This window comes from Taudactylus pleione, unplaced genomic scaffold, assembly GCF_031769625.1.
Source record: "Taudactylus pleione unplaced genomic scaffold, aTauple2 ptg000215l, whole genome shotgun sequence".
NCBI classification, from domain to species: Eukaryota; Metazoa; Chordata; class Amphibia; order Anura; family Myobatrachidae; genus Taudactylus; species Taudactylus pleione.
The window spans coordinates 199,048-271,136 of NW_028284617.1; the positions used below are offsets into that span (position 1 = coordinate 199,048).

The 72,089-nt window shown below is 44.7% G+C and overlaps 1 protein-coding gene across 1 annotated transcript; it reads left to right on the top strand.

Annotated features, from left to right (window-relative positions):
* Nucleotides 1–18,510: 18,510 nt before the first annotated feature.
* LOC148517503 (protein kinase C theta type-like) lies at nt 18,511–44,263 on the top strand. Its single transcript, XM_088478575.1, has 6 exons — nt 18,511–18,660; nt 33,249–33,340; nt 34,923–35,058; nt 38,135–38,326; nt 41,792–41,920; nt 44,114–44,263. Exons 1-6 carry the CDS (start codon nt 18,511–18,513, stop codon nt 44,261–44,263), a joined length of 849 nt encoding a protein of 282 aa, XP_088334701.1.
* Nucleotides 44,264–72,089: the final 27,826 nt, after the last annotated feature.

Genomic DNA, 72,089 nt, shown 5'->3' on the forward strand with positions numbered 1-72,089 from the left:
CATTTGCCGGTTTCATCTGGAACAATATGTGCTCTCTGAGCCTGTGATATAAATGCTCTGTGTATTGTTTTGAGATGTGTTTCCTGCAGTGAAGCAGTTTGTAGATATTTAAATACCATTAAATTATGACTTAATAAGGCATCTAAATCTGAGATATCAGCAATATCAGCTGTCCATTTTTTTTTTTTTTCATCAATACATTTTTATTGAATATCTTGCAAAATGTTTATAGGGGTACAGAATAAAGAAAAGGGTATATGCAGGTAAAAAGAAAAATAAAATACAAGGGGGGGAAGATTGACAGTACATTCATAGACATTAATCATAAACAACCATAAATATAAAAGCACATAATGTATTAGGTGTTGTGGTCCTACTGTGGAAGCTCATTAAGACCAAAAGGAGAAGGACTCTGCGGGTTTGGGGATGATATGGACACAGCCGCACTTCCTCCATTCGTAACATATAGATACCAGGGATTCCACTTCATAGTGGAAGACGAAGCGGCCACAGAATAAGTGACCTCTCTCGTCTCCATCTCAAAATGGAATTGTGTTTTTGTTATAACCTTAGCAAATGGAGGAGGAGAAGGGGACTTCCAGTGCTGGGCTATAGTGGCTTTAGCGGATATCAGTATATGGCCAAGAACATACCGGGCAGGTTTAGGAACAGAATTTGGATACCAATGGAGAAGAGCAAGGGAGGGGTCTAAGGTCAATTGGAGGCCGTGTACGTCATTAATGAGACTGAATACTTCCTCCCAAAAGGGGCGTATAAGGGGGCAATCCCAGAAAACGTGGAAAATAGAGCCTTCAGAGTTACAAAGGCGCCAACAAAACTTAGAGACAGTGGGCCATATTCTATGTAACCTAGAGGGAGTTAAATATAATCTATTTAAAAGTTTTACATACATTTCAATATGGTTGGTACATGTGGATATAGAGAAAGAAGAAAGATATATACTCTCCCATTGTGGAAAGGTAAAGGTACGCTGGAGATCTGTTTCCCAGTGGAGTTGGGCAGGGGACTTAATTGGGAGAACTATGGGAGATAATAAAGAATACCAATAAGATATGGCTCCACTAGATGAGGGTTTAGAGAATTTACTCAAAATATGGTCCGGCGGTGTTTGGTACACCGTGGGACCTGTACTCATCTTGGTATACCAATGTATTAATTGTTGGTAAAAAAACCATGCAGAAGGTCCTAGTGAGTATTTAGCACAGAGATCTATGGGGGTCATTCAGACCCACTCGCGAGCGGCAGTACACTCGCAAGTGGGTCGATGTTCCCCACTGCGTATGCGCACGACCGAGGGAGCTCCATCGTGCGCATGCGTGAGACCCGGCGAGCGAAGGACTTTCCTTCGCTCGGAGTGTCTCATCAAAGGGGGCGTGCTGTCGATGGTGACTGACAGCACGCCCCCTTTGGTGGGCGTGCCGGGGGCATGCCTGCCAGACGGAGCGGCCCCACTGACATCACTAGTGATGTCAGTGGGAGTGATTTTGGCTCTGATAGAGCCAAAATCACTCCTGGCCTTGCGGTTGGGAAACCCAACCGCAGGCTTTCACTCGCAAGTCTGATGGTCGCGATGGTCAAGAACATCGCGACCATCTTTTTGCACACTCGTATATGCTGTGGGTGGTGACCCACAGCTATACGAGCGTCCAGGAGGACGCTCCATTTTAATGGAAGTGGGCCCTGATTCAGAGCGAGCGCTCTGGTCAGAGCGTCCGGCTCTGAATCAGGGCCAATATATGTTAAAATTGAGGATGGGGAGAAAAAGTCTGCCAAAGACTCCATACCCAGACTTATCCAGTAGGACATATGGAGATTGGGCAATACTATATTTAATGCTCGAAGGGAAACAGTTCTAGCAGGGAGGGTAAAATCGAAATGGGTTGAGAGGTTACAGTCCCAAACTTTTAAGGCATCTAGGATTGTTTTAGATATCAAGGGGAATCTCGGTCTATGCTGTTGGGGTAGCCAAAGAAGATCGGGGAGAGGGAATCGCCGGATAAGGGCATGTTCTAAGTCTACCCAAACTTTAACAGAAGGGGGAAGAAACCAATCACATATTTGAGATAGAAGGGCCGCTTCATGGTATCTATTCAGATCAGGTAGGTTAAGGCCACCCAGGCATTTAGGCCGAACCATACGGCTATAAGCCATTCTAGAGGGCTTACCCCTCCACACATAAGAAATCATCAGGCGGCGCATCTGCTGCAATAATTTGCGAGGAATAGCATAGGGAATGGCATGGAATAAATACATCAATCTTGGTAATAACATAATTTTGAACGCCGCTATGCGACCCAACCAGGATATCTCGTGACTCATCCAAGCAGTGGCCAGGGAAGATAGTTGCGTCAAGAGGGGAACATAATTTTCATTAAATACGGCATTAATAGAGGATGGTATGTTAAATCCTAAATAGGATATAGAAGAATTTTTCCAAACAAATGGAAAACGTCTCTTTTTAAGAGCATAAGGATAAAGGTGCAATGGTAATAGGTAAAGCTTCGGTTTTCGTAACATTCAATTTATAGAAGGAAGCAGCACTATAAGTATCTAAAATAGTGTAAAGAGGAAGCAACGAGATCTCCGGATCGGTTACAAACAGCAAAACATCATCTACAAACAGACATAACTTGTGGGAGGTATTGTGGATGGAGAGCCCTGGAAACTCAGATGATTGGCGGATTTTTTGTGCAAGGGGTTCGATGGCCAACACATATATCAGTGGAGAGAGAGGACACCCCTGTCTGGTACTGTTAGAGATCGGGAAAGGTAAGGAGAGAAACCCATTACTAAAAACACGGGCAGAAGGGCCAGAATAAAGGGCATTGATAGACCGAAGGATGTCACCCTGGATTTCATATCTACACAACCTGGCGCATGTAGTCCCAATGTAGCCGGTCAAACGCTTTTTCAGCATCAAGAGAGAGAAGGAGGAGTTACAGCTTATTAAACGTCACCCATTCAACCAAGTCTAAATCCCTGCGGGTGTTATCGGGAGCCTGTCGCCCATGAACAAAACCCACCTGGTCAGGATGGATCAATTGTGGGAGCAATAGATTCAGACGATTGGCTATCAGTTTAGCAAAAAATTTTACGTCCATGTTAAGGAGCGCAATGGGTCTATAGTTTTTACACACTGAGGGGTCTTTACCAGGTTTTGGAAATGGTGACAATTTGTGCCTCTACCATTTCGGATGGGAAAGAACCTTTATCAGAAGCTTCTGTGAAAAAATTTAAAAGAATCGGGGACAAGGTCTCAGTGAATACAGAATAGAAAGAATTTGAGAAACCGTCAGGACCAGGGGCTTTGCCCTTGGGTAGATTCTTAATTACTTCCTGAATTTCCTTCAAAGACCAGGGGGAATTCAGGGACGCCAGGCCATCCGCATCTAAGGTAGGGAAAGATAAATCATCCAAAAAGGAGGAAATTACATTAATCGAAGGCTGAGGGATTGAGGAGTCATCGCATAAGTTATATAATTTTGCATAATAGTCCGAAAATAAGTTTGCTATATCAAGGGGGTTAAGACATTTCGAACCAGAGGGGGTTAAAAGGCACTTAATTCTGTTACGAGCTTGATGCCCACAAAGCTTACGCGCTAAAAGACGAGAGGCTTTATTGCCTGCCGTATAGAATTTATGGCGTAATCGGGTAAAAGCCACTTGCATTCGTGACAAAAAAAGTTTTTGGAGCTGTGATCTAACCTCTTGGAGTTGTTTGCGTAGCACTCTAGTAGGGTGAAGCTGATTTTGGGACTCCAGGGACCGTAAAGTGGATTCTAAGCCAGTTTGTAATTCGCGAGAGCGAGCCTTAAGTTGAGCTCCTTTTTGAATAGAGGTACCATGGAGGACCGCTTTTAAGGTGCACCAGTGTGTGAAAATAGAGGTATCAGAGGGAGAGTTAGTCTGAGTATATAACATAAGGGAGTCGGTAAGGGCCTTCAAAATCTCCGGGTTTTTTAATTGATACTCAGGAAGACGCCAGGGATGGTTGGGAGCCAGATGATAACCTATATCCCAAATCCATAGGACCGGCGTGTGATCTGACCAAGTAATGGGGAGAATTTTAACCTTTTTTGTAGATTGGAGAATTCTTTTATCTAAAAGGACAAGGTCTATTCTGGAGTAGCTATTGTGAACTGAGGAAAAAAAGGTATAGTCTCTCTCATCCGGTAATAGGGTGCGCCAGGCATCATATAGATCATACTCTGCCAGCAATTTCTTAAAAGCCAGCGAGGGGCCTATATCACGAGGGGTGGAGGAAAGGCCCTGGGGGGAAGATCTGTCTATTTTAGGGTCTAAGACCAAATTAAAGTCGCCCAACACAATAAGTGCTCCTTGTCTAACTTTAGATATCTCCTCAAAAGTTTCTCGTAGAAAGGGGATCTGGCGAGAATTAGGGGCATAGAGGGAAACCAGGGTGACAAGAGTCTCTTCAATTTTACCAATAAGAATGAGAAATCTACCGTTCCCATCCGCTATCTTCCTGTGCAATATAAATGGGGTGTTAGCATGGAACAGTATGGCAACACCATTACGTTTAAGTGGACTATTAGCCATGTAGCATAAAGGATATCTGTGATCCTTAAATATGGGGGGAGCTAAGGATGAGAAATGTGTCTCCTGAAGAGCCACAACATTGGCCCCATGTTGGTGGAATGTAGAAAGGGCCAGATGTCTCTTATGAGGAGAGTTAAGGCCCTTGACATTCAATGAAAGGACTTTAACCATTATGCGTAATAAGATATTGTGTAAGTAAAAATGGCCCAAATGTACCTGTCATATAACGAAAAATAAATAAAATAAAAAGAAAATAAAACAAAAAGATAAAAAAAAAAAATGGGAAGTAAAACCAAAACACGTAAAACAGAAGACAAAAACACATATAGAGAATATAGAACCCAAAAGACCCAGTATATCGGGCCTTAGTAGTTGCCGCGAAAAAGCATTACGGCAAAATAGTTAACATGTGGGGGAGGACTGTGTCATTCCTCATCCCTGAGACCTATTATAAAACATAGTATAACAAAGACCAATAAATCACATTTACCATCCCTCTCTTGTCCTAAATACAGAAAAATAATCATAGTAAAAAACTGTAATTTTAAAGGATGAAGGGGAGAGGGAGGAATCTATGGTCATAATTCTGAAAAACATTTACTTTAAGCAAAACATTAATCTGAAATTGTAAGGATGCAACAAACCTTACACCGGGAACACTCACATCGTATAAAATGCAGCAGAGAATGTTCACTTTAATGAACCAAAGCTAAATATACAAAAATAATAATGTTCTTGAGGAAGGAACTTAATTGTAGCAAATGCTAAAATGTTCCGAAATGGCCCAATGTTGAACCGCTCTTGGCCAGTAGGAAACCAGGAAATATTGAAAAAGTCCTAAAAGACCAAAATGACCAAAACGACACTGCCTCATCCCACTCGAGACCATTCCGGTTGTAGAAGGGGACCCTGGGAGGATGTTGGGATCGAGACAGGTATTTCCCATTCAGCCAGTAATTTGGCGCCAGCTTCCAAGGAGGAGATAATAAACGTGGAGCCATCCTTTCGCACCAAAAGCTTTACCGGGAAACCCCATCTATATTGAATATCATTATCCCAGAGTGCTTTCGTGAGAGGTTGGAACGTTCTTCGCTTATTAATAGTGTGGACCGAGAGATCAGGAAATAATTGAAGGTTATTAAGAACTTCCGTATCCTCCGATTCGCGGGCAGCCCTTAATATATCTTCTTTGATGTGGAAGAAATGAAGCCGTAGAAGGACATCTCTAGAAGAACCTGCCGGAGCTGATCGGGGCTAAGGTAGGCGGTGGATGCGATCGATCAGCAAATCACGAGCTTCCACGGAGGGCAACAATTTTTGAAGGATATTCAAAGCAAAGTTCTGGAGGTCGGCATTAATTATGGACTCCGGGATGCCTCTGATTTTAATATTATTCCTCCTGGATCTATCCTCGAGGTCCGCCAATTTATCTTTAACAGCAACCAACTCCGTTAAGACAGAGTTATAGGATGTCAGCAGGTCATTGTGGGAGGAAACTAATTCTTGCATCTTAGTCTCCAAGTTATTCGTGTGATCCCCGATACCGGTCACTTCACTGGTCAGCTGTTTAATGGAGACTTGAAAGTCGGAGGTAAGGTCCGTAAGGAATGCCTGAAGCATTTGATGGAGTGTACGGACTGTCAGCGGAGTATCAGTAGTTAGATCAAGAGAATCTGCAGGGCTAGGAGTGGGAGTGGCTTTGGTTGTCAGTGAAGATCTTTCCGCAGACAATGAATCGGCGGTTTTCTGGGGTACAAATTTGATTGGAGGCGCAAGAGTGGCTAGCTTACTCCGTTTGTTAGGCATGATGGCTTCTTCGGTAATTAAGTATAAACGATGATGAAAAGGCAAATGGTTTCCGTTGCGGTCAGTGCATTAAGTAAACATGAACTGTAGAGGTCTCATAGGGATGGAAAATAGATATCACTGAAAAAACATGGCAAAGTAGAATATTTGTACCTTGCTGGTAGAGGAGTGTTGAGGAAACATTTATTCACCCTCAAATAGCCATATCATATTTTGGTAAGGCAGCCATGTAGACTGCATGGAGAAGTGGTGAAGACAAGGCAGGATATGTGCTGCTTGCAGGTGAGCAGTAACTGGGATGCCCAGATCCAAGATGGCACCCACCGCTTCCCAGGGAGATCTCCAGCAGCCACCAAGTCCAGCAGCCCCTGAGAGGGAAGGAATCAGCCCAGCAGGTCGACAGGCAAGCGTGAAGGCTGTGTCAGGTAAGACCTCTATGCAGAGGAGCAAGGCGGCGTCTGCGGGAGTGACGTCACCCGGGTATCCGCCGGGCTCCAAACCTGAATCCGCGGCCTCTGATCGGCAGGTAGGCCGCGAACCACCGGGGGTCACAGCGCAGCAACAGAGTCAGCGAGGACTCAGGGAACACGGAGGGCCACGCAGGGGGAATTCGGAGCCTCCAGGGAGGGAGTCAACCAGTCGGCGGTCACAGCTTCAGCCGCACTCGGGACCCGGGCAAGGCTCCAAACTCAAGGCAGCGGCTTCTGGGCGGCAGGTAGGCCACAATCCACCGGGGATCACAGCGGCCACAGGGGAGAAGGAGATCCAGGCAGGAGGGCAGCAGGAACCCCCAGTCATACAGGAGCGCAGCGCTGGTCATAAAATAATAGGATAAAAAGCACTTTTATATGTTAATTATCAGGAGCTCCAGCAAGGCACGTCTGTGCTGAAAGACCATCAGGCCACGCCCTCAGCTGTCCATTTTTTAAGAGTGTTTTCCCAAAATTTACCATACTGAGAATATCTGAGATACATATTATAATATCTAAGTCTATAAGGACTGGTATGGGAAAATGAAAAAATAGTCTGCAAAGGGTCAGGTGTCTCAGCGTTGGACATAGGTTTGGGCATAGAATTAATGAAATGTCTAATTTGCAAATACATGAAGAAATGTCTGTCTACTAACTCATACTTATTTTTTAATTCAGAAAAAGACATCAAGACTCCCCCCGGATCAAAAACATCTCTGATCGATACAATGCCAGCCTCTTTCCATCTCTTATATACATAATTTTGCAGGCCTGGATTAAAAGCTGGATTTCCCCAAAAGGTCGTAAACCTGGAGGAGCAAGTATTTCTTTGTAATTTGATATTGGTGTACCTCCAGGAATGATATGTAGTAAAAAATAAAGTACTGAAAAATATCTGTGCTGGAATGTCTTTTTTGGGTGAGTGAAGTAGTGCCCCCGGGGAGAAAGGGAAAAATAGTTCTACTTCTAGGTCAAAATTTACAAATATAGATCTACACCAAAACCAATCCAAAATATATCTAAAATGTGATGCTCTACTAAATGATTGTAAATTGGGTAAATTTACCCCACCTTCAGAGTGGGGCAGCTGCATCTTAGAATAAGCTATTCTTGGTTTTTTATTATTCCATGGAAATTTTGAGAATAAAGAGTCCACATGGGGAGCATCTTTCTTTGTGAGGTCCAAAGGAAGCATCTGCAACAAATATGCTAGTTTGGGAAAGGCAATACTTTTAATCACAGTAGTTCTGCTTAACAAAGACAAGGGCAAATTCATCCAACCAGACAATATCTTAGAAATGGTTGATAATACAGGTCTAAAGTTAGCCGTGTATAAATCTATTAATAACCTAGCAATCTGAATTCCCAGGTATGTGAGAGTAGTTGTGACCACTGGAAACAGGGAAAGTATTGGGTGCAAATCAAATCCTGTTACATCTCCTGATAAGGGAAGCATTTCAGATATAGTATAATTTACTTTATAACCAGCAAACTTCCCAAAATCTTCAATTAAAGAGACAATTACTGGAATAGATTCACTAGGCTTAGATATTAGTAGAAGCATGTCACCTGCGAACAGTGCCATCTTAGCCTCTACCTTCCCCACCATAATACCAGTAAAAAGTGAGGATTCTCGTAGAGCAATCGCCAGGGGTTCCAAAGCTAGTGCAAAAAGTAGGGGCGACAGTGGGCGACCCTGGCGTGTACCCCTCTTTATATAGAACGGTGAGGACAGATATCCATTATTCATTACCTGTGTCATAGGATCTGAGTATAGATTAGCTATTAATTGAGTGAACTCCGCCGGTTCCCCAAACCTTCGCAATAACTCAAGTAGGTGGTCCCACATGATTAAATCAAACGCCTTTTCGGAATCAGTTGATAGTATTACATTGGCATGGTGAGAACCAGTGAATTCCACCCATTGCATAACTGAAAATACCTTCCTAATGTTTGCAACAGACTGGTGGCCGTGGATGAATCCAGTTTGATCAGCGTGGATGATGGATGGTAGGACTAATTTAAGTTTATTTGCTAGTAACTTTGTGAAGATCTTATAGTCCGTGTTTAATAATGATATCGGACGGTATGAACTGGGGAGTTCTGGATCCCGACCTGGTTTTGGTAGAACTCTGATGGTGGCAGAATTTAAATTTTGTGGAGGACTATTACCCATTAGAATTGAATTATATATTACCATAAGGGTTTCAGAAATTTTTGAGGAGAGAATCTTATAGTAATCATTAGAATAGCCAACAGGACCTGGGGCTTTATCATTTTTTAGAGAAGAAATGATTGCTATTATTTCATCTGTGGTTACTGGTTTTATCAAAGATAGAGCCTGATCTGTGGACATAGCCGGTACATGCAAGTTGGACCAAAAAGCTGTTTTTTTTACTCATCCAGGACCGGATCAGAATATAGTTGAGAGTAAAATGATTTAAGAATTGCTATCATCTCTGCATTGGATCTGACCAATGTACCGTCATCTTTTTTTAAGGCTTTAATAATTGTAGGGGAGTGATGTCCTTTTATTAAGTTAGATAATAATCTACTTGATTTATTCCCATGGGTATAATATCTCGATTCTTTACTGAAAGTATATTTAGACTCCATAGAGGATAAAACATTGTCAAACTGGGCTTTTTGAAGATAATATGATTGTTTGGATATCAGATTAGGATTACTTTTAAAATCTTGGTATGCAGATGTAAATTTTGCCTGGGATTCCAAGTAATCTGATCCTATTTGTTTTTCTCTATGTTTGCAATAAGATAAAATAGCACCTCTCATCACAGGTTTGGAGGCCTGCCAAAAGAGGAACGGGTCAGTATGTTCACAATCTGAGTTATTAAGTTTAAAATCACTCCATGTGGACTCCAACATATTACGAAACTTAATAGAACTAGACAAGTAAGATGGAAAACGCCACTGGCGGACAGGATCCCTATCTGTAGTACCCAATATCGGTATCCAACACAAAGCGTGATCCGATATATGTATTGGTTCTATTTTAGAGTTTATTACTCTGGAGAACAAATGGTTGGAGATCAATAAGTAATCGATGCGGGAGAGAGTGCCATGAGCCGCAGATAAGCATGTAAAATCCTTCTCCACTGGATGGCACACCCTCCACACATCTACCAATCCCAGCTGGTCACATACATAGGGCACACCAATCTTTGGGGGGGAAGGTCTTGTTAACATAGTATTTCTGTCTAATACATTTGAGGTAACTAAATTGAAATCTCCTCCAAGAATAAGAGGTGCATCTGAGTACATATGTAATTTAGAAAGAATATGTAGAAAAAATTTCTTGGATTGTGAATTAGCAGCATATATATTACATAGAGTAAATCTAGAATTATTGATTGATATGTCTGCAATAACATATCGGCCACGTGGGTCGGTAGTAGTTGAGTGGACAATTATATTAAGATTTTTGTTTACCAAGATGACTACCCCCCTAGCCTTAGAAGAATGTGTGGAGGAGGCTAAGACTGACCATCCCAGCATGTTTAATTTAATCACTTCAGGAGGGAGGAGATGTGTCTCTTGTAAGAAAACAACATCAAGTTTAAGTTTTTTCGCATAAAGGAGGATTTTCTTTCTTTTTATCGGGGAGCTAATCCCACCCACATTCCAGGTACCATAAACAAAACTAGTCATGATGAAATATGGAAGAAGCATAGTAACCACTGAGCCACTTTAATATCATCAGATAGTGAGAACACCATATAGATCGTATCATAAGATAAGCAAGACAAGACACATGAGGATTACTAAAATGAAAAAAAAGGGTGAAGACAAACAAAAAACTGTTAGGGTCAAGAAGTTCCCTAAGATTTGAATACAGACAGATTTTCAATGCATTAGAGCGCAAAAACATCTCTTTAACAATTTAGGTATGCATTTGACATACCCCGGCATTTGAAGACAAATAAATCGTCATACAGCATAACATAATATAACGTTACCATTATACTTATTAGAACTTCCTAGTCTAATTTTAATAAAAAAGATATGTCTAAGAAATTTATAGAGACCTCTAATAATCAGACAGCATAGAAATAAGTCCCCTTACGTTAGCTTTTTGTATTAAATTAGACTTCAAAAACAAATATATGAAGACATATGAAGAAAACTAAACTGCACTTTGACTTCAGCTCACGTGGATGGCTTAATAGATTCATGGGTCAAATGTAGAGGAAGACACCATCTCCTCGGAAATGAATAGATCCACATCAGCAACCAAAGTGAAGTCCTTAAAGGAATCTCCATTAAACAATCGCAGTCTCGCAGGGTAAAGCAGAGCAAATTTGCGATTGGCCTTGTATAAACAGGAACAAAGAGGAGAAAACTCTCTCCTTGCCCGTGTCACCTCTGCAGAATAGTCTTGAAGTTCTCCATGTCAGCGTGAAGCGCTCCAAATGGCATCCTTGTGGAGAAAGTTTAAGCATATGAGGATAATAACACGTGGTCTAGAGTCCTTAGAGTCATGCACTGGGCCAATTCTATGCGCCCTTTCCACTACCATATCAGAACATATATCCGTTATATTCAGTAGTTCCGGTAAGGTCGACATAAGAAATCGAGACAGTTCTGTGCCCTTAAGGGTTTCGGGTAGGCCAGTGATGCGAAGGTTGTTCATTCGTGATCTATTTTCTAAATCATCAAGTTTACTCAATACTTGGTAATGTGATTTTTGTAGAGAAGCAGTATTGGTTTTTAACTCATCAACATCGTGGAACATGACTTCCAGTCTATTCTCAGTGGTCTGAAATCTGAGATTTTATGTCCGAGACCGCTTGTGTTAGTTTAGCTGAATGAGTGTCCATTATAGGGCCCATAGCCTCCTGGATCACTTTAACCACTTCTCCATAGGTAACAGGGTTATCTTGATGATCTGAGGCAGGGGAAGCGGGCTGAGATATAGCAGTGCTTGTATCCATGTCTGCAATGGAGCACTGTGTCTCAGAGGCAGAAGCCATGTTGATTTCAGCTCTTCTTTTCTCAGAGCGAGCTCTTTGTTGTTTGGGCTGCCTTTGAGAAGGGCCAGAATGCTCCATCTGATGTTAGAGCCTCAACTCCTTTTAACACTGGGATATCTTGCTGTATTTAAGGTGCTGCTAGTGCAGCTTTATGGATTGGAATACCGGGGTTAATGTAGAGCTCTTTAGGTGCCTATTAATTAGGAGCACTAAGGCTGTTGTGGTAATTAATTAGAGAACTTTCAGATAATATTGTGCTCAAATGCCGCTCTGAAAATAGAAGGGGAGCGCTTAGTGAGAAAGTGAGAGTTTGTATAAACTTAAAAAGGCGCCCGGAACTCCTTTCTCCCCAGGGAGTTCCCTCTCTTGAATAACTGTCACCTGTAATGTTGGGACAGGAGCGAGGGCCCGACCGGCGGCATTCTCTCATGTCTCCGCAAGCTGTGGTGAGTAATGAGCGGGGATATAAATCGGCGGCGGGGGATGCGGCAGCTTTTTATCCCGGCGTGTCAGGGAGAAGTCAGAGCCTCAGCACTGGCGTCTCCGCTGCTGCTGGCTCCCAGGGCCCTTTGTCTGGAGGCTAGAGAGGCTGTCTGGCAGGTGAATTATCTGCCCGGGGGTCTTTAATTTGACAGAAAGTGCAGGACTGACCCGGGGAATGGGATAGCATGGCGGCAGGCGCTGTTTGAAGATTAAAAACAGCGGAGCTCCGGCGCCATGCTGCCGTAATCTTCAGCGTCCAAGCCACGCCGCCACAGTCCAGGTTTTAAGGATATCCATACTTGAGTCCAGATAGGTAAATCAAATTGACTAAGCTACTAATTATGTCTCCTGTGCTCAAACATAGATATCCTTAAAACTTAGTATGTAGAGGCGGAGTTTGATAAACTCTGGTATAGTGTGTGCCCATGTTTAGACTATATCAGTTTTTCTGTTCTCCAGGAGGTCTATTTAGTAAAGTGAGAGTTTTTAGAAATGGAGATGTTGCCCATAGCAACCAATCAGATTTTAGCTATAACCTTCTAGAATATTGGTGGGCAATAAGCGGCCCCCCAGCTGTTGTAGAACTATACATCCCATCATGCCCTGCCATAGTTTTTCTATTTGGCCATGCTAAAACTGTTGCAAGGCATGCTGGGATTTGTAGTTCAACAACAGCTGAAGAGCCGCTTATTGCCCACCCCTGTTCTAGAAGGTGCTAGTTAAATGTTAAGTAGATTCTGATTGGTTTCTATTGGCAACATCTCCACTTCTAAAATATATATCCCCAGGTCTCAGGAAACAGTGCATGGTTCCCATACTCTGTGCTGGATCACAAGTGTATTCATTACTGACTGACTTAACATATTTTAAAATGTACTATTTATTTAACTTGTGATTCTATGAGGAGACCTGGAAAACATGCATTAGGATTACATTTTGGATCAGGTTATTGGCTGCAGCTCATAGTAGAGCAGTGCTCCTCAAATCCAGCCCTCGGGACACACTTACAGTGCATGTTTTCAATATATTCTTGTTGGAGACAGGTGTATTCATTACCAACTGATGTGTTTTGAAAGATCCACAGGTAATTCTAATTATTTCACTTGTGAGACCTGGAAAACATGCACTGTTAGTGTGTCCGTGTATTGAATTTGAGAGGCACTGAGTACAGTAACCTATCCATACCTCAGTAACACTGCTGTGTTGTAAATAGGTGAACCATCTGCAGTTCAAGACATGAGGGGAGGCCATTGAGCAAATGTTCAAGTCCTCTCAGATCCATTCCGATACATGACTATTCATTTTAATTTTTAGTATATATGTAGCTTTATAAGTTTATATGGCATCTGGTTTGTATGTTGACTAGTGCTGTAGTTCGTTTTCACCCTAAAGGCAAACTAGGCACATGCAAATATCAGCACATTTCAGGGGCCATTCTTACAGTTCTTTTTTATTACCATATCATTTTCATCTTGACACTTGGGGCTATATATATGAAGAAGCGGCTTCTCGGCGGATACAGTTACACACTTGTCTGTGGCAGCTGTTCTCCAACACTCAGTAATGATGCGCACACACGTAGCTATCTGCCAGTGATACGATATCGATGGCAGATCGAAATGCACCCTCCCTGGTATGCTCGATGATCAATATCGATCATCCAGCACACCACCAACTTACCGATGACTGTAGCGACCCGCGATCGTCGATCACAGGTCCCTACAGTAACTTATGTGAAAATAACCATAAGGTTACTGATTGCGCTCTTCCCTTGGTGGATTGGTACTTGTCATTGGACAGGAAACTAATGTGTACAATACTAAATGTCTCTAGACCTGTGTTACTCAATCATGACTATGAGATTCAGTGTTATTTTAAGTTCCTTTCCATTGCTAGTGAGTGTTATTGCATGTATGGGTGTTGTGCTTCTTTGGTTGTTTTGCATGCTATGCATGTCCCACAGTAGTAGAAACCCCCTGTAATTGGTTTTGGTTTTAGTGTTGTTTGGATAGTTTTGGTGGGGGGAATGTGATTTTTGATTACTTAGCTTCTCACATCAGGTGCTTTACGAAACACTATCTTTGGTACATTTGGTAGGATGTCCCCCAAGGTCTCGTCCTGGAGTAATATGTGCCAGTGTTTTTTCAGTACATGTTTGATTTGACTTGCTTGTCTATTGTACTGTGTGATGAAGAGGACTTTGTTTTGCTTATTTGATTCTGTCTTTGATTTATATTCTAGAAGTGGTTCTCTATTTTGTTCTCTCACTTCTTTGTATGCTTGTTGTTCTAGGTCTTTGTTGTAGTTCTTCTCCAGAAATTGTGATCTTACTGTCGTGCTTTGTTTGTCATAGTCTGTTAGCTTTGAACAGTTACGTCTTAGCCTCTTGAACTGCCCAACTGGTATGTTATTCAACCAGTTGGGGTGGTGTTCACTTGAGGCTAAGATCATACTGTTCACATCAACTGTTTTGCGGAACGTGTTTGTCTGGATTTTGTTGTTCTCGATAAAGATGTTTAAGTCTAGGAACTCTACTAGGGATTTGCTATATTTGGTGGGGAATACAAGGTTGTTTTCATTGTCATTGACGTATGTAATGAAGTTTGTGAGTGAAATGATGTCTCCTTTCCAAATAAAAAAGACATTGTCTATGAATCTCGTCCATGTAACGAGGTTCGCGTCGAGTTTAGGATGGGACCAGATGTTTTTGTCCTCCCAGTAACTCATAAAGAGATTTGCAAAGCTTGGCGTGAACCTTGTTCTCATAGCGGTTCCCTTGGTCTGTATGTAGAACTCATCGCCGAACCAAAAGTAGTTGTGTGTTAGGATAAAATTTATGCTTTCAATGATGAAGTCTATTTGTTTTTCTTCCATTTCTGGGTCCAAAGTGAGGTAGTGTCTGGTGATCTCTAAACCCTGTTCATGATCTATGATGGAATATAAAGATGCCACATCACAAGTAACTAACCAATAGTCTTCATTCCATTTCATGCTTTTTAGTCAGTTGAGAATGTCTGTTGTGTCTCGGAGGTATGCTCTTTGCGCCTTTAGATATGGTTGTAGGTAGGTATCAAAATATTGTGAGAGGTTGGCGGTGAGTGACTTAATTCCGGATATGATGGGCCTGCTTGGTGGTTGTGTCTGGTCTTTATGAATTTTGAGTAAGTAGTAAAATACAGGAATTACCAAATTTTTTATATTAATGAATTCATGTTCTTGTTTCGTGAGTATTCTTTCAAGAAGTCCCTTTTTAAGTAATCTCTGAAGTACTGACTAAAAATTTTTGGTGGGGTCCTGTTTCAGATTACTATATGTGGTTTCATCGCTAAGTATTCTTAACGCTTCTTTAAGGTAGTCAGCTTTGTCTAGTAGGACTATTCCACCCCATTTGTCTGCCGGTTTGATAATGATGTTTTTGTTCCTTTGTATATGGTTCTCCATGATGTAACTGGGGTAGAATTGATAGGTGGGTTTATGATTGGTGTGTTTGTATATGTCGTTACTTGTTGGTTTGTGTTGGGGGCATGGGTGTCTTAGCAAATAATTATTTGAGGTCCATGTATGTGTCAAACTTGTCCATCTTGGCTGTTGGTGCGAATTTTAGTTAGAGATGAGCGGTTCGGATTCTGTGGAATCCGAACCGCTCAGAACAGTAGGGATCCGAGTCCACCTGAGCTGAGGCTCGGGTGTTCCTGCCAACTCTGATCCCCACTGCGAGCCAGACGTCTGCGTCCTGACATGGGATCTTGCAAGAATGCTGAACTCTCGCGAGAGGCAAGAGTTCGCCTCTACATAAGGTGCCGAGTCCCGCGACTCAGCGCCATTTGTCCTGCACACTCCGATAGTGCGCTACTCTGCAACTGGGCTGAGGGGGCACCGAGTGGCTAGATCACTAGCATTGATCACTGAGTGGCTGTATAAGGGGACACACACTGATGCTGCATTATACTCTGCTAAGTGGCTGCGCTGGCAAAAGTGACTGTGTATGTAAGGGGGCACACTGCATGCTGATGTATGCTGCACTATACTCTGCTGATTAAGTGCGGTGTCCAGAGACTCACAAGTGGAGGTGACTGTTTAAGGGGGCACACTGACTACAAGAAGTGGCTGTGTGTAAAAAAAATAAAAAATAGCCCTCTGTGTATAACAAATACAAGCACCATGACATTGTGGGCCATAGCCCTCTGTGTATAACAAATACAACCACCTTGACTGTGGGCCATAGCCCACTGTGTATAACAAATACAAGCACCGTGACTTTGTTGGCCATAGCCCTCTGTGTATAAAAAATACAAGCACTGTGACTTTGTGGGCCATAGCCCTCTGTGTATAACAAATAGAAGTACAGTGACTGTGGGCCATAGCCCTCTGTGTATAACAAATACAAGCACCGTGACTTTGTGGGCAATAGCCCTCTGTGTATAACAAATACAAGCAATGTGACTTGTGGGCCATAGCCCTCTGTGTATAACAAATACAAGCACTGTGACTTTGTGGGCCATAGCCCTCTGTGTATAACAAATACAAGCACCGTGACTTTGTGGGCCATAGCCCTCTGTGTATAACAAATACAAGCACCGTGAATGTGGGCCATAGCCCTCTGTGTATAACAAATACAAGCACCGTGACTTTGTGGGCCCAAAAATACAAGCACCGTGACTTTGTGGGCCAAGCTCTTTCATCAATTGATATCAATGATTCAAAGGAGATCACAGTTAGATCCTAGGTGCTATACTTAAATAAGCAGTGTCAAAGCAGCTACCCATTAATGTCAGATAGTGCATAACTAAAATGTTCTATTACCAATAGGACCTCAGTGCCCAGATACTGGATACTGCCACTGTTTGCTGTTTTTACTCTTCACTCCAGTATTCCCCCGCAAGCTTGCCATACCCCACTAGCTCGGTTCAGTACAGGGAGTGTGTGTGCAGGGGGGTGGGTGCTATGACATACACTTTTTACGGGCGCCATGGTCCCAACTCTGGTAACAACTGATGCAGTGTTGGGCAGCCGACCAGGCAGCACTCTGGGTCAGCGGAGCCAGGACTGCCTAGTTCTATGCATAGGAGACTAAATAACTGCTGGCGTAACTGCGTACTGTGGTAGTGGAGAGCCCACTGCTACTGGTCACACACGCGACCTCTGCTAAATATATGTAGGAGGGGCCTGCCTGTGCCTCCCACTTGGGCAAACCTAACAGCCCTTGTTTGTAAAGGGGGACAGGGCTCAGAGGCAAACGCAGAATTTCTACAGAGGGGCTTTCAAATGCCTGATTTTTAGCATGTTACCACTAAGAGGGCATAATCAGCACTGAAAACCAGCTATAACAGGCATCATACGAATATACGGAATTAAATAATTCTTCCATATACAGCCAGGACAAACAGCTTCAGTAATCAATTCAATGTAAAAAGTAGAGTCATCCTGTCTGAGCTGAATCTTTTTATTACATATGTGGGCTCTATTACAGATCATTTGAGCAAGTTGGGGAATCTGGGGGAGGGCAGAAAAAGAAACATGTACTGCTGTGGACATAGATGCACAGATTGGTCTCTTTATGTACTGGATAGGGTATTATTCAGTATTAATAATTGATCCTATAGATGGGCTATATCAGTGCACCCCGAACAGTACATGTTTTCCAGGTCACCTTGTCGGTGCTCAACTATATTCATTACTGGCTTTCCAATTTATTTACTACTTGCTGCACCACTATATTCATTACATGTTTTCCAGATCCCCTAGTCGATGCACCACGTTATTTATTACTGGCTGTCCAATTTATTTACTACCGGCTGCACAACCATATTCATTGCATGTTTTCCAGATCTCCTAGTAACACATTTTAAAAGATCAACAGGGACTGAAGTGTGCCAGTTAGTTAATTAGTGACATTACTAAGGGGATCCTAATTTTGTATGGTCCCTTATACTATGGGGCACAAATAGGGCAGACTGTGGAACCTGGGAGGATTTCCTGCCGCGCCTAGAGCAGGCAGGAGCAGCCCCCCAGTATTAAGATGGCGGCCGCACTCGGGGCAAAGCCATACCCCCTTCGCCCTTCGCCACCCCAATAGCGGGTGCCCAACGGCCCGCAGGCCGCTCACTGAACCAAACCAGCGGAGCAGCCAATGCTGCCTGCCTCTGGTTAAACAAAATAGAGACGGAGCCAGCGGCAACATGCTGAGCCGCGCTCCGTCTCACAGCACAGGCGGGGCCGAAGTTTCGGGCCTCGGCTCTGCTAAGGCGCGCGGCCACGCCGGGCACCATGTGGAGGCAGCATCGGAGGCGGTGGATACCGCCAGTTGCCTCCGTACAGCAAAGATAAAGGTCAGGAACGACAGCCACGGCCATAGCTGCGGCCCTGCCCTACTGCACAAGCGCTGCCTCAGGCCCTGTCCACAATAAGCGCGGCGGCCTGCTCGGGGGGGGGGGGAGAGAAAGAGCTGGGCAGCATGGGAGCCTGCTGTTTTAGCCCAGCAGCACACATAGCGGGCAGTGTTAACAGGAGTGGATGGGGGGACATTATGAAGGGCAAGAGGGAGAGACCAGGAAGGAATCCCAGGGGTATAGAAGATTGAGGGATAGCATGGAAGAAAAGGGAAAAGAATGAAAGTATAGGGTAAGAGAACAAAAGAATAGCTGGAGGGTAGAGAACAGGAGAAAGAGAAAAGGAAAAAAGGAGATAAATACAGGAGATTCACATCACACATTGTACTTCCCTGTCCTGGAAAAAAACTGTAACAAAGAGGCAGATTTGCATACATCACTCCATTATATACTCTTAGACCACTCCCCATGAAAGATTTATTGGCTGCATAAGACCAGCTACACTTAAAGTGGCAATAACCAACACGTTATTAAACTGGCAACACTCAAAACACTTGTGGTTTAATGTCCCTTAGGCTTAAATTGACAGCCTTCGGTCTTACTTAGGTTAGTATGGAGGTAGTTGTGTGGGTGGCTGTGTAATATCTCCTCACAGGTGCTGACTGACCCTCAATCAAGGTGACAAGTATTACAATGGTGAGTATACACTCCGTGTGTGTGTCCTGTCCTTGTCCCCTTCCTTCCGGTATCAGTGATCCTTGCACACCCACATTTCACCCTCAGTGCACAAGTACTATTAGGTGATACCTGGGTGGCTGAGGCACCAGTGCTTGTGATGACCGTTTATCCTCCCGGTGAAGGTCACCATCACCCGTGACTATTCCCTTGCTTGTCACCCTAAAGGACGAAACGCGCTGAATAGTTAATTCTATTCTTTTTTTCCTTAGTGACAACGGCCGGAGGTCCCTACTGATGGTCTTCAATGGCGCTTAGGAGGAGGACCCTACTAGGGACACTATGACAGTGAGCACCTGTCAGGGATCTTCTCTCCCCGAGTTCTAACATTTCAATAATAAATATTCTATTAAATACTTACAGACATAAGAAATAAAACTTATTGAAGCACCAATAGCACAATGCATGTCAGTATCACCACTGTGTAATATAATTCTCACATATATAATGGTGGACACACCCCATAATATTATTTAGGTATTTGAACTACAAAAATAAAACATAATCAATATTTTGGAAAACTGGGTCCATTTAAGGATCACTCAGTGACCAGACTTACCATCAGTGTTCCCCCTGAGATAAGTAACACACGGCCTGATTCATTACAATTGCTATTGCGATCGTAGCTGCAATTACGCACGGAGACCCACTGTGAAAATATGCTAATGTTTGCAATCACAATCCCGTTACAGCCTAACATAAGGACGCCCACTTCACCTTATTCACATCCGTAACACATTGCAAGTCTGCAAAACCATCGGTAACATCGAGCACCATCGGAACCTAACACACAATTACAGGTCTGACTCAGAATTTGCTAACCTCATCGCATGCAATGTAACCTCAGGCTGTGTCATACTTGCCGACAATCAGCTACCTCCTTCCGGGATGGAGCTGATTGTCGGCTAACAGGGGGGGTCATGTCCGGACAGCTGTGACACGTTTGGTGGTGGAGCCGAGAGCGGGGCTGTGCGATCGCACCATCGTGGCCCCACCCCCTCTTCACAATGCCGTTATTTTCAGCACTGTGAAGCAGGGACAGGGCCACGATGACGCGATTCAGCGCGAATCGTGTCAACAGTCTCCCCGCTGTGGGGATTTCTAGTGTATTCTGGGGGGAGGTCGGGAGGGTTGGGGAATGTCGGGATGCTTGCCTGCCTTTCTGGGGGGCCGGGAGCAGCACCCGATATTCGGGAGGCTCCTGGCCAAATCAGGAGGGTAGGCAAGCCTGAGCTGTGTACAGGGCTGCCATCAGAAATCGTGGGGAGAGAATAGGCAGGGCCCCCACCAAGGAGGGGGGGGGAGAGTTGGCAGAGGTGGGTGGAGCTACACCAGAGGGTCGGACACCAATTTGCGTAAACCAATTTGAAAAGCAGTAAAGCAGCATATATATATATATATATATATATATATATATATATAAAAGAGAGTCACGAGTGGCACTCACAGGTCTTAGTAGCAATAGTAGTAAATAAAGAGACACTACTCCATATACTTATTTACTACAATTGCTACTAAGACCTGTGAGGAGGGGGCAGGACAGGGAAGGCTGGTAGGACTAGGGAGAAGCACAGGGCAAGGAAGAATGGCAGGGACAGCTTTCTGGACTGGGGGGTGAGTAGTATGGTACCTTTTTTCGATTTTTTTTCAACTGGCTGCGCTGGTGCAGCCAGCCAACCAGAGTCAGCGCTGAGTGCAGAGAGAGGGAGGGGCCGGGGTGGCTTTAGTAGTAGCGCTGCATCCATGCATCGGCATTTCCAATATGGCGTGACTGTGAGCCAATCACAGCTTGCGGACCAGCAGCCAATCAGGAGCGGCTGCTCCTGATTGGCTGCCGGTCCGCGAGCTCCGGCTGGCTCGCGGCGGCACAATAAATGACAAGCAGCCGGCAGTGTTGTATTTCCATTGAACAGGGCTGCAAGTGCAGGACTGCAGCACCCGGGACCCCTCTCTTTCCGCTGTCTCCGGGCCCGGGACTCGAGGCCTGCCAGTCCCCCCCTGATTTCGGCCCTGGCTTTGTATGGCATCGCAGTGGCTAATTTATGCAGTTGTGATCTATGATGAATCAGGCCCAATATAGGGGTACAAATTCAAAAGATTTAGTACACCCACATGTTTCCAGTTCTTAGTGAAGTGCTTGCAGTTTATTGTCTCATTGTACAAGTTTTAATCTACATTTTTTACTCATAGTCATTCTTTCTACCATGGAAATCACATAGAGGGCCTGATTCAGAGCTGCGATTTTGCATGGGTCGCAATTGCAGAAATATGCTAATGTCTCCAAACCTTGCACAAGCATAGAGACGCTCACTGCTGCCTTCTCATATGCATCCAATGTCTCACACCAGCATAAACATCGGTAACATCGATGTAGATCGGGCAGCCATGCAGCATAGGTGGCAAGTCTGACCTGTCTCAAACACAGCGACTGACACACAGAGAGCTCTCATGCTGCGAAGGAGATCGCAATGGCTTATTTATGCACACCCATGAAATGGCATTTAAACGGTCAGACACACCTGCATATGCCTAGTCGCCCCCCCGTTACCTCCCCAAATGCTGACTACCTGTCACTCACTCTGCGATTGACTCCTCTGTGCGAGCGCAGTCACAAAATAATCTATGCACATGCACAATGCAGCTTACATGCATGTACGATGGTAAACAATCGCTCAATCTGCGTAAATATCAGCATGGCGTGCATCTCTGTATAAGGCTCAGAGTTCGGGAAGTTCTTTCCAACACTGTTGCTGAAGTTCTCACAAATGTATTGAGCTTATTGGTTAGTTGTTTTTACCCTTCTGTGCAGTTTATCCCAAGCCAGCTCAATTGGGTTTAACAGGCTGATTCAGCCTTGGGAATATAGTAAGATATAGCAAGTAACTGTGCACCTTGGTAAAACCATGCTGCACTGCAGGTCGGGCAGATGTAAAATGTGCAGATAGATTTAGATTTGGGAGGGATGAGCCCAAACTGTCATCTAAGTTGCAGTGTAAAAATAAAGTTGTGCAGTATTTGTGGGCTACATGCAAAAGCAGCCAGTATTTACCACACAAAATATATGTAATACTATTTGCACCCCTTACATTGTAACATGGTTTGTCCAGGTTCACAGTTACTTGCTATATCTTACTCTATTCCCAAAGCTGAATCAGGCCCTAAGTCTGGAGACTGTGCTGTCCATTCCATGATATGAAGCCTACCGTCTAATTCTTTTCCTCGGAAGGCAGTTCTGACATAGGGGGAGATGTACTAAGCTCTGGAAAGTGATAAATTGGAGAGTGATAAACTACCAGCCAGTCAGCTCCTGTCATGGTTACAGGCTGTGTTTGAAAAATGACAGTTAGGAGCTGATTGGTTAGTAGTTTATCACTCTCCAATTTATCACTTTCCAGAGCTTAGTACATCTGCCCCATAGCCTGGACATATGTTTCAGGTTAATGTTATAGGATGAACTCTTGACCAATTAGATGCAGAGCAGTGGGTATTGCATGGCACTGCAAAATGCTGAGGTCACCCTTTTGGTTCCAGGTGACAGTAACTTCATGCAAGTTGCTGGCTTCGGTTCCAGCAAAAGAGTCCCAGACGATCTCGCTTCCTACTCTGGTGTGTTTCAGCCTGAAATTTAAAAAGGTCAATGCTTTTACTACAAAACATGGAGAGCTTTGCTATTAAAAGCATTGGCCTTTTAAATATTTGGCTAAAACATGTGTGGAAGTGGTGGCTATTACAAGCCAACGCTTAGTAAATAAACCCCACATATTGATAAACCATCCTTTTGTCTACTCGATAGTGTACAAAACCCTGCATGATGAGCCAAAGATTTAAAGTTTGGATTCATCAGCCCAAAAGACCTTCTCCCAGTCTTCAGTAGTGCACTGACTGTGCATCATGGCCCAGGCAAGTCTCTTTGTCATTGCTGCAGAACAGCTGTAAGGTCTTAGGGCCTGATTCAGAGCCGGACGCAATTAGCGCTCGCTCGTTCAGAAAAAGGGGATGGCTATTCAAATGAACCGTTCGCTCCTTGCGGTCTGTTGACGCCTCCATGTCTGAATGAGCGAACAAAACATGCAGACGTTTATTTGAAAAATACGCCCCCTGGCCGCTCGCATCATACGTCATGTCCGCTATATATTAGATTAATCGAGTACATTGAACAGCGTATGAACTGCTCGCTATTCTTGTGGATGGTTTTTCCTACCACTATATTGCGAGCATTTCTGACTATAAAACAACCAACTGACGTGGTCAATGACGCTGCTGTATTAATTATGCACACCCATAAAACGCCCGTTTTGACCTTTAAGCACGCCTGCATTCTGATCTCCACTCCCCGTTTTCAAGCACCTTCCCCTGTTATCACCCACATATGCCTCATTCTGTCACTCAAAATAGCAGGCATTCGCTATATAGCGAACAAACAATTTTCGGCCGCACTGACTGGTTCACGCATGCAGGGCTGCCATCAGATATTGTGGGGCCCAGGACTGACAAAATAGGCAGGGCCCCTGTGCCCCCCCTCCCGCTACTGCTAGGTCTAATTGATTATGACTTACCTTATCGCCTTGTGCTTCTTCCTTCTGGCTTCTTCTCCTCCAGGGCTGGCTGGCGCTGCTCCTCACATGCCGTGGCTCATCTGACATCTCCCATCCAGTGGCGTGATGTCATGCACCCCAACGCCAAAGGAAAAGAAAATTTATTAAACAAGTGCAGGGGCAAATACAGGATTTTCTGAGGGAGAGGGAGGGGGTTTCTAATAAAATAATTAAAATAAAATAAATATATATATATATATATATATATATATATATACTGTGTGTATATATATATATATATATATATATATATATATATATATAGTTAAACACACACATACACATATAATATATGCAGCATAACATACATGTACATGTATATATAACACATATACATATATCCACGCTAACATAGGTACATACACATACATCCACACAAACATACATACACATATGTACACTCTAACACATACAGATATACATACGCATATATACACACTAACACATACCGAAATACATACCCATATATACACACTAACACAGACATATACAGTACATACACATTTATACACACTAACACATAGACATATACAGTACATACACATATATACACACTAACACATAGACATATACAGTACATACACACTAACACAGACATATACAGTACATACCCATATATACACACTAACACAGACATATACAGTACATACACACTAACACATATACAGTACATACCCATATATACACACTAACACAGATATATACAGTACATACACATATATACACACTAACACATAGACATATACAGTATATACCGATATATACACACTAACACAGACATATACAGTACATACACATATATACACACTAACACAGACATATACAGTACATACCCATATATACACACAAACACAGACATATACAGTACACATACACGTATATACACACTAACACATAGACATATACAGTACATACACATATATACACACTAACACAGACATATACAGTACATACACATATATACACACTAGCACATAGACATATACAGTACATACACACTAACACAGACAAACACAAAAATATTTATTACTTACAATTCTGCACAGCACCTGGTTGCTAATGGGTGGCTGGCATCTTGCATTATTAGGCCCCGCCCCCAAGGAACGACGCGATTCGCGGGTGTTCGGGGGGCGGGGTTTGACACTGGCTCCGCACCCATTTCAAGCCGACTGAAGGGGGAAGTAGGGGAATCGTGAAGGAAGGGGTTTCTCAGGTTGGTAGCAGTGCCCCACTCCCTTTTCACTCAAGGGGGTAGTGCGGGCACTGCGGGGGACTATGCAGCAGTTGCAGGAGCAGCACTGGACCCCCTCCCTTTCTGCCAGGGTCCGGGCCCGGGACTCGAGTACCGGCAGTCCCCCCCTGATGGCGGCCCTGCGCGCATGCGTATTAAAAACCCTACGCATGCGCAGATGGGCGAACATCGCTCAGAATGAGCGTACTGCCGCTTACGAGCGGCTCTGAATCAGGCCCTTAGCCCATTGCTTGTTCCCTGAAAAAGGTGTTTTCTTATAACTGTAACATTTACACAGTTTTGGCTAAGCTAAACTCTTTTCCATATCCTCTAACAGCTCAGGGCTTCCCTGTGTAAGGTTATTAACTGGACTTGAATTGCAAAAAAAATGTCAATAAAAACTGAAAAAATGGGGGTGTTGTAAATCTTTTGACCCCTAGTGTAGATATTAAAGTATCTTGGCCAAATGTAATAGCCTGCGATTTACAGGAGCCGGCACAATTCTGGTGAGATAGTCACTAGGTTTAAAGCTGATATTGCCTTTAAACTAATTATCACTTTAAATGTAAAGACTATCTCGCCGGAATCATGGCGGCTTCCACAATTCGCTTGCAATTACATTTGGCCCTTATTTGCAACACCCCTAATATGAGAAAAAGGGGCTGATTCTAAATTTGGAGCAAAGTCAACTAAAACAAAGCCAGTAACTTTGCACCTGGACAAACCATGTTACAATGCAAAGGTACAAATGCATGTATTTTATTAAACTCCCTAATGGTTGATATGTGCACTATACCTTACAGACTTAAAACGACTAAAAACGTATCTAAAACTAAACACACGGACAACAACAGTTGGATTTAAAATTAAAGGTCAATTTTATTTGACAACAGATTATTAATAATTAATAATAATTAATTAAATATTGAATTTGGGCTATCGAATTAGACCATTAGATCTTGCCAATTGAAATTGATTGTGAGCTTAAAGTTAGTATGGTGGTGGACAACAAAGAACGGACACTCCCACAAAAACAGGCAGACCAAACACATCACTCGTTAGAGTTCAACTCTCCAGAAAAAGCACACCCAGACGGGCTGTGTCATTTCCCTGTAGGACATTTTGGCCTATAATTGAACAAGGAGAACGCACCCATCTAACTTGTATAACGACTAAAAACACACTACCGTTCTTTCCGCCACAACACTCATAGCAAACAAACATGCAAAAACAAAAACATTATTTCCAGAAACAAAGAGGCTGAATCTACTGTATGCATATCAGACCGAATATACCAGCAAGGCCACACCCCCTAGGAACCCTATAGGCTAATTCTAATGTCTGACACTAACAACAACATTCTCATAGGTATACTGCTATCACAACCACGGGGTTTAACCTGGCTCAGTCAGATTGCACCTGCCTTACGCTGTCCTTCTGAATGCAGGGTAAATAATGGCTGATTTAGCATGTAGCCTACAATGCTGGGCAGCTTTATTTTTACACTTCAAATTAGAGTTCAGATAGGACATGCCCCTCCCAAAATTAAATATCTCTGCATATTATAAATCCGCCCCACCTGCAGTACAATATGGTTTGTCCTGGTGCAAAGTGATTCCTTTTTTCTTTGCATTGCACCCAACTCTGAAACAGCCCCAGAAAGTTTTTGAGATATCTCAGGAATAAAAATACAGTAGTTTTTATTTCATAATTTCCTATCTTTTTGACACTAAGGCCCCCATTTCCAAACGAGTTTTATAATCAAAACGAGTGATAAGTTTCACTGTGTATGATAAATGGTGCTCCAGCCAATCAGCTCCCTCCCAACTGTCATTTTTCTAACAGATGACAGTTGGGAGCTGATTGGCTGGAGCACCATTTATCATACACAGTGACATTTATCACTCATTTTGGTGATAAAACTCGTTAGTAAATGAGGCCCTAAGATTGCTCTATTATTATATTTTGCTAAATTTTAATAATTTTGTATATAATTTTACTGATATAAAATAAAAGCTGAATGTAACCTGTGGATCACACTATAGCAGCCCATTTTTATTGTTTTTTACAAGCAGACAGGTATCACCTGACCCTGATAGGCTAAATAAGTACAGTAATTACATATGAGATTTGGGTGACACATTGGACCCCAAAGATTCCCATCACAGTGCTTGGGACAGGGCCCACCAGTAATTTATATAAACATGGTTGTATTATAGGCACTGTGGGTAACAGGCAGTGACACTGGGCCTACAGCAGCTGGTGATGTCACAAAGCTTTATGATGTCAGAGAGCTGTTGGCTCAGTTGCTTACCTGCACAAGATACGTTTGTGTGTTTTCACCTATTGCAGTGTGAAGGCGATTTTATTCGTGCTTAGCGAATTTTTGTTTATTTTTCTTGATTTATCTTGATATGAGATCAAGAAAGAGGAAAAGGCGACCGGATAACAACAGGTCTCCTATTAAGGAGTGTAGTAGGAGTAATAAGGAGGATATCTGTGTGGGAAGAGGAGATTCTCCCAATATCACAGAGGGAGGAGATATTGAGGTGAGAGAGGACCATCAGTGTAAGAACAACAGGAACCAGGCTAGAACATCAAAGCAGCCAGGTAAGGCCCCTAATAAGAGGCCCAAGGTAGACAACACCATCAGCAAGAGATCAGCTGTAAAGAGACCCTTAGACAAGACCGGGGACACTGGCTGCAATAAGAAAAAGAAGAAGGAGCTGAGACATGACAGCCCAGGAGAGGGACCCAGTGCTCCCATCATAGAGCTCACAGCTCGGAGGGGCAATAAGAGAACTCACAAAAGTGAAGACCCAGACCATCAAAAGAAATTTAAAAAGGGAACAGCAGGTAAAAAGCCTTTTGCTTGAAAACACTAATAAGGGAGAGATGTATCAAATTGTCTAACAATAAAAAGCTTTAAAATTACAGAAGCTGATTGGTTGCTATAGGTTTGATACATCTCCCCCCACATGTAATGTAATAGAGAAGTAAGTGAGGTGTAGGTTAGTACTTACGTGCAATACGGTGACGTCATGTTCTCACCTCTCACCACCATTCACGTCCTTTCCCTATCACCTAACTCTGCAACATCTTTATTACTTGTTATTACTATTCTGCAGCACCTGTGACTGTTACATTGTCCTATCCAATGCTGGCAGCTATTCCCTATTCATGTATTTCATTTCTCTTACACCCCAACAACATATAATTAGGCAACATAACAATATTCTTACCAGATACTATATAATACAGGGTATAAATACTTTCTATGATATAATTATCTCAAACCTTTAAATTAAATATTGCCAAATATCTATGTTTATATCAGTCAATAAATGTGATTTCTCTTTATGCCACAAGGTGTAAGTGGGACCCCTCCAGCCAGCCCCCTGGAAACAGCCGCTGCCTCTCATATATTGGAATGTTTGATCTACCACAGTATTATTGGAGAGGGCGGTTTCGGGAAGGTAAGTGATTAGTACATATTTGGTGACTTACCTGTAAACAATGCAGCAAATATATCTTAAGAACTTTGCTTTAATAACTATATAATATAATTAGGAATGTGCGCAGGACCATTTTTGACGGATTTGGATTTGGTTCTAATTCGTCGTCTTGCTTTGGATTTGGATTTGGATTTTTTTACAAAATTTGACAAACAAAAGCTAAAATCACATAAATTGGGCTTTTTTTTCTTCCTAGAGTATTATTAACCTAAATAACCTTGATTTCCAGTCATTTACAGTCAATTTAGACCACCTCACAGTTTAAATTATAGTTTTCACCATTATTGGCCAAAGGTTGCAGTGATCTGACTGGTTACCAAGCGACAAAGCAGCGGCGCAGACACCACAGTATAAAGCACATCAATGACAGATTGCCACACAGCAGTGGCAGAAATGAAAAGTAGTGCACCCACCCAGTGGGGTACGGCCAGCAGAATCACAGTACTTGTTTACAAAGTGGGCTACGGCCTTAGGAGTCACAGTGCACAATCTTATTCACATTACACAGCACATAGTGCCCCTGATTCACATTACACCATAAAGTAGTGTCTCTTATTTATGTTACGACACAGTAGTGCCCCTTTTACACAATGCCCACAGTAGTGACCCTTTTACACAATGCCCACAGGAGTGCTCCTTTTACACAATGCCCACAGGAGTGCTCCTTTTACACAATGCCAACAGTAGTGACCCTTTTACACAATGCCCACAGTAGTGACCCTTATACACAAAGCCCACAGTAGTGACCCTTTTACACAATGCCCACAGTAGTGACCATTTTACACAATGTCCACAGTAATGACCCTTATACACAAAGCCCAAAGTAGTAATGCCCCTTATACAATGCCCACAGTAGTAGTGCCACTTATACAATGCCCACAGCAGTGGTGTCCCTTACACAATGCCCCTAGTAGTGGTGCCCCCTATGCAGTCCCCTTAGTAGGAGGGCTCCCTATGCAGTGCCCCCAGTAGTAGTATGCCCCCCAGTAGCAGTGCCCCCAGTAGAATGCCCCCCAGTAGTAGTGCCCCCATTAGCAGTGCCCCCAGTAGTATGCCCCCCAGTAGTAGTGCCCCCATTAGCAGGCCCCCAGTAGTATGCCCCCCAGTAGTAGTGCCCCCATTAGTAGTGCCCCCAGTAGTAGTATGCCACCCAGTAGCAGTGCCCCCATTAGCAGGCCCCCATTAGCAGACCCCCAGTGTAGTGCCCCCAGTAGCAGTATGCCCCCAGTAACAGTGCCCCCATTAGCATGCCCCCAGTAGTATGCCCCAAGAAGCAGTGCCCCCAGTAGTAGCATGCCCCCCTAGTAGCAGTGCACCCCATTAGCAGGCACCCAGTAGTAGTGCCCCCCAGTAGTATGCCCCCCATTAGCAGGCCCCCAGTAGTAATGCCCCCAGTAGCATGCCCTAGTAGTATGCCCCCCAGTAGTAGTGCCCCCATTAGCAGGCCCCCAGTAGTAGTGCCCCCATTAGCATGCCCCCAGTAGTGGTGCCCCCAGTAGTAGTGCCCCATTAGCAGGCCCCCAATAGTAGTGCCCACAGTAGTAGTATGCCCCCCAGTAGCAGTGCCCCCATTAGCAGGCCCCCAGTAGTAGTGCCCCCATTAGCATGCCCCAGTAGCAGGCCCCAGTAACAGTGCCCCCAGTAGCAGTGCCCCCAGTAGCAAGCCCCAATAGTAGTATGCCCCAAAGTAGTAGTGCCCCCATTAGCAGGTCCTCAGTAGTAATGCCCCCATTAGCAGGCCCCCAGTAGTATGCCTCCAGTAGTAGTATGCCCTCTAGTAGTAGTGCCCCCATTAGCATTCCCCCAGTAGTATGCCCCATAGTAGTATGCCCTCCGTAGCAGGCCCCCAGCAGTAGTCCCCCATAAGCATGCCCCCAGTAGTAGTATGCCCCCCAGTATCAGTGACCCCATTAGCATGCCCCCAGTAGTATGCCCCCCAGTAGTAGTGCCCCCAGTAGTAGGCCCCCAGTAGTAGTGCCCCCATTAGCAGGCCCCCAGTAGTACTTACCTGAATCCCCGCTCCTGTCTCCGTACACTCTGCTCTACTCTGTTACGCGTGGAGGGAGGCGGAAGACGGAGCTCATGAGTGAGCTCCAACCGTCTCCCTCCGTGCAGCAGCCAATAAGAGTCTGCCTGACTCTCATTGGCTGCTTTTACAAACACACAGCTGCCGCTGGCGGCTGTGTGTTTGTGTCTGTGTAGGGCAGACAGCTATCACAGTGGTCTGCCCTACACTAGAGGAGCCCTGACGTTGGATTCTCTCGCGAGAATCCGACATCAGGATGCTGCGGCTCGGCCTCTAACGGGGATCTGAGTCAGGCAGGGAACACTTGAACAGGGTTCGGGTGGACTCGGATCCCCTATGTTCAGAGCGATTTGGATTCCACAGAATCTTTACCGCTCATATCTAAATATAATTATCATTACATGCACATAGGTGTTTACATTGGGAGCTCTCCATTAAAAATACAATGGGGCCTATGTAAATAGGCAAATATAGAGGATACAGTGGCACATTCCCACACTCACCTCCATATATGGTTTTGGACTGTTGCTTAGAACAGCTGACAGGGGCGTGGCCAGTGTAGGTGTCAGGGCGGAGCTAGGTCACACATGCATGGCAATGATATTAGTTATTATCATACAGCCTGTTGTACCACTCCCTGCTCTGAAATCCTCTGTTACCTCTGAGGTGCTAGGGGACAGTTCTGCTCTGCGTTTTAACAGAGCTGAGCTATAGTACATGTAATAGGCCAATGTTAGATATGGCATACTTCCCAACATTTGTGACTGGAGATGCGCGCCCGAAAAGGGGGCATTACGAGATGGTAAAGGAGGTGTGGCCTAATGGCACACCCCCATTTACATCACGAAAAGGCGTGCCCAGCATCTCCGAGATGCTGGGCTGCCCCCGGATGCTGTGAATAGATGCTGTGCTCTGCATATCCGCTGCTCTGCTATGCAGAGCAGTGGTGTATGCTTCCCCCAACTTCCCCCTACCGCTGGACACTGCGGCCCGCGGGTGGGACAGTGGGACAGTCCCAGAAAAACCGGACTGTCCCGCTGAATGCAGGACAGTTGGGAGGTATGGATATGGTGCTGTCTGCTCAAAACTGGGGCTCCATTGTTCTTACATTTTGTTGCCCAGAACAGTCACCAAATAACCTCACTTCAATGTCCTGTTTGTGTACAGGCTATTACAGAGACTATAGGGGCTGAGAAGCTGGTGATGGTTGGTATCTCAGGAACAAGTGAAGACCCACAAGGATCTACTAGATGGGGAGATTGGGCTTTCTGTAATAAATGTTGGGCACAAAAGATCTACAATCCTGGGCTCAGGGAAGACGCTCATCCCCTGTACTTTCCATACGGGGTGATGGGACATTCTCACCTTGCTGTTATCAATTTATCTTGCTGTCTCCTGTTTGTACAATGATCTTTGGGAGTGTCAGCCAGGCAGGTTCCACAGCTAAATAACATTGCAAATTTCTTCTAACTCTTATACCCTATCCCACCAAAAACCCAGCTGTGAGCACTGAGCACAGAGTAAGCACGGGTCAGAGCCAGGTTTTACCCCTTTTACACCAGCAGCTGGACCTGAGTTATATCCCAGGTCCGGCATTACAGTGGACTTTTGAAGCTGATGTATTCTCCAAGCGTTACTGAAGCCAGGCCAACCCCTGGTTTGAGGAATGACCCGGGTCATCGTGACTCTGGTCATGCTGTTTATAGTGGACCGATACTCAGTTCCTTTCTGATATCAACTCTGGTCGTGACCTGGGTTAGATTCCTCGGTCACTTGACTTGGGTTATTTTTCCAGGACCATTTTCCACTCAGCAGTGACCTGGATCGACCCGGCAATAACCAGGGTTATTGCAGCAGTGGGAAAGGGGTATTCATACCAGTAAAATTATCTGTCTCATGCAGGTACTGCTGGCATCCCACCCCAACAGCAGAGAGCAGCTGGCAGTAAAACTGGTGAAGAAGAGGACACTACTCAGGGGCAAGAACCCTATATTTATAGAGCGGGACATCCTGCAAGTCACTGGCAACAGCACTTTCTTCACCCATGGCTATGCAGCATCCCAGACCCCGGTAAGAGTCTCTGTATCTGTCATAATTGTAACTAACTTCTGAATATCACAGCTTCTGTAATATAAGACAATTATTTTACCATTACTGGACCCCCGCATAATTCCAATGGCACATATTGTATGACGCATTATTCTGACACAGAGGTTTATTATCCTAATTCTGTACATTTGTGTAGTATCTGGGATCCTTCATCCCGTGCTCCTCACTGTCCAGCACTGACTCAATCACTTACCCCGTGTCCTGTGGGCATTATATATGTAGAGGCCCATCTCAGACAGAAGATGGGCTGTATACAGCGTATACATTGGGCTCATTCACATCACTAGTGGTGACTGAGTATTACTGATTATAATCTGCTGTGTGTCAGAGTAATGTCCATAATGTAACTTATATCATACTCTCTGATTCCTATACAGGAACACATCATATTCATCATGGAGTACCTGAGTGGGGGAGATCTATACCAGCTAATAGAGAAGAGTGCCCCATTAGGTGATGCCACTAGCAGGTAAGAAAGAACGTGGGTATATTATTACTATTATTATTATTATTGATATGACAAATAGTAACATCAGTGTTTCCATCCCTGCACCTGGGCTGCAGTAGGACCCGGCCTATGCGGCCTAACAAATCCAGGCTGGGCCTTTATAGGTGTCCATGGTGACAGGTCTGTGTATAATACAGAGTCTCCTGGACACAGGGGCTCCATTGTGTTACTCAGCTATACAAAGAGCATGGGCGGGATTCATCAAGGGCAGAAATGTGGTCGAAAATGTGAATTTCTCATATGCACCTAGCCTCGGAGGGCGCGGTGGGTAACGACATCTTCCTGTTGGGATTATCAATAGGAGCCCATGGGCTTCTCTCAGCAGAGTGCTGAGAGAGGTTTCCAATTGAATCCTTCCCAGCATCCTCCACAGCACATGCCAGAGGGGCTTCTGGGTCAAAGACCCGAATGTCCCTCCTTCGCAAAGGGATGCTCGTACCGACAGAGCGGTCCTTTGCGGTGATCGTCATGCATACCAGCTATACCAACGCCAGCATGCATGCGATGACCGGTGGAATGCATCGCGAGTGCAATGCATCATGCATCCCGCCCCATGTGTGATAATAATATGTCACGTGTCACTCTTATACTCTGATACTATATCAGGGGGAATGTACTATCTCATTATTGGTCATTTTACTTTAAAAATATTTGCTATTAATATTTATGTTCTTTCTTCCTCATCAGATTTTTAACAGCAGAAATCCTTTGTGGGCTCCAATTCCTCCACTCAAGGGGCATTATCCATAGGTAACTCATTATTTCTAATGATCACATACAGTAACCCCCTATATGCAGTTACAGTATAGCTATTATGTTGCTGGGGGTCAGGCTATAGAGAAGTGTCGCTGCCCTTTTCTGCAAATGGGGGATCATTCATTCTTGAGTTACATGATATGTAGGGCGAGGTTCTTGTGACTGCTTCACACACCCTCTTATCTCCCTCTTTATCCAACCGCATACATAGGGGCCTATTTATCATAGATTTCCCCTGAAAATACAATTTTTTAGGTGGTACCTGCAAATATTAAGTAACCCCTGAATGTATGTATATGGAATCTCAGCACATATTGGGGATATCTGCTGCAATCCCCCAGTTTAATCACAAAAGCAGCCCCCATAGGTTTCTATAGGTTTATATGGGGGCTGCATACTGTATATGCCGATTTTACCAAGCTCTGGAATGTGAAGTATTCTGGAGCTTGGCCCCAGTAGCTAACACCATCTTCAGATAGTTATTGGGAAAGGGATCCATAGGATGTCTGCACGGCAATGGCTGCCTCTATAGATATAGATAAGAAATTATGTTTATTAGGTCTAAAAGCTGATAACTAATAAATAGGCCCCATAGTGACTCTATGCAGCTGTCAGTCACAGTGATTGCCTCCCTACAGTCACCATGTTTTACACCACTGATCCCTTTTTCCCACTGTGTCGCTGACATGGTTCTTATTGTGTCTCTGGGAATCTTTCTCTGTAACAAACAAAGTTGTACAGCTGGTAGCTGTCTGACAGGCAGAACTTACACTCATTCTCCTCACAGGGACATCAAACCAGAGAATGTGCTCCTGGATGCTGTTGGCCATGCCAAAATTGGTGATTTTGGCCTCGCAGTTAAAAACACCAATGGCCAGAAGATATCAGGAGCTGCTGGGACGGTGGGTTACATGGCCCCTGAGGTGAGTAACAGATTAATTGGCTACAGGCTTCTCATACTGTATCTCCATTTCACTATTAATCGGACAACATCTTGGTTCTTAATGATATCTAAACACAGGGTCTTAGTCAGGGATGGATGCAGGGTCTGAGTCAGGGATGGACGCAGGGCCTGAGTCAGGGATGGATGCAGGGTCTGAGTCAGGGATGGACGCAGGGCCTGAGTCAGGGATGGATGCAGGGTCTGAGTCAGGGATGGACGCAGGGTCTGAGTCAGGGATGGACACTGGGTCTGAGTCAGGGATGGACGCAGGGTCTGAGTCAGGGCCTAAGCCAGCATTGTGTGGTATTGCACAGCTGCAGGGAATTAGCTGTGCAATACCGTACAGCTGATATACTAATGCAGCAGGAAGCGTCTTGTGTACATAGAGGCCTCATGACAGCATCGCATATACAATTGCTGTGCCCTAAGATGCAGCATCAGATGTTCTTCAAGACAACCTGCAATCTGAGTAACCCTGAGGTTACTCAGATTGCCCCTAGCAGCTGCGTAGTCGAGGCCAGGAAGTTTGTGTTGGAAGACGCAGACCCTGGCCTCAACACTCTTACAATAATGGGACAAGACATGGAGGCTAGCTCCACCCACTCCCCACCCCCAAATGGCCGCAGCCTGTGAATCAGGCTCTAGCTTTGGGGAACTGTGAGAGATCTTGCAGTAGAGACTGGCGCCTGTGTAGTACAGATCCTGCTCATGCACCAGTTTTCTAACATCGCAATAGTACACATACCATCGGGTTTGCATATTACTTTGAATCAGGACCGCAATGCAGATGTTTGCGCAATTGAGCAATTATCGGAATCTGAGCATGTATCAAGTTCCATTACCGCCAGCTGTCTGAGCGACTATTTTCTTGCAGTGTGATTGACAGGCCGGGAACATTTGGGGGGAGTAAAGGGGGAGGCATTTGGTGACCATTTTGGGTACATGTCGCTGTCTGTGATCCCATACGCAGAAAAATGGTTCTCAGTTGCCGTGGACACTCTGTGTGACAATAGGATTACTCAGGACTCCTATAATCGACTGATCTATGACTAATGCTGGGTCTTTGTACAGTCACTTGGATTTGTGAAGTCACCGGTGGGCGGCTCAATACAAATCTAGGTGACTGTGACATTTGCATATTCTTGCACAGTCGCTGTGTACACATTTGCAGCACGATTAGGGTCCATCTCTGAATCAGGTTATAGTCCAGAAGAATATTTTCAAGAGGAAGAGAAGTGACACAAAATTATATAAGTACAGACTAATATATCCAAGTAAGCAATGTTACATAGGGGCTGATGCAGAGGTGGCAGCTGTTGCATTCGTACTGTAACTGAGATTTCAGATGCAGCGGACTTGTGAAAATATGTTAATGACTCAGCCGCTGTCTTGTGTACAGAGATGCCCACCGGCTGGCGTCTCGGACCCGCCGCTTACATACAATAGCCCCAACATCGGTCCCAGAATTGAACTTCTGAGCAACCCTACGGTGTCTCATAATGTCCGTCTCAACTAAGAGGCCGGGCCCAGTCCATCTGCAAACAAATGCGCAGAGACTGACTAGGAGGGGCCCAGAATACGGTGGTGACATGCCTGTGTTTTTGTATCTTCACACCCGTTACCTCCCCCCATCGTTACTAATCAATCACAGTATGTGGAAAAAAATCGCTGCACTGCATTCACCTCTGTATTAGGCCCATAGTCACATAGGGGTGTAATTATTAGGCAGTGAAGTGGAGTTTTTGGCCAGAGAAAGAGGCTATCACTGCTTCTTCCTATATAAGATGTCATATTGCATATCACTGTGATATGCGGCAACATGGTGTGGGAACATTGTTATTTATGAATAGACCCAAGCATTGCAATGTTCACTTAGCATAATTATGTAGAGATGAAAAAAGGGAAGAGGGCCCTGCTCTCACGATCTTATGATCTATAGGGGATATGGGTGGACACAATAGGGGGCAGAGGGTAAAGTAGAGAGGGGACAGAGACTATAGAGGTAGTAGGGAGGGTAGTAGGGTAGAATGAAAACAATACATGTAAAGTCTGGGAAGCAGGTGAAAGACTAATGGAGTGAGGGAGGGAGTTCCAGAGGTTAGGAGAGGCCCAGGAGAAGTCCTGACTGTGAGAGTGGGAAGTGGTGATCAGGGAGATTAGCAGAGAGATGAGGGTGGGAGGAAGCATGTGAGGAGATGAGGCTGGAGATGTAGGGAGGAGAGGTGTGGGTGAGAGCTTAGTAGATGAGTGAGTTTACATTAATAAAAACCTTTTACCAAAGAGTAAAAGCCTATACCAGGAATGATTCAGTAACAATATATAGTAAGCAGTACAGTGTATGAATGGCTTCCACAGGGTATTCATTCCCCAAATGAGTCTTATGACCTTGTGGTACATTCAGTCAGGGAGCTCTCACCCCTCTTGATGTTCCCACTTCCATATTTAAATAGCTTCCAAAAAGATGGCCAAGCTGTCCTTCCTCTGCAGTCCCCCAGGTGTACTTCTGCACGCTGCAGCTTATCCAGCGCTTCCTGTGACATAAGCGGCTGAAAGTATCAGTAGCTTCCCCGTCACTTGTGTCTTCTGTCTTCCATCATTCACAGAAGATTCCACTGACGAGTAATGCTGCCAAGTCTCTCCACCCACTAATGTGCCAGCATCACGCTGCAGCTCCATGTATACCAACTGCTGACTACTCTACTGGGCACCACAGCTTTATGTACATGATCATATTTCTATATAACAGTAACCATTGCACTTTCTCCATATTTATTGCTGTGATTGCCTCATTTGTCTCGGTGTTTGCTTTGGCTCTCTAGTATAATATACACGGTCATTATTTATCATAACAGTTATTTTAATTTAGTAATTGATTTCCCTCATATAAACCCTCAGCTGAATGCTGTCTGTGTAATTGCCTGTATATGTTCATTGATATTCTTCCTTCCATCAGATGTTTCATTATGCACAAAAAGGAGAGCTGTCAGCATAACCCGGTGCCTCCTGCCAGGTTGGACAATGTACTAATCATCTGTTTCTCCATCATGTTTTTACAGATGCTTAGAAAGAAGCCGTATGATGCCATGGCAGACATTTTTTCCTTGGGTGTCATGGTATTTGAGATGGCCACAGGAGACCAACCCTTTTACTGTGGTGAAGAGTCTGTTGAGGTTATAAAATCTGTCCTCAATGATAACCCAGTCTACCCAAAGGAACTCAGTCCTGGCATCAGTAACATCCTAAAGCGAGTGAGTATGCAGTATACAGGCTTATCACAGGGTCAGGAGATTATACTGTCACAGGGGAAATAAGGCACAGGTCTGAGAACATACATTAATACTAATGAATACACTCCCAGCAAATGTACAGCCATGGCCAAATGTTTTGAATGACACAAGTATTGGTTTTCACAAAGTTTGCTGCTTCTGTGTTTTTGTCAGATGTTACTATGGTATACTGAAGTAAAATTACAAGCATTTCATAAGTGTCAGGCTTTTATTGGCAATTACATTAAGTTTATTTATGCAATGAGTCAATATTTGCAGTGCTGACCCTTCTTTTTCAAGACCTCTGCAATTCGCCCTGGCATGCTGTCAATCAACTTCTGGGCCACATACTGACTGATGGCCGCCCATTCTTGCCTAATCAATGCTTGGAGTTTGTCAGAATTTGTGGGTTTTTGTTTGTCCACCCGCCTCTTGAGGATTGACCAAAAGTTCTCAATGGGATTAAGGTCTGGGGAGCAGGGCTGTAACTAGGGCTCCGCAGGACAAGCGGCAATGTTCAGGCCTGTTAATTTTCTGTTTATTATCATTCTCACTTCTAGCTTCCTCTTATTTCATCCAAGCATTTTCTGGCCTACCCCATCTCTTCCCTGGTCCTTTCCCATGAGGCCTTTCCCCTTTTTTTGGGTGCGTTATGTCCCTATTTGAAAAATGGGGGGTGCTAATGTCCTTTCTGGCTCAGGGCACCAAAAAGTCTAGTTACAGCTCTGCTGGGGAGTTTCCTGGCCATGGACCTGTTCCCCTAGCCACTTAGTTATCACTTTTGCCTTATGGCAAGGTGCTCCATCATGCTGGAAAAGGCATTGTTTGACACCAAACTGTTCTTGGGAGAAGTTGCTCTTGGAGGATGTTTTGGTACCATTCTTTATTCATGGCTGTGCTCTTAGGCAAAATTGTGAGTGAGCCCACTCCCTTGGCTGAGAAGCAACCCCACACATGAATGGCCTCAGGATGCTTTACTGTTGGCATGACACAGGACTGAAGGTAGTGCTCACCTTTCCTTCTCCAGACAAGTGATTTTCCAGATGCCCTAAACAATCTGAAAGGGGATTCATCAGAGAAAATAACTTTACCCCAGTCCTCAGCAGTCAATCCCTGTACCTTTTGCAGAATATCAGTCTGTCCCTGATGTTTTTTCTAGAGAGAAGTGGCTTCTTTGCTGCACTTCTTGACACCAGGCCATCCTTCAAAAGTCATCGCCTCACTGTGCGTTAATATGCACTCACATCTGCCTGCTGCCATTCCTGAGCAAGCTCTGCACTGTTGGTGCCCCAATCCCGCTGCATCAACTTTAGGAGACGGTCCTGGTGCATGCTGGACTTTCTTGGGCACACCGAAGCCTTCTTCACAACTATTGAACCTCTCTCCTTGAAGTTCTTCATGATCCGATAAATGGTTGATTTAGGTGCAATCTTACTAGCAAAAGTATCCTTGCCTGTGAAGCCCTTTTTGTACAAAGCAATGATGACTGCACGTGTTTCCTTGCAGGTAACCATGGTTAACAGAGGAAGAATAATGATTTCAAGCACCACCCTCCTTTTAAAGCTTCCAGTCTGTTAATTCTAACTCAATCAGCATCACCTGTGTTAACGAGAGAATCACTGATATGTCGCCAGCTGGTCCTTTTGTGGCAGGGGTGAAATGCTGTGGAAATTTTGGCCCTCATTCAGAGCCGCTCGTTAGCGGCAGTACGCTCGTTCCGAGCGATGTTTGCACATCTGCGCATGCGTACGCTTTTTAGTACGCATGCGCGAACCAGTCAGTGCGGCCGAAAATCATTTGTACGCTATATAGCGAGTGCCTGCTATTTTGAGTGACAGAATGAGGCGTATGTGGGTGGTAACAGGGGAAGGTGGTTGAAAATGGGGAGTGGAGATCCGAACGCAGGCGTGCTTAAAGGTCAAAACGGGCGTTTTATGGGTGTGTATATTTAAAACAGCAGCGTCATTGACCACGTCACTGGATTATTTTAGAGCCAGAACTGCTCGCAAATTTGTGGTAGCAAACACCAACCACAAGAATAGCGAGCAGTTCATACGCTGGTCGATGTACTCGATTAATCTAATAAATAGCGGACATGACGTAGGATGCGTGCGGCCAGGGGGCGTTTTTAACAAATAAACGAGCGTATGTTTTGCTCGTTCGTTCAGACTTAGAGGTGTGAACAGACTGCAATGTGCGTACGGATCATTTGAATAGCCACCCCTTGTTTTTAAACGAACGACCGCAAATAGCGAACGGCTCTGAATGAGGGCCTTTGTTTTTGGGATTAAGGAGCTCATTCAGACCCACTTGCTAAGATGCAAACGTTCGCTGCTGCCGATGGTATGCAGTGTGTATGCATTGCAGTGCGCATACCTTAGCGAAAGCTCACAATGTGTTTGCTCACTGCGCATAGACAGCCCAGCAGAGTGAGTGACAGGGGAAGCAGTTTGTAGGTGGTAACAGGGGCTGGCCATTAAAAACAAGGGAGTGGAGGTGCAAACACAGGCATGCCTGAGCATCTCAACTGCATTTTAGTAGTGTGCATAATTATAAGACAGCATCATAGTACACGTCACCTGGCTTGTATTTACACAGAAGTGCTCGCAGTGCTTGCGGCAGGGTATGGTCATGTACCGATGGTTGGATACACTTCCTGGGCATGATGTGCACAAGTGAGGATCTTAAGACAGGCTGGGGGATGTCTGCATACACTATGTGATCGCTCTCTAAAGCTGCATACACACACAACGATTTTTTAAATGATTATCGTTAAACGATATCGTTTAACAAAAATTGATGGCAAAAATCGTTCACTTTCTGAGTCAAACGATGAATGATTATCGTTCATGCGCGTTCACGTTTGTAGTTTGTCGTTCAGTCAGACTTGTCAACTCAACGATTTTCATTAAGGGAATATGCAAAAATCGTTTGTAGTTCATAAAAATCGTTCATGACACTTAGTAAATGAACAACTTTAGTAAACGATTTTAGTACATTTTTCAAGGGAAAAAATCATTTACTCAAATCGTTCATTAAAAAAATCGTTGTGTGTGTATGCAGCTTAAGAAATACTGGGCGTGCAAATGCATTGCTGTGCGATTGCACTGCCTACGCAATTTGCATACACATCTAGCGAGCGGCTCTGAATCAGCTCTTAAGTTCATTGTCATGGCAAAGAGGGACTTTGCAATTAATTGCAAATCATCTGATCACTCTTCATGACATTCTGGAGTATATGCAAAAACTGAAGCAGCAGACTTTGTGAAAACCAATACGTGTGTCATTCTCAAAACTTTTGGCCATGGCTGTAGTTGTAAGACAAAATGTAATATTTTATACATGTCATCCTGAGAATAAAGTAGCATAAGGAAAAGGTATGACATTGGTCAGCTAGTGCTTATCTACCATTAACACTCTATACTTTTCTGTTTATTCCTTTGATAGTTCCTATGCAAATCCCCAGAAAGAAGGCAGCGACTATATATTAACATCAAAGATCATCAGTTTTTCTGGCCCATTAACTGGGAAGACCTGGAGGCTGGCAGGATATGTCCCCCATTCATAATGCCGCCGGTAAGTATATGTACAATATAGGAATGTACACAATATGTGCTCCATCATACAGTCCTATTATCTCATAGACAATGCTGGTGATCAGGAGAGATGAATGTTATAGTACAAATGGTCACACAAATGCCAATCTAGAGGGACAATGGGCCTGATTCATTACAGATCGCAACTGCAACAGTGTATGCAGATCGGCCGATGGTGCGTACTGCGCATGCACTGCACGAGTTAGCATTGCGATCACACTGCATTCACCTTCACAGATAGGAATCCATCGCAGAGTGAGTGACAGGCCGTGAGCATTTGGGGATGGTGGCGGGGGAGTGGTTGGTGAAACGCAGGCGTGTCTGTCCATTTTCATGGGCGTGCATAAATTAGCCACTGCAACGACATACACAGCTTGTGCACACACTGCGTGCGATGAGGTTAGCAATTTCTGAGTAAGGTCAACCCTGCTGTAATTGTGCGTGAGGGGCCGATGTTACTCGGTAGCAGTAGGCATCTCTATGCTGGCTGTGTGATGGCATTGAGATAACATTCATTAGCATATTCTCGCAGCGGACAAGTACATGCAATCTCTTACTTGTCATCCTTGCTGGATCAGGCCCACAGTATGGCTAAATGACTGCAGTAAAAATGTTGTGGCCAAATGCAGAATGTGGAGAATATTTTGTAGAATGTTTTTGAAATTCAATTGTAAACACATGGACAGTATATGTTTATTATCAGCCGTATATGTTACTTTCAGCCAATTTATTACAATCGGTGGCAAATGCAGAATTTCTAGAGGGAGTTTAGAAATCCTTGATTTTGAGCGAGTGTGGCCAGTCCATGGAGAGGGCATCATTAGCACTTACACTGTGTCATACAAAGGGCCTGATTCAGCAAGGATCGTAACTGCGAATGCAATAGCGATTATGCACGCAGACTCACTGCGATAGTAGTATGCTAATCCATTGCGATCACTATGCCATCGCAGAACATAAGGACGCCCACTTTACCTTACACACATACATATGTACTGTTTAGTACGACTGCAAAACCATCTGTACTATTGAGTATCATCGCAGCCTCACGCACACTTGCACAAGCTCTGACCTTACTCAGGAATTGCTAACTTCAGCTCACGCTATGAGGCCTCAGGCTGCATACGGCATTGCAGTGGATAATTTTTACACGCCCAGGCAACGGCGTTCCAACGCACTGGCACGCCTGTGTTTCGCCAACCACCTCGCGTGACCACCCACAAACGCCACTTTCTATCAATCACTCTGCAATGGATCTGCATAGTCACTGCGATCGCAGTGTTCAGTTCACACACTGCGTTCCATGCGCAGAATGCAACGATCGGTCGATTGCGTAAGTAATCTCAGATGCGATCGGTAGTGAATCAGGCCCAAAGTACTGTGTGTGTCATAATTCTGACATATAAAGGGCCAGCAAACATAGTTAACCCATTAGATGTGGCAGTAGGGCCATCCTGCCTGAGCTGAATGTTTTTATTTCAGATGTGGGCACAATTCCAGAGTATTGGAGCAAGTCCAGGAGTCTAGGCGAGCAGCAGAAGAACCTAGCACTGCCCTGGGCATATATGTACACATTAGTTTCCTTGTGCACTTGATTAATGATCCCTATAGATGGTCTGTAGTAGTGCACCCCTTAGTGCATGTTTTCCAGATCTCCTAGTTGGTGCACAGGTGTATTTATTTCTGGCTGACACATTAAAAGATCCACAGATGGTGCTGACCATTTCTGATACTGAGAAGAACATGCAACACTAGTATAATTCTATTAGTTTACTATTTCTATTGTGGTCATGGTGTGGGCTGGAGAGGGGCAACCAAAAAAACCCTTGCATTTGCCTATGGCAATATTCTTCCTTTCACATGCAACATGCATTGATATTGTAGAAGGGTAAATCCAAACTACAATGTAATTATACAGCAACCCAAAGTCAGTGAGGCATCTAGTTACCATTATAAATATATCTGCCACCTAATGTGCAGGTTACAGTATTATCTAATATTAATATACTGATTGCTTATATAATCACACAACATACAGGTATAGCATAATATTAGTAAGCAGAGTTTGCACATTACCTAATTATTTTTCATTATGACACAGTGACAAAGAGCCCAATTACTGTGTATTTATTTTGTGTTTACATGATGGATCTGATTTGTCTCCTGTTCCTAGACCCCAGTTACCACCTGTGAACATCATAAACTGGATGACTTGGTACCACCTCAAGCATCACGGGAGCCACCAATATCTAAGGTGGAGGAGCGCCGGTTCCGTGGATTCTCGTTTGTAAGTGACCGGTGGAGAACCATGGACAACCAGTGATCGGCATAACATCCTGCCTGGTTCCATCACAGCAATTTTCACCTGCTGATTAACATCAAATACAGCAATACCATCTGCTGAATACCAACAATTCAGCAATAACACCTGCTGATTAACAACAATACAGTAGTAACATCTGCTGATTATCAACAATACAGTAGTAACATCTGCTGTTTACCAACAATCAGAGTAGTAACATCTGCTGTTTTCCAACAATCACAATAGTACCATCTGCTGATTAACAACAATACAGCAATACCACCTGCTGATTAACAACAATACAGTAGTAACATCTGCTGATTATCAACAATACAGTAGTAACACCTGCTGTTTACCAACAATCACAGTAGTAACATCTGCTGTTTACCAATAATCACAGTAGTAACATTTGCTGTTTACCAACAAACACAGTAGTAACATCTGCTGTTTACCAACAATCACAGTAGTAACATCTGCTGTGTCCTCCTCAAGTCTGTAGCAGCATTATTTCTTGCACCTGGATAATCTCGGCATTCCATAAAACTGGCATGTTAGTTGCAGCAGCAGTTCCTCTGTACTTCAAAACTTGGGACAGCAGAGGTAATATTTTTATATACAATCAACTCTATTACAGTATTTGACTAAATTATAACATTTAGATTGTAGAATGATTTGCTGTGTACACAACTCTGTATTTGCTGAGGTCCACCAGTCACCAGCATCTCTACACCCTAATCACACCATGTACAGGATGTGTATAATGGTGCACACCCCAACACAATATACCACATTATAGTGACACTGATGTATCTATGGTCAATATTCCAACAAAATTACTAATAGGAAATAAATGTTCAGTATTATCAGATTACAGAATACATTATTTACCCTAATTCAATGACTGGCTACTCGTACTCATAAATCACAGATATAAACAAGCCTATAATCTAGTCCCATGTAATAAATTGTCTGCTCGACAGATGTAAGATAGAGAGAGAAGAACTGTAAATATATATTACTACTTTGTACATAAGACCTTTCCATACTATGGGCTAAAGTTACTAAGAGTCAGTTTTGGTTGATTTTGCATTCTTGTGCATTTTGCTGTCTTGTGTGCAAAGTGGAGATTTACTAAAGTAAAAAAACGACGCAAAACCAACCAGAAATCTGACTTTACAACAGTTTAGAACATTGGACCAACAAATGATACTTTCACATAGACGACTATAGAAACTGAAGATTTACTAACAGTCGGTTTTGAAATTGACCATTAGCCGTCCACAAACCGACTGAAAAACCTGAACTACTAATAGTATAATAAGTGACAGGTGGGGCAGTATAATGAGGGATAACTGTACTTAGTTGTGGCTAGAGGTAAGTGTGAGGGTCAGTATAATGAGGAATCACTGTACTTAGTTATGGCTGGATGTAAGTGTGAGGGGCAGTATAATGACTGATCACTGTACTTAGTTATGGCTGGAGGTAAGTGTGAGGGGCAGTATAATGACTGATCACTGTACTTAGTTATGGCTGGAGGTAAGTGTGAGGGGCAGTATAATGAGGGATCATTGTGCTTAGTTATGGCTGGAGGTAAGTGTGAGGGGCAGTATAATGAGGGATCATTGTACTTGGTTGTGGCTGGAGGTAAGTGTGAGAGGCATTATAATGAGGGATCATTGTACTTAGTTGTGGCTGGAGGTAAGTGTGAGGGGCAGCATAATGAGTGACCACTGATGGTAAGTGTGAGAAGCAGTATAATGAGGGATCACTGTACTTAGTTATGGCTGGATGTAAGTGTGAGGGGCAGTATAATGAGGGATCACTGTTGGTAAGTGTGAGAAGCAGTATAATGAGGGATCACTGTACTTAGTTGTGGCTGGAGGTAAGTGTGAGGGGCAGGATAATGAGTGATCACTGGTGGTAAGTACGAGAAGCAGTATAATGAGGGATCACTGTACTTAGTTATGGCTGGATGTAAGTGTGAGGGGCAGTATAATGAGGGATCACTGATGGTAAGTGTGAGAAGCAGTATAATGAGGGATCACTGTACTTAGTTATGGCTGGATGTAAGTGTGAGGGGCAATATAATGAGGGATCACTGATGGTAAGTGTGAGAAGCAGTATAATGAGGGATCACTGTACTTAGTTATGGCTGGATGTAAGTGTGAGGGTCAGTATAATGAGGGATCACTGATGGTAAGTGTGAGGGGCAGCATAATGAGGGATCACTGTACTTATTATGGCTGGAGGTAAGTGTGAGGGGCAGTATAATGAGGGATCACTGTACTTATGGCTGGAGGTAAGTGTGAGGGGCAGTATAATGAGGGATAATGGTACATGGTTATGAATGGGGGTAAGAGGGCAGGTATAAAGCACTGTTAATGGTTCATGGAGTCATCTTTCAAAAATTATTGGGTTTTGCTTATGCCCCCTGTATGAATGAGAAATGCCATACATAGTGTGATGTTCTGGGGTATTCTGCTCAGTAGTGTGGTCAGTGGTACAGTATTTGGGTGCTAAAAGAAGAGTCACCATACAGCTTTTCCATGTTTAAATAAACTAATGATTTAATGTCAGTCTCAGAGTAGCCCCATATAAACATGACTGATTTATAACAAAACGATCCTGCCTTCATCTTGCAGAGCAGAGGAGCATTTGGCAGCGGAGAATGACGTCGGGTCTACATGGGAACAGGAGTCACAGAAGAGTCTACTATAAATGGGGAGTCTGGCCTGGACAGGAAACCTATAGTGATCACTGCAATAAGTCCTGGCTCACACTGACACACTCACACAGACTACAGACACACACACTGACACAGACACACACACACTGACACAGACACACACACTGACACAGACTACAGACATACACACACTGACACAGACTACAGACACACACACTGACAAAGACACAGACACACACACTGACAAAGACTACACTGACACATACCTCTCACTTAAAAACACAAATAAATACAGCTCTGGCATCATTACACCCCACATGTTATACACAGACCTGCAGTGCAGCTCGAGTCCAGGAGAGACTGCCGGCAGTACCATCAGATCTCTGTCACCCGGCAGCAGCTCCCTCTCAACCTCTCACAATGCTGGTGCTGCCATGTGAACTGCCTAGGAGGGACTGTGCGCTGCCGCTGCAGCTCCCCCTACAGCCAGCACAGTATGACAGCAGGAACAGTTGCCTGAGCTTCTCGTTAAAAAAAAAAAAAATAGTTCAGCTGCGCAGCGATGGAGCAGCTGGCAGGGGGGGTTTCTAGGTACTCAGAAACCCCCCTGCGTGCGCGGGTGCGCACCCACCACAGGCCAGACCCAATTTCCACCAGCTTCTGCTTTATATACTGTGTGAGCTGCTGATATTTGCACTATGTCCAGTTATTATAATAAAAAAATGATATTCTCTATGGTGTAATGACTATCTGTCCATGATTAATGCCCATTTCTTTGTTATCACCCATAAATGTGACCTTCTGAGGACATAGCACTGATTTCCGGATGTAGTTTATATCCTGGCGGTCCAGATGACAGTGCTCAGAATGCCGGTGCCAGAATCCTGACACCAGCATCCCGACCGCCAGAATCCTACTGGTAAGTATTGAGGTTAGGGGGAGGGTTAGACACTAGGGGAAGGGTTAGAATTAGGCTGTGGGGGGGTTAGATTTAGGCTGTGGGGGGAGGGTTTGGTTTAGGCTGCGGGGAGGGAGGGCTAGGTTTAGGGATAGAGGCAGGGTTAGGATACATACCAACAGTTGTCGGTTTCCTAACCCTGTCGGGATGCTGGCATTGGGATTGTGACTGCCGGTATCCTGAGCAGGGCTGCCAACAGCTCTGCCGGGCCCAGGTATAGGGAGGGGGCATGGCCTACTGGGGAGGTGTGGCCAGACCCCCTCCATCCCCAAAAAAAGACTACATTTGCTGCGCACGTACTGCATAGGATGGGCAGGTGTTAGGGGGTGGGGGCGCAATTGTTCCCCACTCCCGCATATAATACAGGAAGGGAGGTCTGACTAACGCATGGAGAGAGGTCTCCCTAGCCCAGCAAACATCGTGACAGCAGCGTGTGTGCTGGGGAGAGGCTGCTTCAGTAGCAGTCAGTCCCCTCTCTCTGCTGTCCATAAGTTGATGGCAGCAACGGCAGTTTGGACGGGGTGGGGGGCGGGCTGCAGGACCCGGGTCCCCACCGGGCCCCTTCAACAGGCCCGGGCTTGGGTAAAAGAGATGATGGCGCTGGGGGCAATCTGTATAAATATGTGTGAAATAGACAGAAATTAATAGAAATCACTATTTAATAATATTGAAAAGTACATGGAGTGCATATATTACTACACACATGTACCATCATCTATAAACCTGAATATCCAAGCTGTATTAGAACATGCCCTATTTTCATATTATCACAGAAGTTAATAACTGTTATAGTTAGCCATATTTCTCTCTCAGATTGATCAAACAACAGATTCAGTAATTTCTTAGGACAACCATTAATATCGGGGATGATTTAGGAGAGGAGAGGGCCCGTGTGCAGCCCACAGGCGGGCCTCCTCTTCTCCGGCAGTATAGTAGACTCTGGCTTTCTACAACGTGATGATGTCACCTGGAAAATGGCTGCCACGCCATTTTCCCAGTGATTTCAGTATACAGAACCGACCGATGTGGAACTCTGGAAAAGTAATTATAATAATTATATGAGTGCATGGTGTGCAGTGTAGGCCCCCCAGGATTGTGGTGCCTGTGTGTACCCTTCTCACAAGAACATATGGACCCCTGCACATTTAGTTACCTTCTGTTCTGCCGATAGCTCATTAGTACCTAAATTTAGTCCTCAGCTTTTCAGTTTCCACTTTTCGAGCTACTAGAATCTGTTGACCTCAAATTCCTTACATGGAAAACAGACTTCATTTTAGCTTTATGCTCAGCATTATGTCTGGATTGGGAGCTCCCCCATCTTTTCCTTGAAGTAGAGACCCTACCTGAGTAGACTTTATTTTCTGACCTACTTTTACTCCTGTGCAATTGTTTTTCCAAGTCTTCCCCTCTTCCTTCCTTTTTAATTGACATTATGTCATCGTCAACATTGTAAATGTTGACACCCCTTCTATGTCGACACTCTGAACATATACCACCCTAACCCTAATTGCATCCTATTCCTAACCCTAATTGCAGCCTATATTTAACCTTAATTTCAGCCTATTCCTAACCCTAATGGCAGTTTATACATAACTCTAATTGCAGCCTAACCCTTATTGCAGCTTATCCATAACCCAAATTGCAGCCTAACCATAATTGCAGTTTATAACGCTATTTTCAGCCTAACCCTAATTGCAATTTATCCGTAACTCTAATTGCAGCCTAACCCTAATTGCAGCATATCCATAACTCTAATTGCAGCCTAACCCTAATTGAAGCTTATCCATAACTGTAATTGCAGCCTAAACGTAATTGCAGCTCATCCATAACCCTATTTTTTTTTTTTAAATGGTGGCTTTGGTGTAAGCCAGATGTAATAGATTTTCAATCTCAATTACCTGACAAACCCAGTAGTGATTCTGGTGCAGAAATGTACTACATGTGTAAAAAGTCAATACGCGTAAAGAGCTCACTGTGGGCCTGAGTAAGAGTCGTACGCAAATTGGCTGCATCTGCAAGTTTTCGCACTGCGGATGTGTCCGAGGCGGGCATATGTACCTCTGTGGACCTGCAGGCTATTTAGCCACATCTCCACTTCTGGCTAAATGGGTGTAACTGGGTGACAATGAACCCCTGTGGTCCAGTTCTTCTACTGGGGGGGTGCAAGAGGTGTGGACTGTGTTGTGTGCAGTGTGCCGGCTCCCTCACAATGTCAGGAGCCGAGTGCTGCACTTAATACTACAGTGCAGCACTCGGCTTCTGTCACTGAGGGGGAGTCTGTACTTTGGTGTCACCCCGGGTGACATCCGTGTGTGGCCCGTACCCCTCTTGTGACGCCACTCGTGTCTGTGCACCTATAATGAAGAGTGCTACTCTCACAAACGGATGTATAGGGCTGTCTAGTTACATACTGTACAGTAGATGAAGCAAACTCTGAATACAGGCAAAGATCCCCAAATGTTTTAGAGCACGAAATGTGGGCTAATTGCTCACCCCTATCTCCTACTTACTTACTCTCCAGGAATGGTCGGGATACTCACTCATTTTGGGGAACTGTCCTGGCCTCCTAAGAGGTATAACTACTAAAGTGTGGGTTTTAGAAGTGGTGTTGTTGCACATAGCAACCAATCAGCTTCTAGCCTTTATCTTCTAGAAGATGCTAGATAAATAAGTAGAATCTGATTGGTTGCTATGGGCAACAACTCCACTTCTAATAACCCGCACTTTAGTAAATATACCCCTTTAGAGTGCTAGCCACTTTCCTGAATGCTGCCCATTTCCTGAGTGAAGTGGGCAGTCCGGGAGCTTGATGACGCAATTTATTGCGAATCACATTATCCTGGTCCTGCTCACATAGTAAAATATTACATAACGTGACTTTATACCGCGGGGTGATGAGCAACAATGACGCAATTGTGACGCCGTGCCCACCTTCACACCTGCACCTCACATCTGGTTGCCCCCTACGGGATTCTCCCGAATTCTTTGTATTGAAAGTAGGTAAGTTTGCCCCATGATTCTGTGCAAAAATGTAGACCTGAATAAATGAAGCTCCTCAGTGGGGTGAGAGCCGTAAGAAATGAAATTTTTAAATTTGATCACACCAAATATTACACGATGATGGATTCTCATTTTAGGTCATAGAAATCTTTGGCGCCTTGGACATTATTGGAGAAGCCGACCATACCAATATATCTTACCACTCTCCCATCCCGTGTTGAGTGCTTCAATTATTGAATAAATTTTTGTGGAGGAACATGGGCTGAGTTCATTGCAAGTCTGTCTGACAAGCATTACTTGCGTTTTTTTGTACTGCACATGCGCTGGAACCAATCGTACACAAGTATGGATCATACAGAGTCGTACACGATCCAGTTGCATCTCCACTTGCAGCTGGTGGGGAGTAACTGGATTGCAACGGGGTGTAGGCAAAATTTGGAGGGGGATCGTCAACAGAATAGCAGGATATGTAAAGCATACATGCCTACTCTCCCGGAAGTCACCGTTTTTTTGGGTACCCCCCTGCACCCTCGGTAGAGTAGGCATTTCTCCCGCATTCCTGCCCACTTCCTAGTGAAGTGGGCAGAATGGGGAGAATTTCTACGGCGATCGCGGGTCCCCATGTATGGGGCGGGGCTTAATAGAATCTTGTCATTTGGCTCCACCCCGTATTTAAATATGCGTGCATCACAGCAATTTACCGTGAGGAAGCGGGGCTTAATGATGCGGACCGTCATGTCCCCAACCCCCATTGCCACCCAGCTGCTTCTACTCCCCGGCAAGTATGATGTAGAGTTGTGTGTAAGCGTAATTATAACTGTTTTCAGACAGATCTCCACCAGTCAAGAGATGGTATAAGTGCACACTGATAACGATGATGGCGGTGAACCAGGCACATGGATAGCTGTGGTCCAGACGCAGATGTATACAAATTTGCATATGAACGAATGTACCCATCTAGGGCCCGGTTCAGAGATGGTGTTTCAATCACAGCTGCGATTTTGTATACTGCGAAGGTGCGATTGTTTGTGAAATAACACCCTCCTCTAAAAGTACTGAGATCTCTCCTCTAACAGTACTGAGATCCCTCCTCCAACAGTACTGAGATCCCTCCTTTAACAGTACTAAGATCCCTCCTTTAACAGTACTGAGACCCTCCTCTAACAGTATTGAGATCCCTCCTCTAACAGTACTGAGATCCCTCCTCTAACAGTACTGAGATCCCTCTAACAGTACTGAGACCCTCCTCTAACATTACAGAGATCCTTACTCGAACAGTTCTGAGATCCCTCCTCTAACAGTACTGAGATCCCTCCTCTAACAGTACTGAGATCCCTCTAACAGTACTGAGATCCCTCCTCTAACAGTACTGAGATCTCTCCTTTAACAGTACTGAGATCCCTCCTTATGGTCTTGCAGCATTGCCATCTAGACTGAGACGCTGGTGCCATCTTAACGGTACTGAGATCCCTCCTCTAATAGTACTGAGATGCCTCCTCTAACAGTACTGAGATCTCTCCTCTAACAGTACTGAGATCCCTCCTCTAACAGTACTGAGATCTCTCCTCTAACCGTACTGAGATCTCTCCTCTAACCGTACTGAGATCTCTCCTCTAACAGTACTGAGATCCCTCCTCTAACGGTACTGAGATCCTTCCTCTAACAGTACTGAGATCCCTCCTATAATGGTACTGAGATCTTTCCTCTAACATTACTGAAATCCCTCCTCTAACGGTTCTGAGATGCCTCCTCTAACGGTTCTGAGATGCCTCCTCTAACGGAACTGAGATCTCTCGTCTAACAGTACTGATATCCCTCCTCTAACAGTACTGAGATCCCTCCTCTAACAGTACTGAGATCTCTCCTCTAACAGTACTGAGATCCCTCCTCTAACAGTACTGAGATCTATCCTCTAACAGTACTGAGATCTCTCCTCTAACAGTACTGAGATGCCTCCTCTAACGGTACTGAGATCCCTCCTCTAACAGTACTGAGATGCCTCCGCTAACAGTACTGAGATCTCTCCTCTAACAGTACTGAGATCCCTCCTCTAACCGTACTGAGATCTCTACTCTAACCGTACTGAGATCTCTCCTCTAACAGTACTGAGATCCCTCTTCTAATGGTACTGAGATCCCTCCTCTAACGGTTCTGAGATGCCTCCTATAATGGTACTGAGATCCTTCCTCTAACAGTACTGAGATCCCTCCTCTAATGGTACTGAGATCCCTCCTCTAATGGTACTGAGATGCCTCCTCTAACGGTACTTAGATCTCTACTCTAACGGTACTGAGATCCCTCCTCTAACAGTACTGAGATCCCTCCTCTAACAGTACGGAGATCCCTCCTCTAACAGTACTGAGATCCCTCCTCTAACAGTACTGAGATCCCTCCTCTAACAGTACTGAGATCTCTCCTCTAACAGTACTGAGATCTCTCCTCTAACAGTACTGACATCCCTCGTCTAACAGTACTGAGATCCTTACTCTAACAGTACTGAGATCCCTCCTCTAACGGTACTGAGATCCTTCCTCTAACGGTACTGAGATCCCTCCTCTAAAAGTACTGAGATCCCTCCTCTAATGGTACTGAGATCCCTCCTCTAACAGTACTGAGACGCCCACTGGAGTAAACGCAAAGAGCACTGTGTACACATTCGCAACCTGTACACAAGATCTCCGATAATAGCCATTGTGCACAACCTTATGGTCATGCAGCATGGCCATCTAGACTGAGACGCTTGTGCCATCTTAACGGTACTGAGATCCCTCCTCTAACAGTACTGAGATGCCTCCGCTAACAGTACTGAGATCTCTCCTCTAACAGTACTGAGATCCCTCCTCTAACAGTACTGAGATCTCTCCTCTAACCGTACTGAGATCTCTCCTCTAACAGTACTGAGATCCCTCCTCTAACGGTACTGAGATCCTTCCTCTAACAGTACTGAGATCCCTCCTATAATGGTACTGAGATCTTTCCTCTAACATTACTGAAATCCCTCTTCTAATGGTACTGAGATCCCTCCTCTAACGGTTTTGAGATGCCTCCTCTAACGGTTCTGAGATGCCTCCTCTAACAGTACTGAGATCTCTCCTCTAACAGTACTGAGATCCCTCCTCTAACAGTACTGAGATCTCTCCTCTAACAGTACCGAGATCCCTCCTCTAATAGTACTGACATCCTTCCTCTAACAGTACTGAGATCCCTCCTCTAACAGTACTGAGATCCCTCCTCTAACAGTACTGAGATGCCTCCTCTAACAGTACTGAGATCTCTCCTCTAACAGTACTGAGATCCCCCCTCTAACAGTACTGAGATCTCTCCTTTAACAGTACTGAGATCTCTCAGCTAACAGTACTGAGATCCCTCCTCTAACGGGACTGAGATCCTTCCTTTAACAGTACTGAGATCCCTCCTCTAATGGTACTGAGATCCTTCCTCTAACAGAACTGAGATCCCTCCTCTAACAGTACTGAGATCCGTCCTCTAATGGTACTGAGATCCTTTCTCTAACAGTACTGAGATCCCTCCTATAATGGTACTGAGATCTTTCCTCTAACATTACTGAAATCCCTCCTCTAACGGGACTGAGATCCTTCCTTTAACAGTACTGAGATCCCTCCTCTAATGGTACTGAGATCCTTCCTCTAACAGTACTGAGATCCCTCCTATAATGGTACTGAGATCTTTCCTCTAACATTACTGAAATCCCTCCTCTAACGGTTCTGAGATGCCTCCTCTAACGGTTCTGAGATGCCTCCTCTAACGGAACTGAGATCTCTCGTCTAACAGTACTGATATCCCTCCTCTAACAGTACTGAGATCCCTCCTCTAACAGTACTGAGATCTCTCCTCTAACAGTACTGAGATCCCTCCTCTAACAGTACTGAGATCTATCCTCTAACAGTACTGAGATCTCTCCTCTAACAGTACTGAGATGCCTCCTCTAACGGTACTGAGATCCCTCCTCTAACAGTACTGAGATGCCTCCGCTAACAGTACTGAGATCTCTCCTCTAACAGTACTGAGATCCCTCCTCTAACCGTACTGAGATCTCTACTCTAACCGTACTGAGATCTCTCCTCTAACAGTACTGAGATCCCTCTTCTAATGGTACTGAGATCCCTCCTCTAACGGTTCTGAGATGCCTCCTATAATGGTACTGAGATCCTTCCTCTAACAGTACTGAGATCCCTCCTCTAATGGTACTGAGATCCCTCCTCTAATGGTACTGAGATGCCTCCTCTAACGGTACTTAGATCTCTACTCTAACGGTACTGAGATCCCTCCTCTAACAGTACTGAGATCCCTCCTCTAACAGTACGGAGATCCCTCCTCTAACAGTACTGAGATCCCTCCTCTAACAGTACTGAGATCCCTCCTCTAACAGTACTGAGATCTCTCCTCTAACAGTACTGAGATCTCTCCTCTAACAGTACTGACATCCCTCGTCTAACAGTACTGAGATCCTTACTCTAACAGTACTGAGATCCCTCCTCTAACGGTACTGAGATCCTTCCTCTAACGGTACTGAGATCCCTCCTCTAAAAGTACTGAGATCCCTCCTCTAATGGTACTGAGATCCCTCCTCTAACAGTACTGAGACGCCCACTGGAGTAAACGCAAAGAGCACTGTGTACACATTCGCAACCTGTACACAAGATCTCCGATAATAGCCATTGTGCACAACCTTATGGTCATGCAGCATGGCCATCTAGACTGAGACGCTGGTGCCATCTTAACGGTACTGAGATCCCTCCTCTAACAGTACTGAGATGCCTCCGCTAACAGTACTGAGATCTCTCCTCTAACAGTACTGAGATCCCTCCTCTAACAGTACTGAGATCTCTCCTCTAACCATACTGAGATCTCTCCTCTAACAGTACTGAGATCCCTCCTCTAACGGTACTGAGATCCTTCCTCTAACAGTACTGAGATCCCTCCTATAATGGTACTGAGATCTTTCCTCTAACATTACTGAAATCCCTCTTCTAATGGTACTGAGATCCCTCCTCTAACGGTTTTGAGATGCCTCCTCTAACGGTTCTGAGATGCCTCCTCTAACAGTACTGAGATCTCTCCTCTAACAGTACTGAGATCCCTCCTCTAACAGTACTGAGATCTCTCCTCTAACAGTACCGAGATCCCTCCTCTAATAGTACTGACATCCTTCCTCTAACAGTACTGAGATCCCTCCTCTAACAGTACTGAGATCCCTCCTCTAACAGTACTGAGATGCCTCCTCTAACAGTACTGAGATCTCTCCTCTAACAGTACTGAGATCCCCCCTCTAACAGTACTGAGATCTCTCCTCTAACAGTACTGAGATCTCTCAGCTAACAGTACTGAGATCCCTCCTCTAACGGGACTGAGATCCTTCCTTTAACAGTACTGAGATCCCTCCTCTAATGGTACTGAGATCCTTCCTCTAACAGAACTGAGATCCCTCCTCTAACAGTACTGAGATCCGTCCTCTAATGGTACTGAGATCCCTCCTCTAACAGTACTGAGATCCCTCCTCTCACAGTACTGAGATCTCTCCTCTCACAGTACTGATATCTCTCCTCTAACAGTACTGAGATCTCTCCTCTAAAAGTACTGAGATCCCTCCTCTAACATTACTGAGATCTCTCTAACATTACTGAGATCCCTCCTCTAATGGTACTGAGATCCATCCTCTAACAGTACTGAGATGCCTCCTCTAACAGTACTGAGATCTCTCTAATAGTACTGAGATCCCCCTCTAACAGTACTGAGATCTCTCCTCTAACAGTACTGAGATCCTTCCTCTAACAGTACTGAGATCCCTCCTCTTACAGTACTGAGATCCCTCCTCTAACAGTACAGAGATCCCTACTCTAACAGTACTGAGATCTTTCCTCTAACATTACTGAGATCCCTCTTCTAATGGTACTGAGATGCCTCCTCTAATGGTACTGAGATGCCTCCTCTAATGGTACTGAGATCTCTCCTTTAACAGTACTGAGATCTCTCCTCTAACAGTACTGAGATCCTTCCTCTAACAGTCCTGAGATCCCTCCTCTAACAGTACTGAGATCCCTCCTCTAACAGTACTGAGATCTCTCCTCTAACAGTACTGAGATACCTCCTCTAACAGTACTGAGATCTCTCCTCTAACAGTACTGAGATCTCTCCTCTAACAGTACTGACATCCCTCGTCTAACAGTACTGAGATCCTTACTCTAACAGTACTGAGATCCCTCCTCTAACGGTACTGAGATCCTTCCTCTAACGGTACTGAGATCCGTCCTCTAAAAGTACTGAGATCCCTCCTCTAATGGTACTGAGATCCCTCCTCTAACAGTACTGAGACGCCCACTGGAGTAAACGCAAAGAGCACTGTGTACATATTCGCAACCTGTACACAAGATCTCCGATAATAGCCCTTGTGCACAACCTTATGGTCATGCAGCATGGCCATATAGACTGAGACGCTGGTGCCATCTTAACGGTACTGAGATCCCTCCTCTAACAGTACTGAGATGCCTCCTCTAACAGTACTGAGATCTCTCCTCTAACAGTACTGAGATCCCTCCTCTAACAGTACTGAGATCTCTCCTCTAACCGTACTGAGATCTCTCCTCTAACAGTACTGAGATCCCTCCTCTAACGGTACTGAGATCCTTCCTCTAACAGTACTGAGATCCCTCCTATAATGGTACTGAGATCTTTCCTTTAACATTACTGAAATCCCTCTTCTAATGGTACTGAGATCCCTCCTCTAACGGTTCTGAGATGCCACCTCTAATGGTTCTGAGATGCCTCCTCTAACGGTACTGAGATCTCTCCTCTAACGGTACTGAGATCCCTCCTCTAACAGTACTGAGATCTCTCCTCTAACAGTACTGAGATCCCTCCTCTAACAGTACTGAGATCTATCCTCTAACAGTACTGAGATCTCTCCTCTAACAGTACTGAGATGCCTCCTCTAACGGTACTGAGATCCTTCCTCTAACAGTACTGAGATCCCTCCTCTAATGGTACTGAGATCTTTCCTCTAACATTACTGAGATCCCTCTTCTAACGGTACTGAGATCCCTCCTCTAATGGTACTGAGATGCCTCCTCTAACGGTACTGAGATCTCTCCTCTAACGGTACTGAGATCCCTCCTCTAACAGTACTGAGATCCCTCCTCTAACAGTACTGAGATCCCTCCTCTAACAGTACTGAGATCCCTCCTCTAACAGTACTGAGATCCCTCCTCTAACAGTACTGAGATCTCTCCTCTAACAGTACTGAGATCTCTCCTCTAACAGTACTGAGATCTCTCCTCTAACAGTACTGACATCCCTCGTCTAACAGTACTGAGATCCTTACTCTAACAGTACTGAGATCCCTCCTCTAACGGTACTGAGATCCTTCCTCTAACGGTACTGAGATCCCTCCTCTAAAAGTACTGAGATCCCTCCTCTAATGGTACTGAGATCACTCCTCTAACAGTCCTGAGACGCCCACTGGAGTAAACGCAAAGAGCACTGTGTACACATTCGCAACCTGTACACAAGATCTCCGATAATAGCCCTTGTGCACAACCTTATGGTCATGCAGCATGGCCATCTAGACTGAGACGCTGGTGCCATCTTAACGGTACTGAGATCCCTCCTCTAACAGTACTGAGATGCCTCCGCTAACAGTACTGAGATCTATCCTCTAACAGTACTGAGATCCCTCCTCTAACAGTACTGAGATCTCTCCTCTAACCGTACTGAGATCTCTCCTCTAACAGTACTGAGATCCCTCCTCTAACGGTACTGAGATCCTTCCTCTAACAGTACTGAAATCCCTCTTCTAATGGTACTGAGATCCCTCCTCTAACGGTTCTGAGATGCCTCCTCTAACGGTTCTGAGATGCATCCTCTAACAGTACTGAGATCTCTCCTCTAACAGTACTGAGATTACTCCTCTAACAGTACTGAGATCTCTCCTCTAACAGTACCGAGATCCCTCCTCTAATAGTACTGACATAATTCCTCTAACAGTACTGAGATCCCTCCTCTAACAGTACTGAGATCCCTCCTCTAACAGTACTGAGATGCCTCCTCTAACAGTACTGAGATCTCTCCTCTAACAGTACTGAGATCCCCCCTCTAACAGTACTGAGATCTCTCCTCTAACAGTACTGAGATCTCTCCGCTAACAGTACTGAGATCCCTCCTCTAACGGGACTGAGATCCTTCCTTTAACAGTACTGAGATCCCTCCTCTAATGGTACTGAGATCCCTCCTCTAACAGTACTGAGATCCGTCCTCTAATGGTACTGAGATCCCTCCTCTAACAGTACTGAGATCCCTCCTCTCACAGTACTGAGATCTCTCCTCTCACAGTACTGATATCTCTCCTCTAACAGTACTGAGATCCCTCCTCTAACGGGACTGAGATCCTTCCTTTTACAGTACTGAGATCCCTCCTCTAATGGTACTGAGATCCTTCCTCTAACAGTAATGAGATCCCTCCTCTAACAGTACTGAGACCCTCCTCTAACATTACTGAGATCTTTACTCTAACAGTACTGAGATCCCTCCTCTAACAGTACTGAGATCCCTCCTCTAACATTACTGAGATCCCTCCTCTAACAGTACTGAGATCTCTCCTCTAACAGTACTGAGATCCCTCCTCTAACATTACTGAGATCTCTCTAACATTACTGAGATCCCTCCTCTAATGGTACTGAGATCCATTCTCTAACAGTACTGAGATGCCTCCTCTAACAGTACTGAGATCTCTCTAATAGTACTGAGATCCCCCTCTAACAGTACTGAGATCTCTCCTCTAACAGTACTGAGATCCTTCCTCTAGCAGTACTGAGATCCCTCCTCTAACAGTACTGAGATCCCTCCTCTAACAGTACAGAGATCCCTCCTCTAACAGTACTGAGATCTTTCCTCTAACATTACTGAGATCCCTCTTCTAATGGTACTGAGATGCCTCCTCTAATGGTACTGAGATGCCTCCTCTAATGGTACTGAGATCTCTCCTTTAACAGTACTGAGATCTCTCCTCTAACAGTACTGAGATCTCTCCTCTAACAGTACTGAGATCCTTCCTCTAACAGTACTGAGATCCCTCCTCTAACAGTATTGAGATCCCTCCTCTAACAGTACTGAGATCTCTCCTCTAACAGTACTGAGATACCTCCTCTAACAGTACTGAGATCTCTCCTCTAACAGTACTGAGATCTCTCCTCTAACAGTACTGACATCCCTCGTCTAACAGTACTGAGATCCTTACTCTAACAGTACTGAGATCCCTCCTCTAACGGTACTGAGATCCTTCCTCTAACGGTACTGAGATCCGTCCTCTAAAAGTACTGAGATCCCTCCTCTAATGGTACTGAGATCCCTCCTCTAACAGTACTGAGACGCCCACTGGAGTAAACGCAAAGAGCACTGTGTACACATTCGCAACCTGTACACAAGATCTCCGATAATAGCCCTTGTGCACAACCTTATGGTCATGCAGCATGGCCATCTAGACTGAGACGCTGGTGCCATCTTAATGGTACTGAGATCCCTCCTCTAACAGTACTGAGATGCCTCCTCTAACAGTACTGAGATCTCTCCTCTAACAGTACTGAGATCCCTCCTCTAACAGTACTGAGATCTCTCCTCTAACCGTACTATCTCTCCTCTAACAGTACTGAGATCCCTCCTCTAACGGTACTGAGATCATTCCTCTAACAGTACTGAGATCCCTCCTATAATGGTACTGAGATCTTTCCTCTAACATTACTGAAATCCCTCTTCTAATGGTACTGAGATCCCTCCTCTAACGGTTCTGAGATGCCTCCTCTAATGGTTCTGAGATGCCTCCTCTAATGGTACTGAGATCTCTCCTCTAACGGTACTGAGATCCCTCCTCTAACAGTACTGAGATCTCTCCTCTAACAGTACTGAGATCCCTCCTCTAACAGTACTGAGATCTATCCTCTAACAGTACTGAGATCTCTCCTCTAACAGTACTGAGATGCCTCCTCTAACGGTACTGAGATCCTTCCTCTAACAGTACTGAAATCCCTCCTCTAATGGTACTGAGATCTTTATTCTAACATTACTGAGATCCCTCTTCTAACGGTACTGAGATCCCTCCTCTAATGGTACTGAGATGCCTCCTCTAACGTACTGAGATCCTTCCTCTAACGGTACTGAGATCCGTCCTCTAAAAGTACTGAGATCCCTCCTCTAATGGTACTGAGATCCCTCCTCTAACAGTACTGAGACGCCCACTGGAGTAAACGCAAAGAGCACTGTGTACATATTCGCAACCTGTACACAAGATCTCCGATAATAGCCCTTGTGCACAACCTTATGGTCATGCAGCATGGCCATCTAGACTGAGACGCTGGTGCCATCTTAACGGTACTGAGATCCCTCCTCTAACAGTACTGAGATGCCTCCTCTAACAGTACTGAGATCTCTCCAATAACAGTACTGAGATCCCTCCTCTAACAGTACTGAGATCTCTCCTCTAACCGTACTGAGATCTCTCCTCTAACAGTACTGAGATCCCTCCACTAACGGTACTGAGATCCTTCCTCTAACAGTACTGAGATCCCTCCTATAATGGTACTGAGATCTTTCCCCTAACATTACTGAAATCCCTCTTCTAATGGTACTGAGATCCCTCCTCTAACGGTTCTGAGATGCCACCTCTAATGGTTCTGAGATGCCTCCTCTAACGTTACTGAGATCTCTCCTCTAACGGTACTGAGATCCCTCCTCTAACAGTACTGAGATCTCTCCTCTAACAGTACTGAGATCCCTCCTCTAACAGTACTGAGATCTATCCTCTAACAGTACTGAGATCTCTCCTCTAACAGTACTGAGATGCCTCCTCTAATGGTACTGAGATTCTTCCTCTAACAGTACTGAGATCCCTCCTCTAATGGTACTGAGATCTTTCCTCTAACATTACTGAGATCCCTCTTCTAACGGTACTGAGATCCCTCCTCTAATGGTACTGAGATGCCTCCTCTAACGGTACTGAGATCTCTCCTCTAACGGTACTGAGATCCCTCCTCTAACAGTACTGAGATCCCTCCTCTAACAGTACTGAGATCCTTCCTCTAACAGTACTGAGATCCCTCCTCTAACAGTACTGAGATCCCTCCTCTAACAGTACTGAGATCTCTCCTCTAACAGTACTGAGATCTCTCCTCTAACAGTACTGAGATCTCTCCTCTAACAATACTGACATCCCTCGTCTAACAGTACTGAGATCCTTACTCTAACAGTACTGAGATCCCTCCTCTAACGGTACTGAGATCCTTCCTCTAACGGTACTGAGATCCCTCCTCTAAAAGTACTGAGATTCCTCCTCTAATGGTACTGAAATCCCTCCTCTAACAGTCCTGAGACGCCCACTGGAGTAAACGCAAAGAGCACTGTGTACACATTCGTAACCTGTACACAAGATCTCCGATAATAGCCCTTGTGCACAACCTTATGGTCATGCAGCATGGCCATCTAGACTGAGACGCTGGTGCCATCTTAACGGTACTGAGATCCCTCCTCTAACAGTACTGAGATGCCTCCGCTAACAGTACTGAGATCTCTCCTCAAAGAGTACTGAGATCCCTCCTCTAACAGTACTGAGATCTCTACTCTAACCGTACTGAGATCTCTCCTCTAACAGTACTGAGATCCCTCCTCTAACGGTACTGAGATCCTTCCTCTAACAGTACTGAGATCCCTCCTATAATGGTACTGAGATCTTTCCTCTAACATTACTGAAATCCCTCTTCTAATGGTACTGAGATCCCTCCTCTAACGGTTCTGAGATGCCTCCTCTAACGGTTCTGAGATGCATCCTCTAACAGTACTGAGATCTCTCCTCTAACAGTACTGAGATCCCTCCTCTAACAGTACTGAGATCTCTCCTCTAACAGTACCGAGATCCTTTCTCTAATAGTACTGACATCCTTCCTCTAACAGTACTGAGATCCCTCCTCTAACAGTACTGAGATCCCTCCTCTAACAGTACTGAGATGCCTCCTCTAACAGTACTGAGATCTCTCCTCTAACAGTACTGAGATCCCCCCTCTAACAGTACTGAGATCTCTCCTCTAACAGTACTGAGATCTCTCCGCTAACAGTACTGAGATCCCTCCTCTAACGGGACTGAGATCCTACCTTTAACAGTACTGAGATCCCTCCTATAATGGTACTGAGATCCTTCCTCTAACAGTACTGAGATCCCTCCTCTAACAGTACTGAGATCTGTCCTCTAATGGTACTGAGATCCCTCCTCTAACAGTACTGAGATCCCTCCTCTAACAGTACTGAGATCTCTCCTCTCACAGTACTGATATCTCTCCTCTAACAGTACTGAGATCCAACCTCTAACGGGACTGAGATCCTTCCTTTTACAGTACTGAGATCCCTCCTCTAATGGTACTGAGATCCTTCCTCTAACAGTAATGAGATCCCTCCTCTAACAGTACTGAGACCCTCCTCTAACATTACTGAGATCTTTACTCTAACAGTACTGAGATCCCTCCTCTAACAGTACTGAGATCCCTCCTCTAACATTACTGAGATCCATTCTCTAACAGTACTGAGATCTCTCCTCTAACAGTACTGAGATCCCTCCTCTAACATTACTGAGATCTCTCTAACAATACTGAGATCCCTCCTCTAATGGTACTGAGATCCATCCTCTAACAGTACTGAGATGCCTCCTCTAACAGTACTGAGATCTCTCTAATAGTACTGAGATCCCCCTCTAACAGTACTGAGATCTCTCCTCTAACAGTACTGAGATCCTTCCTCTAACAGTACTGAGATCCCTCCTCTAACAGTACTGAGATCCCTCCTCTAACAGTACAGAGATCCCTCCTCTAACAGTACTGAGATCTTTCCTCTAACATTACTGAGATCCCTCTTCTAATGGTACTGAGATGCCTCCTCTAATGGTACTGAGATGCCTCCTCTAATGGTACTGAGATCTCTCCTTTAACAGTACTGAGATCTCTCCTCTAACAGTACTGAGATCCTTCCTCTAACAGTACTGAGATCCCTCCTCTAACAGTATTGAGATCCCTCCTCTAACAGTACTGAGATCTCTCCTCTAACAGTACTGAGATACCTCCTCTAACAGTACTGAGATCTCTCCTCTAACAGTACTGAGATCTCTCCTCTAACAGTACTGACATCCCTCGTCTAACAGTACTGAGATCCTTACTCTAACAGTACTGAGATCCCTCCTCTAACGGTACTGAGATCCTTCCTCTAACGGTACTGAGATCCGTCCTCTAAAAGTACTGAGATCCCTCCTCTAATGGTACTGAGATCCCTCCTCTAACAGTACTGAGAGGCCCACTGGAGTAAACGCAAAGAGCACTGTGTACACATTCGCAACCTGTACACAAGATCTCCGATAATAGCCCTTGTGCACAACCTTATGGTCATGCAGCATGGCCATCTAGACTGAGACGCTGGTGCCATCTTAACGGTACTTAGATCCCTCCTCTAACAGTACTGAGATGCCTCCTCTAACAGTACTGAGATCTCTCCTCTAACAGTACTGAGATCCCTCCTCTAACAGTACTGAGATCTCTCCTCTAACAGTACTGAGATCCCTCCTCTAACGGTACTGAGATCATTCCTCTAACAGTACTGAGATCCCTCCTATAATGGTACTGAGATCTTTCCTCTAACATTACTGAAATCCCTCTTCTAATGGTACTGAGATCCCTCCTCTAACAGTTCTGAGATGCCTCCTCTAATGGTTCTGAGATGCCTCCTCTAACGGTACTGAGATCTCTCCTCTAACGGTATTGAGATCCCTCCTCTAACAGTACTGAGATCTCTCCTCTAACAGTACTTAGATCCCTCCTCTAACAGTACTGAGATCTATCCTCTAACAGTACTGAGATCTCTCCTCTAACAGTACTGAGATGCCTCCTCTAACGGTACTGAGATCCTTCCTCTAACGGTACTGAGATCCGTCCTCTAAAAGTACTGAGATCCCTCCTCTAATGGTACTGAGATCCCTCCTCTAACAGTACTGAGACGCCCACTGGAGTAAACGCAAAGAGCACTGTGTACACATTCGCAACCTGTACACAAGATCTCCGATAATAGCCCTTGTGCACAACCTTATGGTCATGCAGCATGGCCATCTAGACTGAGATGCTGGTGCCATCTTAATGGTACTGAGATCCCTCCTCTAACAGTACTGAGATGCCTCCTCTAACAGTACTGAGATCTCTCCTCTAACAGTACTGAGATCCCTCCTCTCACAGTACTGAGATCTCTCCTCTAACCGTACTATCTCTCCTCTAACAGTACTGAGATCCCTCCTCTAACGGTACTGAGATCATTCCTCTAACAGTACTGAGATCCCTCCTATAATGGTACTGAGATCATTCCTCTAACATTACTGAAATCCCTCTTCTAATGGTACTGAGATCCCTCCTCTAACGGTTCTGAGATGCCTCCTCTAATGGTTCTGAGATGCCTCCTCTAACGGTACTGAGATCTCTCCTCTAACGGTACTGAGATCCCTCCTCTAACAGTACTGAGATCTCTCCTCTAACAGTACTGAGATCCCTCCTCTAACAGTACTGAGATCTATCCTCTAACAGTACTGAGATCTCTCCTCTAACAGTACTGAGATGCCTCCTCTAACGGTACTGAGATCCTTCCTCTAACAGTACTGAAATCCCTCCTCTAATGGTACTGAGATCTTTATTCTAACATTACTGAGATCCCTCTTCTAACGGTACTGAGATCCCTCCTCTAATGGTACTGAGATGCCTCCTCTAACGGTACTGAGATCCTTCCTCTAACGGTACTGAGATCCGTCCTCTAAAAGTACTGAGATCCCTCCTCTAATGGTACTGAGATCCCTCCTCTAACAGTACTGAGACGCCCACTGGAGTAAATGCAAAGAGCACTGTGTACATATTCGCAACCTGTACACAAGATCTCCGATAATAGCCCTTGTGCACAACCTTATGGTCATGCAGCATGGCCATCTAGACTGAGACGCTGGTGCCGTCTTAACGGTACTGAGATCTCTCCAATAACAGTACTGAGATCCCTCCTCTAACAGTACTGAGATCTCTCCTCTAACCGTACTGAGATCTCTCCCCTAACGGTACTGAGATCCCTCCTCTAACGGTACTGAGATCCTTCCTCTAACAGTACTGAGATCACTCCTATAATGGTACTGAGATCTTTCCCCTAACATTACTGAAATCCCTCTTCTAATGGTACTGAGATCCCTCCTCTAACGGTTCTGAGATGCCACCTCTAATGGTTCTGAGATGCCTCCTCTAACGGTACTGAGATCTCTCCTCTAATGGTACTGAGATCCCTCCTCTAACAGTACTGAGATCTCTCCTCTAACAGTACTGAGATCCCTCCTCTAACAGTACTGAGATCTATCCTCTAACAGTACTGAGATCTCTCCTCTAACAGTACTGAGATGCCTCCTCTAATGGTACTGAGATCCTTCCTCTAACAGTACTGAGATCCCTCCTCTAATGGTACTGAGATCTTTCCTCTAACATTACAGAGATCCTTCCTCTAACAGTACTGAGATCCCTCCTCTAACAGTACTGAGATCCCTCCTCTAACAGTACTGAGATCTCTCCTCTAACAGTACTGAGATCTCTCCTCTAACAGTACTGAGATCTCTCCTCTAACAGTACTGACATCCCTCGTCTAACAGTACTGAGATCCTTACTCTAACAGTACTGAGATCCCTCCTCTAACGGTACTGAGATCCTTCCTCTAACGGTACTGAGATCCCTCCTCTAAAAGTACTGAGATCCCTCCTCTAATGGTACTAAGATCCCTCCTCTAACAGTCCTGAGACGCCCACTGGAGTAAACGCAAAGAGCACTGTGTACACATTCGCAACCTGTACACAAGATCTCCGATAATAGCCCTTGTGCACAACCTTATGGTCATGCAGCATGGCCATCTAGACTGAGACGCTGGTGCCATCTTAACGGTACTGAGATCCCTCCTCTAACAGTACTGAGATGCCTCCGCTAACAGTACTGAGATCTCTCCTCTAACAGTACTGAGATCCCTCCTCTAACAGTACTGAGATCTCTCCTCTAACCGTACTGAGATCTCTCCTCTAACAGTACTGAGATCCCTCTTCTAATGGTACTGAGATCCCTCCTCTAACGGTTCTGAGATACCTCCTATAATGGTACTGAGATCTTTCCTCTAACATTACTGAAATCGCTCTTCTAATGGTACTGAGATCCCTCCTCTAACGGTTCTGAGATGCCTCCTCTAACGGTTCTGAGATGCATCCTCTAACAGTACTGAGATCTCTCCTCTAACAGTACTGAGATCCCTCCTCTAACAGTACTGAGATCTCTCCTCTAACAGTACTGAGATCCTTCCTCTAATAGTACTGACATCCTTCCTCTAACAGTACTGAGATCCCTCCTCTAACAGTACTGAGATCCCTCCTCTAACAGTACTGAGATGCCTCCTCTAACAGTACTGAGATCTCTCCTCTAACAGTACTGAGATCCCCCCTCTAACAGTACTGAGATCTCTCCTCTAACAGTACTGAGATCTCTCCGCTAACAGTACTGAGATCCCTCCTCTAACGGGCCTGAGATCCTTCCTTTAACAGTACTGAGATCCCTCCTCTAATGGTACTGAGATCCTTCCTCTCACAGTACTGATATCTCTCCTCTAACAGTACTGAGATCCCTCCTCTAACGGGACTGAGATCCTTCCTTTTACAGTACTGAGATCCCTCCTCTAATGGTACTGAGATCCTTCCTCTAACAGTAATGAGATCCCTCCTCTCACAGTACTGAGACCCTCCTCTAACATTACTGAGATCTTTACTCTAACAGTACTGAGATCCCTCCTCTAACAGTACTGAGATCCCTCCTCTAACATTACTGAGATCCCTCCTCTAACAGTACTGAGATCTCTCCTCTAACAGTACTGAGATCCCTCCTCTAACATTACTGAGATCTCTCTAACATTACTGAGATCCCTCCTCTAATGGTACTGAGATCCATCCTCTAACAGTACTAAGATGCCTCCTCTAACAGTACTGAGATCTCTCTAATAGTACTGAGATCCCCCTCTAACAGTACTGAGATCTCTCCTCTAACAGTACTGAGATCCTTCCTCTAACAGTACTGAGATCCCTCCTCTAACAGTACTGAGATCCCTCCTCTAACAGTACAGAGATCCCTCCTCTAACAGTACTGAGATCTTTCCTCTAACATTACTGAGATCCCTCTTCTAATGGTACTGAGATGCCTCCTCTAATGGTACTGAGATGCCTCCTCTAATGGTACTGAGATCTCTCCTTTAACAGTACTGAGATCTCTCCTCTAACTGTACTGAGATCCTTCCTCTAACAGTACTGAGATCCCTCCTCTAACAGTATTGAGATCCCTCCTCTAACAGTACTGAGATCTCTCCTCTAACAGTACTGAGATACCTCCTCTAACAGTACTGAGATCTCTCCTCTAACAGTACTGAGATCTCTCCTCTAACAGTACTGACATCCCTCGTCTAACAGTACTGAGATCCTTACTCTAACAGTACTGAGATCCCTCCTCTAACGGTACTGAGATCCTTCCTCTAACGGTACTGAGATCCGTCCTCTAAAAGTACTGAGATCCCTCCTCTAATGGTACTGAGATCCCTCCTCTAACAGTACTGAGAGGCCCACTGGAGTAAACGCAAAGTGCACTGTGTACACATTCGCAACCTGTACACAAGATCTCCGATAATAGCCCTTGTGCACAACCTTATGGTCATGCAGCATGGCCATCTAGACTGAGACGCTGGTGCCATCTTAACGGTACTTAGATCCCTCCTCTAACAGTACTGAGATGCCTCCTCTAACAGTACTGAGATCTCTCCTCTAACAGTACTGAGATCCCTCCTCTAACAGTACTGAGATCTCTCCTCTAACAGTACTGAGATCCCTCCTCTAACGGTACTGAGATCATTCCTCTAACAGTACTGAGATCCCTCCTATAATGGTACTGAGATCTTTCCTCTAACATTACTGAAATCCCTCTTCTAATGGTACTGAGATCCCTCCTCTAACGGTTCTGAGATGCCTCCTCTAATGGTTCTGAGATGCCTCCTCTAACGGTACTGAGATCTCTCCTCTAACGGTACTGAGATCCCTCCTCTAACAGTACTGAGATCTCTCCTCTAACAGTACTTAGATCCCTCCTCTAACAGTACTGAGATCTATCCTCTAACAGTACTGAGATCTCTCCTCTAACAGTACTGAGATGCCTCCTCTAACGGTACTGAGATCCTTCCTCTAACAGTACTGAGATCCCTCCTCTAATGGTACTGAGATCTTTCCTCTAACATTACTGAGATCCCTCTTCTAACGGTACTGAGATCCCTCCTCTAAAGGTACTGAGATGCCTCCTCTAACGGTACTGAGATCTCTCCTCTAACGGTACTGAGATCCCTCCTCTAACAGTACTGAGATCCCTCCTCTAACAGTACTGAGATCCTTCCTCTAACAGTACTGAGATCCCTCCTCTAACAGTACTGAGATCCCTCCTCTAACAGTACTGAGATCTCTCCTCTAACAGTACTGAGATCCCTCCTCTAACAGTACTGAGATCTCTCCTCTAACAGTACTGAGATCTCTCCTCTAACAGTACTGACATCCCTCCTCTAACAGTACTGAGATCCTTACTCTAACAGTACTGAGATCCATCCTCTAATGGTACTGAGATCCTTCCTCTAACGGTACTGAGATCCCTCCTCTAAAAGTACTGAGATCCCTCCTCTAATGGTACTGAGATCCCTCCTCTAACAGTCCTGAGACGCCCACTGGAGTAAACGCAAAGAGCACTGTGTACACATTCGCAACCTGTACACAAGATCTCCGATAATAGCCCTTGTGCACAACCTTATGGTCATGCAGCATGGCCATCTAGACTGAGACGCTGGTGCCATCTTAACGGTACTGAGATCCCTCCTCTAACAGTACTGAGATGCCTCCGCTAACAGTACTGAGATCTCTCCTCTAACAGTACTGAGATCCCTCCTCTAACCGTACTGAGATCTCTACTCTAACCGTACTGAGATCTCTCCTCTAACAGTACTGAGATCCCTCTTCTAATGGTACTGAGATCCCTCCTCTAACGGTTCTGAGATGCCTCCTATAATGGTACTGAGATCTTTCCTCTAACATTACTGAAATCGCTCTTCTAATGGTACTGAGATCCCTCCTCTAACGGTTCTGAGATGCCTCCTCTTACGGTTCTGAGATGCATCCTCTAACAGTACTGAGATCTCTCCTCTAACAGTACTGAGATCCCTCCTCTAACAGTACTGAGATCTCTCCTCTAACAGTACTGAGATCCTTCCTCTAATAGTACTGACATCCTTCCTCTAACAGTACTGAGATCCCTCCTCTAACAGTACTGAGATCCCTCCTCTAACAGTACTGAGATGCCTCCTCTAACAGTACTGAGATCTCTCCTCTAACAGTACTGAGATCCCCCCTCTAACAGTACTGAGATCTCTCCTCTAACAGTACTGAGATCTCTCCGCTAACAGTACTGAGATCCCTCCTCTAACGGGACTGAGATCCTTCCTTTAACAGTACTGAGATCCCTCCTCTAATGGTACTGAGATCCTTCCTCTAACAGTACTGAGATCCCCCCTCTAACAGTACTGAGATCCGTCCTCTAATGGTACTGAGATCCCTCCTCTAACAGTACTGAGATCCCTCCTCTCACAGTACTGAGATCTCTCCTCTCACAGTACTGATATCTCTCCTCTAACAGTACTGAGATCCCTCCTCTAACGGGACTGAGATCCTTCCTTTTACAGTACTGAGATCCCTCCTCTAATGGTACTGAGATCCTTCCTCTAACAGTAATGAGATCCCTCCTCTCACATTACTGAGACCCTCCTCTAACATTACTGAGATCTTTACTCTAACAGTACTGAGATCCCTCCTCTAACAGTACTGAGATCCCTCCTCTAACATTACTGAGATCCCTCCTCTAACAGTACTGAGATCTCTCCTCTAACAGTACTGAGATCCCTCCTCTAACATTACTGAGATCTCTCTAACATTACTGAGATCCCTCCTCTAATGGTACTGAGATCCATCCTCTAACAGTACTGAGATCCCTCCTCTAACAGTACTGAGATCCCTCCTCTAACAGTACTGAGATCCTTCCTCTAACAGTACTGAGATCCCTCCTCTAACAGTACTGAGATCCCTCCTCTAACAGTACTGAGATCCCTCCTCTAACAGTACTGAGATCCCTCCTCTAACAGTACAGAGATCCCTCCTCTAACAGTACTGAGATCTTTCCTCTAACATTACTGAGATCCCTCTTCTAATGGTACTGAGATGCCTCCTCTAATGGTACTGAGATGCCTCCTCTAATGGTACTGAGATCTCTCCTTTAACAGTACTGAGATCTCTCCTCTAACAGTACTGAGATCCTTCCTCTAACAGTACTGAGATCCCTCCTCTAACAGTATTGAGATCCCTCCTCTAACAGTACTGAGATCTCTCCTCTAACAGTACTGAGATACCTCCTCTAACAGTACTGAGATCTCTCCTCTAACAGTACTGAGATCTCTCCTCTAACAGTACTGACATCCCTCGTCTAACAGTACTGAGATCCTTACTCTAACAGTACTGAGATCCCTCCTCTAACGGTACTGAGATCCTTCCTCTAACGGTACTGAGATCCGTCCTCTAAAAGTACTGAGATCCCTCCTCTAATGGTACTGAGATCCCTCCTCTAACAGTACTGAGAGGCCCACTGGAGTAAACGCAAAGAGCACTGTGTACACATTCGCAACCTGTACACAAGATCTCCGATAATAGCCCTTGTGCACAACCTTATGGTCATGCAGCATGGCCATCTAGACTGAGACGCTGGTGCCATCTTAACGGTACTTAGATCCCTCCTCTAACAGTACTGAGATGCCTCCTCTAACAGTACTGAGATCTCTCCTCTAACAGTACTGAGATCCCTCCTCTAACAGTACTGAGATCTCTCCTCTAACAGTACTGAGATCCCTCCTCTAACTGTACTGAGATCATTCCTCTAACAGTACTGAGATCCCTCCTATAATGGTACTGAGATCTTTCCTCTAACATTACTGAAATCCCTCTTCTAATGGTACTGAGATCCCTCCTCTAACGGTTCTGAGATGCCTCCTCTAATGGTTCT

Bases quoted from the DNA above. Each gene is read 5' to 3' on its own strand.
- LOC148517503 (XM_088478575.1), top strand. From the start codon at position 18,511: ATGCTGAGCCGCGCTCCGTCTCACAGCACAGGCGGGGCCGAAGTTTCG. The intron at 18,661-33,248 runs GTCAGGAACGAC...ATTCCTATACAG, and splicing joins TCCGTACAGCAAAGATAAAG to GAACACATCATATTCATCAT. The intron at 35,059-38,134 runs GTGAGTAACAGA...ATGTTTTTACAG, and splicing joins TGGGTTACATGGCCCCTGAG to ATGCTTAGAAAGAAGCCGTA.